The following is a 70,967-nucleotide window of genomic DNA, read 5'->3' on the forward strand; positions in this document are numbered from 1 at the left end:
CCAGGCTGGAGGCCAGCATCCAGGGACAGAAGGGCATCCATAAAGGCCCACCCTGCCGGTCCTGCTGGGTCCTGAACTCGACTCCTTTTAGCCAAGGAAACCAAAGCATTCTGCTCCTAATTCCAGTGGCATCTCAGTGAACTTCTCTGTATTCTCTTCCCTATAGGAGAGGTACACCAACTACACTCCAGTGGATCCCCTCTGTGAGTAGTTACACTGCAGCCCAAATATCTGCCTTCAATGCAGATAAGAGTGCTACCTCCTAAATAGCTGTTGCTCAAGGTGCCAATGTCCTGTATCCTCCCTGCCTCCCACCTGGATGCTGCTGCCAAACCCTCCCTCTCCTCAGCACTGTGTGGAAGACTTACACTTCCACCCCCACACCACAGCACCACAAACCCCAAATCATTAAGAACCTTTTATTGAGCAAGCACACAATTCAAGATGATGGCATGAGAGGTGAGACAAGAGAACTCCTCTCAAAACCACACACAACTAATCCTACAAGAGCAACAGGAAAGAAGGCTGCACCAGACTTCATACACCTGAAGAACAAAGCAGACCTCATCAAACAGGGTAATGTACCAAAGCCTTGATTCGGTGGGACCCCAGCTCACCAGCAGGAAGAAGGGAAATGGAGCAGGGAGGGGGTGGAAGCCTAGGACTGCTGAACACCCAGCCCTAGAGATCTGTTTTGGGAGCACAAACCTACATTGCATGGTGCTTTGGAGATTAGTGGGGTTGAAAAGCTAAGACAGGTGTAATATTTGGAGACAGTGAAATTCCAGCCATTTGTGGAGGACAAGAATCCACATCTGGCCGCTCTGGGACAATGGAAAGGCAGGCAGTCTAGAGGCTTCCTAGAAGTGAGAGGGCTGCTGAAGGGGTGGGGCTTGCACAGAGCTTGCTGCACGGGAGAAGGGATAGGTGGACAAAGAAGGATATTACACAATGATAAAGGGGTCAGCCCAACAAGAGGATATAACTATTATAAATATCTATGTACCCAATACAGGATCACCTACATGTGTGAAACAAATACAGAATTAAAGGGGAAAATTGAATGCAATGCATTCATTTTGAGAGACTTCAACATACCACTCACTCCAAAGGACAGATCAACCAGGCATAAAATAACTAAGGACACAGAGGCACTGAACAACACATGAGAACACATGGACTTAACAGACATCTACAGAACTGTACACCCAAAAGCAGCAGGATGCACATTCTTCACAAGTGTACATGGAACATTTCAAGATTAGACCATATACTAGGCCACAAAAAGAGTCTCAGTAAATTCAAAAAGATTGAAATTGTACCAACCAGATTCTCAGATGACAAAGGTATGAAACTAGAAATAAACTACACAAAAAAATGAAAAAGCCCACAAACACATGAAGGCTTAACAACATGTTCCTAAATAATCAATGGATCAATGACCAAATACATAAGGAGATCAAGCAACATATGGAGACCAATGACAACAATAATTCAACAGTGCAAAATCTGTTGGATGCAGCAAAGGCCATGCTAAGTGGGAAGTAGATTGCAATACAGGCCTACCTCAGGAAGGAACAAACCCATATGAACAGTCTAAACTCATGAGGCCCAAAGTGAACAAAAGGACATACATTATAAAGATTAGAGCAGAAATAAATAAAATTGAGAAGAATGAAACAGAAAAATTAAATGAAAACAGGAGCTGGTTCTTTGAGAAAATAAACAAAATGGGTAAACCCCTAGCCAGACTTATCAAGAAAAAAAGAGTCTACACACATAAACAGAATCAGAAATGAGAAATGAAAAATCACAGGATAACCTAGAAGAAATGGACAACTTTCTAGAAAAATACAACCTTCCAATGCTGGCCCAGGAAGAAACAGAAAATCTGAAAGGACCAATTATCAGCCACAAAATTGAATTGGTAATCAAAAAACTACCTAAGAACAAACATCCTGAACCAGATGGATTCACTGCTGAATTTTACCAAACATTTAGTGAAGACCTAATACTCATCCTCCTTAAAGTTTTCCAAAAAGTAGAAGAGGAGGGACTCCCGAACTCATTCTATGGGGCCAGCATCACTTTAATACCAAAACCAGGCAAAGACCCCACAAAAAAGAAAATTACAGACCAATATACCTGATGAATATGGATGCAAAAATACTCAACAAAATATTAGCAAACTCAATTCAAAAATACATCAAAAGATCATCCATCATGATCAAGCAGGATTCATCCCAGGGATGTAAGCATGAGACAACATTCAAGAATCCATCAACATCATTCACATTAACAAAATGAAGAACAAAAACCACATGATCATCTTCATAGATGCTGAAAAAGTTTTTGACAAAATTCAACATCCATTCATGATAAAATCTCTCAACAAAATGGGTATAGAGGGCAAGTACCTCTACATAATAAAGGCCATATAAGACAAACCCACAGCCAACATCATACTTAACAGTGAGAAGCTAAAAGCTTTTCCTTTAAAATCAGGCACAAGACAAGGATGCCCACTCTCCCCACTATTATTCAACATAGTTCTGGAGGTCCTAGCTATGGCAATCAGGCAAAACAAAGAAATAAAAGGCATCCAGACTGGTAAGGAAGAAGTTAAACTTGCAGATGACATGATATTGCAGATGACATGATATTGTACATAAAAAACCCTAAAGAATGCACTCCAGAACTACTAGATCTAATATGTGAATTCAGCAAAGTTGTAGGATACAAAATTAATACACAGAAATCTGTTGCATTCCTGTACACTAAAGATGAGCTAACAGAAAGAGAAATCAGTAAAACAATCCCATTCACAATTCAATCAAAAAGAATAAAATACCTAGGAATAAACCTAACCAAGAAAGTGAAAGACGTATACTCTGAAAACTACAAACACTCCAAAGAAATTAAAGATAACAATAAATGCAAGTACATCCTGTGCTCATGGATAGGAAGAATTAACATTGTCAAAATGAGACCATCCTGCCTAAAGCAATCCACAGATTCAATGCAATCCCCATCAAAATACCAATAGCATTCATCAACAAACTATAGCAAATAGTTCAAAAATTCATATGGAATGACAAAAGACCCCAAATAGCCAAAGCAATCATGAGAAGAAAGAATAAAGCTGGAGGGATTATGTTCCCTGACTTCAAGCTCTACAAAGCAACAGTAATCAAGACAATTTGGTACTGGCACAGGAACAGAACCATACACCAATGGAACAGAATAGAGAGCCCAGATATAAACCCAACCATATATAGTCAATTAATATATGATAATAAGGAGCCATGGACATACAATGGGGAAATGACAGCCTCTTCAACAACTGGTATTGGCAAAACTGGACAGCTACATGCCAGAGAATGAAACTGGATTATTGTCTAACCCCATACACAAAAGTAAACTTGAAGTGGATCAAAGACCTGAATGTACATCATGAAACCATAAAACTCTTGGAAGACAACATAGGCAAAAATCTCTTGAATATAAACATGAGCAACTTTTTCCTGAATGCATCTTCTTGAGCAAGGGAAACAAAAGCAAAAATGAACACATGGGAGAACATCAAACTAAAAAGCTTCTGTACAGCAAAGGACACCATCAATAGAACAAAACGGCATCCTACACTATGGGAGAATAGATTTCTAAATGACATATCTGACAAGGGGTTACCATCCAAAATATATAAAGAACTTACACACCTCAACAACCCAAAAGCAAATAACACGATTAAAAAATGGGCAGAGGATATGAAGAGACAATTCTCCAAAGGAGAAATTCATATGGCCAACAGCACTTGAAAAGATGCTCTACATCACTAATTATCAGGGAAATGTAAATAAAAACCACAATGAGATATCACCTCACACCAGTTAGGATAGCCAGCATCAAAAAGACTAAGAACAGCAAATGCTGGCAAGGATGTGGAGAAAGGGGCACCCTCCTACACTGCTGATGGGAATGTAAGCTAGTTCAACCATTGTGGAAAGCAATATGGAGGTTCCTCAAAAAAATAAAGAAGAAATACCAATTCACCCAAAGAATGTAATTTCTCAGATTCAAAAGACATATATACCCCTATGCTTATCACAACTCTATTTACAATAGACAAGAAATGGAAGCTATCTAAGTATCCATTAGTAGATGAATAGATAAAGATGTGGTACATATACACGATGGAACACTATTCAGCCATAAGAAAGAAGCAAATCCTACCATTTGCAACAACATGGATGGAGCTAGATGAGATTATGCTCAGTGAAATAGGCCAAGCAGAGAAAGATAAGTACCAAATGATTTCCCTCATTTGTGGAGTATAACAACAAAGCAAAACTGAAGGAACAAAACAGCAGCATACTCACAGACTCCAAGAAGGAACCAGCGGTCACCAAAGGAGAGGGGTGGAGAAAGGAATTCAGGGGTATTATGATTGGCACACATGGTGTGAGGGGTCACGGGGAAGACAGTGTAGCACAGAGAAGGCAGTAGTGAATCTGTGACATCTTACTACACTGATGGAAAGTGATGCAATGGAGTATGGGTGAGGACTTAATAATATGGGTGAATGTAGTAACCATATTGTTTTTCATGTGAAAACTTCATAATAGTGTATATCAATAATACCTTAATAAAATAAATAAAAAAATAAAAATACATAGAGAGGTTTCCTGTTGGGTAGGCCTGTCACTATTAGAACACCTGAGTGGACCAGGGACTGCCTTTATGGTTGTTAAGGTCCCCATATTCCACTGGGCCTTCATGGGAGACACCAGACTCTGGAGACAGGGGATGACTTGAAGGACTGCTGCCTGAGCCTCCCTGGGACCTTTGGCCAGTGGTTCCCCTGAAGGAGTCAGTTTCCTTTAATGTCAGATCTGGGTTGAACCAGATGGGAGATTTTCAGCATTTATTCTGCAGCAGTAGGTCTCTGCCCAAAGGAAACAGACACAGCCTGCAGGAGAGCTGCCCAGGAGAAATGGGAATAGAGGCCATTCAACATGCAGCCCCCCTGCACAGACCACAGAGACCCCAGGGCTCATGGACATGGTGGAAACCCAGGCTAATGGGTCTTTTGGGTTCTCAAATAAAAGGGATTGGCCCCAAACCCTCCAACTTAGTCCCACATTTTCCCCTCCTTCTCTCCCCTCCCCTCAAGAGGAGCTCAGGATAGGGTGTGCAGGGAGGGGATTCTGGGTGTGAGGTCTCTGACACGGTCTGGCTCAGCCTGGGGGCAGGGCCTTTTGGGGGCTGTGGTGGGCAGGGATGCTCCACCAGGCCCATGAGATGTCCCATTTCTCTCCATCCATGACTCCACCTGGCTGGTGGCCTGACACCCACTGAGAACCAAGAGAAGGGGCCCCTGGTCATAGCAGGGCTGATGTGGGAGGGCAGCAGTGACATCTGGGGGGGGGGCTCATTCTCTCCTCTGAGGCTCTACTTCACCTTGGATGCGAGTGGCCCTCCCACCCTGGCCCCAGGTGCCCCTCAGGGTGTGCCTGTCCCCAGGGACATGGCTGCATGAAGTGGACCAAGGGGACTCCTGTCTCTGAGAGAGGGGGAAGCAGGGACACAGCTGGTCAGACACAAGGAGATCTTGTGTGGCCTCCTTGTTCCTGGGGTGGAAAGAATGCCCCAGTCATGTTACCTGGGACATTTCCCTTTGGGAAGGAAGAAAGGCCACCCCTTGGTCTGGATGGCTCTCAGCCCATCCCTCCACATGAATCTGTGGCCTGCATACCCCTTAACTAGCCAGAGGGGCAGGGCATTACTGGGAGCAGCTTCTCAGCAGGTGTTAGAAGCTCACTGTGGGGTTGGGTTGGTCTGTTTGCTGTTTTCAGTTGACTTCTTTTCACCCAAATGACTTATTCAAATGTGCCCCAGCCAGATGGCCATGTCACTTCTGTTGGGGGTAATTATTATAAGAAAAAAGGTGACTACAAAACCCTAAATAATCCCTCTGGATCTCCTTCTTCTGTAAGGCTGAATAATAATGATTCCAGTGTATGTATACAGCACATTTTCCTTATCTGTTCCTCTGTCACTGGACATTTGAGTTGTTCTACAACTTAGCTATTGTAGAACAACTATTGCAAGAAACACGGGAGTACAGATGTCTCTTTCCAATCCTGATTTCAATTCTGTTCTTTTGGGTACATACCCAGCAGTGGATTGTTAGATTACATGTTAGTTGTATTTTTAATTTTTTGAGGATCAAGAAACTTTTCTCTAGTGGTGGCACCACTTCCATTGCCATCATGTAGAAGGATTCCAATCCCTCCACATCCCTACCAACACTTATTATTATTCCTTTTTTATAATGGCCATGCTAACTGATGTGTGATTATATCTTTTGGTTTTGATTTATATTTCTCTGATGATTTGTCATGTTAAACATGTCTTCATGTGTGTGTTGCCCATTTTTCTGTCTTTAAAGTAGTACCTATTCAAGTTTTTGGCTCATTTTTTAATTCTTTTTTCTACCGAGGTGTAGAAGTTACTTATTTTGGATATTAACTCCTCATCAGATATATGATTCTCAAATATTTATCCCATACTGTAGGTTGCCTTTTCATTTGATTATTATCTTTGTGGTACAGAAGCTTTTTAGTTTTATGCAGCCCCACTTGTTTATTTTTCCTTTTTGTTACTTATTCTTTTGGCATCTGACCCAAAGTGATCTACAGATTCAGTGCTATCCCTATAAATATTCCAGTGGTGTTTTTTTAAACAAAACTAGAAAAAAAATCCTAAGATTCATATGGAACCACAAAAGACCCAGAATAGCTAAACAATCAAGAGAGAACAAGGTAGGAGGCATCACACTTCCTGATTTCTAACTACAGTACAAAGCTACAGTAATTAAATCAGCATGGTACTGGCATGACAGACATACACCACAATAGAAGAGTGAGCACAGATATAAACATATATGATCATCTGATTAAGGAGCCAAGGATAACAAAAGGAAAAGGAGAGTCTCTTCAAAAAAACCATATTGTGAAAACTGGATAACCACATGCTAAAGAATGACATTGGAGCCCCATCTCACACCACACACAAAAATATACTCAAGTGGATTAAAGTCTAAATGTTAAGACATGAAACTATGAAACTCCAAGATGAAAATAATAGAAGGAAATATTCTTGACATTAGTCTTGGCAATGAATTCTTGATACCTTTTAAAGAGGGCTTGGAGAGGCAGACCATTAAAGAGCTCCCACGCTCTCTCTTTCTCTCTCTCTCTCTTTCTCACAACACACACACACACACACACACACACACACACACACACACACACACACACACACGGTCATTACATATCAAAGATCCTTTGCTATATATCTGGAAGCATAAAACCCTATATTTTCAGACACCCCTGTTTTAAGTGGAGCTGTTTCTGGCAGAAAGGTAGAGGACAAAAAAAAAAAAAAAAAAACAGGATCTGGAAACCTCAAGCTGGTCAGTGGAGCTGGAAGCTGAGGTAACCTCAGGGCTGTGCAGTCCTGACAGGTGAAGTTAAGAGAACTGTGCCTGGGTCCTGGCCAGGGTGGGGGACAGGCATCCCTGCCCCAGTAACCAGCAGCCCCAGCCCAGCCCAGCTGTGGCTGCAAGGGCAGTCACAAGAGGCCTTCCAGCAGCCGAGGAGAGGGTGAGCAGCCTAGATAAAGTTCATCTCTCCCTCCAAGCATCAGGGAGAGCCCTAAGACAAGCTGTAACTACACAGCAGTGGGGGTGGACCAAGTCATCACCCAATTCAGGGAGAGGGAGAAGTGAATTTGTTTTGTTAATAAGCTCTAGGGTTTACCCAGCGGTATTTTGTAAAACACCAAGAAAACTACAAGAGCATCTTCTTTATTCCTTTTAAAGCCTCTGAAAACATCTTGTCAGAGAAGTCACATGATGAAGCCCAGAGGTAACCTGGCCGCCGTGGGCACAGTCAAAGCTGCTCACTGCCTAAGTACCCTTTGTAGGAGTCACACTGGACTCCTCTGGGCTCTGGCCTTGCCCCTGCTGTTCCTCTTCAATGTGACCCACCTTCATGCCTCAGATGAGGGGCCACCCCACCCTGCACCAGGCCCCAGCTATTCAGGCCCAAGGCAACACCAGCTCCTTCTGCCTCCCCTCCTGCATCTTAGCTCAGGTGCAGGATGGAGCTAAACAGCTTCTGTGCTGTTGTATTGGTGAGGACAAGTCCAGGGAAGCAAGAATTCAGGGAAGAGGGCAGTAAAGGAGCAAGAAAGAAAAGTAATAGGGAGGGTATATTATTGCAGTCCACTCCCTGGTCTGCAAACATGGATTCCTTAACAGCAAAACGATCATGCCGTCACACCCATACATCTCATGTAACATTTATACAACAGAACAATAGTACCATGCAAATAGGCCGGGCATTTGGAGAGGCCAGTGTGTGCTGGGCACAGATTTACAGTGATAACTCCTGACCTATAAAGTCATTACAAACGCTTTTATATTGGTTCAGTTTGTCAACAGATCTTATCACCCATGTTTCTCCCAGTGATAAAACTCCAGTTTACAGGCTGCCATGCAACCTTGCCCGGTTGCAAAAGCAGAGATGGTCTTGTCTAACACAGTTTTGTTCTCTTGGGCAGCTGGTATGCTTTGGCTAAGAACTGTGCCTGGAGGTATGTTATTCTCTTGGTCTGAGCCTCTCTCAAGGTAATAATAAAATGTGGATTTCTCTCGGTGCATAAACCACTTATCTATCCCTTTTATCCTAGGCTATAGTTTATCCCTCTCTCCATTTGTCATATATCTTTATCCGACTTTTCCACCTGTGAAGGGGACATAAGCATGGCTACTGTGCTGGTCCAGATGGCTGGCACAATACCAGTCTCACAAGTGCCTCCCCTCAGTCCACTCACACTCACAGAAGGTAGGGTTAGCCAGGTGCAGATCCAGCTGGCTGTCCTGGCCACTAGGCAGCACGGCTCTGCTGTCAGCCCTGACCTGGACACATGGGGTGAGGGCACAGTCCACCCCATCAGGCCTTTAAGAATTGTGGCATAAATATTTAGGGTGTGGTTACACTTTCTTGCTTTTATAAATATTCCCTGCTTCTGCCCCCGGAGAGGAAGACCTGGTCCTGGAACCACTGAATCATGTAGGAAAAAAGGAAGTGGCAGTGACATGGGGAAGAACTGTATGGTGGCACTAACATCCTCCCCCCACCACAGCTTCCCCAGGACCCCCGGAAAAGCAGAGGAATCTACCCTGTCTTAGCACTCCTCATGTTCAGTGTGAGCAGCACACACTTCTGAAGGTGTGTAAGCCAACTCCCTCATGCCTTCATCTTTCCCCATTTTAGACAGCCAATGTTTAAACTGCCCATTCCAATTTCCTATTAAAGCACTGCTCTGCAGATGGCATGCTAAGTGGTACATCCATCTGATGGTATGTCTCTTCGCCCACCATGGAACACCATGGGTTGTAAAGTGTGTCCCTTGGTCTGAGATGTAACTTGGTGGTTCAAATTGGTGCAGAATCTTCTGTTCCAATCCTTTAATGGTATCTTGCGCATTTGCATCTACCACTGGGTGTCTCTTCTGCTCAGGACCCACATATAGCCTCCAGGAGCTACTAGCATTGCCCCAAAGAAATCCACTGGCCAGCTACAAGCAGGGCATGCCCCCTGGGGAATCTTCCCCACACACAACAGCCTCCTCAGTAGACAGTCGGAATAGTTCTTGGTGGCATTCTGTGCCTCACAGGGTGCAAGAGGAGTCTGTGCAGATTCATCCCGTGTCTGCACTGCTGCAGCTCCCCCATGTCCACTCATTTCATGGGCCCAGGCAGCCACCTCTAAGGACAGCACCTGACAGGTCCATCTGGTGGATCCAGTCACCTTCCACTCCTGGAAGGGGCATCTTCTGATGGGAATCTACATCTCCTACTTTAGTGAGCGCCTTAAATTCCCCGAGTGATTTCCATACGGCTGCAGCTCACAAGGGCATTCCTTTCATAGTCGTTTTCCATTGCTCAACTACCTGACCATACAGCCAGGCCACTGGCTACAGCCCATGAATCCGTAAAAATCCCAACATTATGGGCCTTTATCACTGTTCAATTCTTCCATCGCTGCAAGGAAAACAGTTTGCATTTCAGCCGACTGAGCTGATTTGCTCCTCCTTCCTCACAACCAGAGTCTTGCCACCTGTGGTCTTAAGGCAGCAGCTTTCCAAACAGGATATTGTCCGTTCCGCCTGGAACTACTATCCACAAACCAAACAGCTCTTTGTCGTTCAGCTGAGAGCTGTTCCTATGGCACGGCCCGTGCAGCAGTGGGTTCCAGCACCTCATCGGGGGCCTCCAGTGTCCATCTAAGAGGAAACGCGACCTGCTCACGGGTATTGTGTGGGCCTTCTAGCATTCCCTGGGCAGCCTGCTCCTGCACAAACCATTTCAGTTTGGTTACAGAACTCTTCTGGGTGCTGCCTTCCCTATCAGCATGTTTCTCTGACATCATCCATGACATTATGGGTATCTCAGGCTTCAAAAATATTTCATGTCCTCAGTCATGGAGAGAGCCTCAATTAAGGCCCAAGAGCATGCTAATAATTGTCTTTCAAATGGTGTATACCAGGCAGCAGCAACTGGGGATTTTCTGATCCAAAATCCAGTCACAGCTGGGAGGCACTCATGGGCTTTAGCCACAAGCTCCAGTGTGCAGGGCTGTGGGGGTCAGACACTTCCAAAGTCATGTCTGAGTGGGGGTCATAAAGGTCCAAAGGAGTCAAGAGTGAAACTGCCATTTCTTTTTTTTTTTTTTTGAGAGGGCCTCTCTCATATTTATTGATCAAATGGTTGTTAACAACAATAAAATTCTGTATAGGGGAGTCAATGCTCAATGCACAATTATTAATCCACCCCAAGCATAATTCTCGTCAGCCTCCAATCTTCTGAAGCATAATGAACAAGTTCTTACATGGTGAACAAATTCTTACATAGGGAATAAGTTCTTACATGGTGAACAGTACAAGGGCAGTCATCACAGAAACTTTCGGTTTTGATCATGCATTATGAACTATAAACAATCATGTCAAATATGAATATTTGTTTGATTTTCATACTTGATTTATATGTGGATCCCACATTTCTCCCTTTATTATTATTATTATTATTATTGTTATTTTTAATAAAATGCTGAAGTGGTAGGTAGATGCAAGATAAAGGTAGAAAACATAGTTTAGTGTTGTAAGAGAGCAAATATAGATGATCAGGTGTGTGCCTGTAGACTATGTGTTAATCCAAGCTAGAAAAGGGCAATAAAACATCCATGGATGCAGAAGATTTCTTTCAAAATGGGGGGGGGGGGGATGAGGTTCTAAGCCTCACCTCTGTTGATCCCCAATTTCTCACCTGATGGCCCCCCCTGTGACTGTGCCTGTCTTAGGTTGTTCCTCCCTTGAGGAATCTTACCTGTCTCTGGCTAACCAGTCATCTTCTGGGGCCATACAGGGAGATGTAAAGTTGGTAAGTGAGAGAGAAGCCATATTGTTTGAAAAACTTAGCTTTTTACTTCTTTGCAGATTTATGCCCTCTGGCTTCTATGCCCAGCATTTGTCTTGAGGTATCTTTACCACTTGGAAGAATTATGATACTCGGTAAATTCGATATGAGGCACGAATTCTATTTAAGGGTTGTAATTAGGAAGGAAGAAGAAAAGCTATAGAGGTAGAAGACGGAAAAAAACATGGGAGGATTGATTATTTCTTTGACCTATCTTCTTGTAGAGTAACTTAAGCATATATAGGTTTTAAACTACTAATTAAATTGCACACACACATTAACATAATAGGAATACAGTTACATAACCAAAGCAGATCTATAATTACCAGCCATCTCCAGTGAAGCCAAGAAAACCAGTTAGGCACCCTAGGTATTTGTGAAAATTTGTCTATGATATGATGGATATTGTCCAACTGTACTTGAACAGTCTGAGAGAAATCAGACAAATTAAAAAAACCCATTCCTGAGAACTATTCATATCCCATATGTTCTTCTAACAGTAGATAGTCTGTAGTTGTAAGATTTTGGAGTGCTCCAACTTGCACTTCTCCTAATTCTTGGTTGAGTTCCAACAGTATAGATCCAGTCAAATTTGTTGTTTTACTGAAAGCACAGGCCAGCTTAGATATCTCCTTCTTCATTCCAATGGCAAGTCCAGGAACCGGTGGGATGGATGCAGCTACAACTGCAGCATCACCTGGATCTTTGTTGAGGTTTTTTGACGATCATCTTCTGGTATAAGTCTTCCAGAGAGTGCTGATGTTGGAAGTTCTTCTTCATATCATATCTTAGTTCATTTTCTGGGTAGCCAAATTAGGCTTTGATCCTCTGTATAAACACAAACAGACCCTTTGCCCACACTTTGATATGCCCTTTATACCATTGTGTAGAACTCATTGGAGGTCACCACACAGGAAGTGCTTTTTTCTATAAGAGAAAGGAATATTATCAGAAAAGTGTACCTCCCTAGCCGATCATCCGACACCCTTTAACTGATCAAAATAAAGGATATTTAAAGCATGCATTAATCGTTTATTTATAATTAGTTTTATCCTATCAGGGAGTAGTCCCCTTTTGTTTCTTTCTGTTTTTTTTTCGTTATCTTCAATCTACACTTACGTGAAGAATATTATATTTACTAGGCACTTCCCTATACCAGATCCCTACTATAAACCCCTTTACATTCCCTGTCCATTAGCATAGCAAAATGTTGTAGAATCACTACTTGTCTTCTCTGTGTTGTACAGCCCCCCGTTCTCCCACCCCCCCATGCATGCTAATCTTAATACCCCCCTACTTCTCCCCCCCCTTATCCCTCCCTACCCACCCATCCTCCCCAGTCCCTTTCCCTTTGGTACCTGTTAGTCCATTCCTGGGTTCTGTGATTCCGCTGCTGTTTTGTTCCTTCAGTTTTTCCTTTGTTCCTATACTCCTCAGATGAGTGAAATCATTTGGTATTTCTCTTTCTCTGCTTGGCTTATTTCACTAAGCATAATACCCTCCAGCTCCATCCATGTTGCTGCAAATGGTAGGATTTGCCCTCTTCTTATGGCTGAGTAGTATTCCATTGTGTATATGTACCACATCTTCTTTATCCATTCATCTACCGATGGACATTTAGGTTGTTTAAAATTCTTGGCTATTGTAAATAGTGCTGCGATAAACATAGCGGTGCATCTGTCTTTCTCAAACTTGATTGCTGCATTCTTAGGGTAAATTCCTAGGAGTGGAATTCTTGGGTCAAATGGTAAGTCTATTTTGAGCATTTTGAAGAACCTCCATATGGCTTTCCACAATGGTTGAACTAATTTACATTCCCACCAGCAGTGTAGGAGGGTCCCCCTTTCTCCACAGCCTCGCCAATATTTGCTGTTGTTTGTCTTTTGGATGGCAGCCATCCTTACTGGTGTGAGGTGATACCTCACTGTAGTTTTAATTTGCATTTCTCTGATAATTAGTGATGTGGAGCATCTTTTCATGTATCTGTTGGACATCTGTATTTCTTTTTTAGAGAACTGTCTGTTCAGTTCCTCTGCCCATTTTTAATTGGATTATTTGATTTTTGTTTGTTGAGGTGTGTGAGCTCTTTATATATTTTGGACGTCAAGCCTTTCTCGGATCTGTCATTTACAAATATATTCTCCCATACTGTAGGGTTCCTTTTTGTTCTATTGATGGTGTCTTTTGCTGTACAGAAGCTTTTCAGTTTAATATAGTCCCACTTGTTCATTTTTGCTATTGTTTTCCTTGCCCGGGGAGATATGTTCAAGAAGAGGTCACTCATGTTTATGTCTAAGAGGTTTTTGCATATGTTTTTTTCCAAGAGTTTAATGGTTTCATGACTTACATTCAGGTCTTTGATCCATTTTGAGTTTACCTTTGTATATGGGGTTAGACAATGGTCCAGTTTCATTCTCCTACATGTAGCTGTCCAGTTTTGCCAGCACCATCTGTTGAAGAGACTGTCATTTTGCCATTGTATGTCCATGGCTCCTTTATCAAATATTAATTGACCATATATGTCTGGGTTAATTTCTGGTGTCTCTAGTCTGTTCCACTGGTCTGTGGCTCTGTTCTTGTGCCAGTACCAAATTGTCTTGATTACTATGGCTTTGTAGTAGAGCTTGAAGTTGGGGAGTGAGATGCCCCCCCACTTTATTCTTCTTTCTCAGGATTGGTTTGGCTATTCGAGGTCTTTGGTGTTTCCATGTGAATTTTTGAATTATTTGTTCCAGTTCACTGAAGAATGTTGCTGGTAATTTTATCAGGATTGCATCAAATCTGTATATTGCTTTGGGCAAGATGGCCATTTTGATGATATTAACTCTTCCTAGCCACGAGCATGGGATGAGTTTCCATTTGTTAGTGTCCCCTTTAATTTCTCTTAAGAGTGACTTGTAGTTTTCAGAATATAGGTCATTCACTTCTTTGGTTAGATTTATTCCTAGGTATTTTATTCTTTCTGATGCAATTGTGAATGGAATTGTTTTCCTGATACCTCTTTCTATTGGTTCATTGCTAGTGTATAGGAAAGCTACTGATTTCTTTGTGTTAATTTTGTATCCTGTAACTTTGCTGTATTCTGATATCAATTCTAGTAGTTTTGGGGTGGAGTCTTTAGGGTTTTTTATGTACAATATCATGTTGTCTGCAAATAGTGACAGTTTAACTTCTTCTTTACCAATCTGGATTCCTTGTATTTCTTTGTTTTGTCTGAATGCCGTGGCTAGGACCTCCAGTACTATGTTAAACAGCAGTGGGAAGAGTGGGCATCCCTGTCTTGTTCCCGATCTCAGAGGAAATACTTTCAGCTTCTCGCTGTTCAGTATAATGCTGGCTGTGGGTTTGTCATATATGGCCTTTATTATGTTGAGGTACTTGCCCTCTATTCCCATTTTGATGAGAGTTTTTATCATGAATGGATGTTGAATTTTGTCAAATGCTTTTTCAGCATCTATGGAGATGATCATGTGGTTTTTGTCTTTCTTTTTGTTGATGTGGTGGATGATGTTGATGGATTTTCGAATATTGTACCATCCTTGCATCCCTGGGATGAATCCCACTTGGTCATGGTGTATGATCCTTTTGATATACTGTTGAATTCTGTTTGCTAATATTTTATTGAGTATTTTTGCATCTACATTCATCAGGGATATTGGTCTGTAATTTTCTTTTTTGGTGGGGTCTTTGACTGGTTTTTGGTATTAGGGTGATATTGGCTTCATAGAATGAGTTTGGGAGTATTCCCTCCTCTTCTTTTTTTTGGAAAACTTTAAGGAGAATGGGTATTATGTCTTCTCTGTGTGTCTGATAATATTCCAAGGTAAATCCATCAGACCCGGGGGTTTTGTTGTTGGGTAGTTTTTTAATTACCATTTCAGTTTCTTTGCTCGTAATTGTTTTGTTTAACTTTTGTGTTTCTTCCTTGGTCAGTCCTGGAATGTTGTATTTTTCTAGGATGTCGTCCATTTCTTCTAGGTTTTCCAGCTTGTTGGCATATAGGTTTTCATAGTAGTCTTCAATAATTCTTTGTATTTCTGTGGAGTCTGTCATGATTTTTCCATTCTCATTTCTGATTCTGTTGATTTCTTTTGATTCTCATTTTCTCTTAATAAGTTTGGCTAGAGGCTTATCTATTTTGTTTATTTTCTCAAAGACCCAGCTCTTGGTTTCATTGATTTTTTTCTATTGTTTTATTCTTCTCAATTTTATTTCTTCTCTGATCTTTATTATGTCCCTCCTTCTGCTGACTTTAGGCCTCACTTGTTCTTCTTCTTCAATTTCAATACTTGTGATGTTAGACTATTCATTTGGGATTGTTCTTGCTTCTTCAAGTGTGCCTGGATCTCTATATACTTTCCTCTTAAGACTGCTTTCGCTGTGTCCCACAGAAGTTGAGGCTTTGTGTTATTGTTGTCATTTGTTTCTATATATTCCTTGATCTCTATTTTAATTTGTTCGTTGATCCACTGATTATTTAGGAGCATGTTGTTAATCCTACATGTGTTTGTGAGCCTTTTTGTTTTCTTTGTATAATTTATTTCTAGTTTTATACTTTTGTGTTCTGAAAAATTGGTTGGTAGAATTTCAATATTTTGGATTTTGCTGAGGCTCTTTTTGTGAGCTAGTATGTGGTCTATTCTGGAGAATGTTCCATGTGCACTTGAGAAGAATGTATATCCTGTTGCTTTTGGATGTAGAGTTGTATAGATGTCTATTAGGTCCATCTGCTCTACTGTGTTGTTCAGTGCTTCCGTGTCCTTACTTATTTTCTGCCCGGCGGATCTATCCTTTGGGGTTAGTGGCATGTTGAAGTCTCCTAAAATGAATGCACTGCAGTCTATTTCCCCCTTTAGTCCTGCTAGTATTTGTTTCACATATGCTTGTGCTCCGTATTGGGTGCATATATATTTAGAATGGTTATATCCTCTTGTTGAACTGAGCCCTTTATCATTATGTAGTATCCTTCTTTATCTCTTGTTACTTTCTTTGTTTTGAAGTCTATTTTGTCTGATATTAGTACTGCAACCCCTGCTTTCTTCTCACTGTTGTTTGCCTGAAATATGTTTTTCCATCCCTTGACTTTTAGTCTATGCTTATCTTTGGGTTTAAGGTGAGTTTCTTGTAAGCAGCATATAGATGGGTCTTGCTTTTTTATCCATTCTATTACTCTGTGTCTTTTGATTGGTGCATTAAGTCCATTTACATTTAGGGTGACTATTGAAAGATATGTACTTATTGCCATTGCAGGCTTTAAATTCGTGGTTACCAAATGTTCAAGGTTAGCTTCTTTAGTATCTTACTGCCTAACTTAGCTCACTTATTGAGCTGTTATATATACTGTCTGGAGATTCTTTTCTTCTCTCCCTTCTTATTCCTCCTCCTCTATTCTTCATATGTTGTGTGTTTTGTTCTGTGCTCTTTTTAGGAGTGCTCCCATCTAGAGCGGTCCCTGTAAGATGCCCTGTCGAGGTGGTTTGTGGGAAGCAAATTCCCTCAGTTTTTGCTTGTCTGAGAATTGTTTAATCCCACCATCATATTTAAATGATAATCATGCTGGATACAGTATCCTTGGTTCAAGGCCCTTCTGTTTCATTGCATTAAATATATCATGCCATTCTCTTCTGGCCTGTAGGGTTTCTGTCGAGAAGTCTGATGTTAGCCTGATGGGTTTTCCTTTATAGGTGACCTTTTTCTCTCCAGCTGCCTTTAAAACTCTGTCCTTGTCCTTGATCTTTGCCATTTTAATTATTATGTGTCTTGTTGTTGTCCTCCTTGGATCCTTTCTGTTGGGGGTTCTCTGTATTTCCGTGGTCTGTTTGATTATTTCCTCCCCCACTTTGGGGAAGTTTTCAGCAAGTATTTCTTCCAAGATACTTTCCATCCCTTTTCCTCTCTTTTCTTCTTCTGGTACCCCTATAATACGGATATTGTTCCTTTTGGATTGGTCACACAGTTCTCTTAATATTGTTTCATTCCTGGAGAGCCTTTTATCTCTCTCTATGTCAGCTTCTATGCATTCCTGTTCTCCGGTTTCAATTCCATCAATGGCCTCTTGCATCTTATCCATTCTGCTTATAAATCTTTCCAGAGTTTGTTTCATTTCTGTAATCTCCTTTCTGGCATCTGTGATCCCCCTCCTGCTTCATCCCATTTCTCTTGTGTATTTCTCTGCATCTCTGTAAGCATGTTTATGATTTTTATTTTGAATTCTTTGTCAGGAAGACTGGTTAGGTCTGTCTCCCTCTCTGGTGTCTCTGTGATCATGGTTTGCCTGTAATTTTGTCCTTTCATGGTGATAGGAATAGTTTGCAGAGCTGGGACAAGTGACGGCTGGAAGAACTTCCCTTCTTGTTTGTTTGTGGCCTTCCTCTCTTGGGAGAACAGCGACCTCTAGTGGTTTGTGCTGGGTAACTGCATGCAGACAGGGCTTCTGCTTCCTGCCCGGCTGCTATGGAGTTTATCTCAGCTGTTGCTGTGGGTCTGGCCTGGCTCCGGCTGCTGCTCCAAAGTGGTGGAGTCACTTTGGAGGGGGAGCGGCCAGGATGCTATTTATCTCTGTAAGGGGCCTCCATGTTCCCTGCAGCCCAGGGGATTAGAGTGCCCAGAGACCCCCAAATTTCCTACCTCTGTACTAGGTGTCCTGCCCTGCCCCTTTAAGACTTCCAAAAAGCACCCGCAAAAGCCTGCCTCAGGCACCCGCTCACCAGTCTTGCTGTCCTCTTTCCCTAGTATTGTGGTCCCTATCCCTTTAAGACTTCCAAAAAGCGCTCGCCACAACAAAACAACAACAATAACAAAAAAAAAATGTCCGCTCGCTTTTCTTTTGTTCTCCGGTGCCTGCCTCTGATACCCGCTCGCCAGTCTTCTGCCCTGTTTCCCTAGTATTGGGGTCCCTGTCCCTTTAAGACTTCCAAAAAGCACTCACCACAACAAAACAACAACAACAACAAAAAAATTGGCTGCTCACTTTTCTTTTGTCCTCTGGTGCTGGCCTCCGGTACCTGCTCACCGGTCCTGCCGCCCTGTTTCCCTAGTATCCAGGGCCCCGAGCATGCACTGTGTCTGCACTCTGGTTCAGATGGCTGGGGCTGAGTGTTCAGCAGTCCTGGGCTCCCTCTCCCTCCCTCTCTGACTCCTCTCCTCCTCCTGGGAGCTGGGGGGAGGGCGCTCGGGTCCTTCCGGGCCGGGGCTTGTATCTTACCCCCTTTGCGAGGCGCTGGGTTCTCGCAGATGTAGATGTGGTCTGGATGTTGTCCTGTGCCCTCTGGTCTTTATTCTAGGAAGAGTTGTCTTTGTTATATTTTCATAGATATATGTGGTTTGGGGAGGAGATTTCCACTGCTCTATTCACGCCGCCATCTTGGCTCTGCCATTTCTAATTCGAGTCTCCTGCCTCTCTCTTTTATCCCTCCCTATTTTCTTAACTATGGTAATGTTTTTGGTATTATAAGACCCAAAGGGAAGCTGAGAAAACAAATCTCATAAGGCTCCTCAGACTGTTGTTTAACATTATAGCAGTAACATTACATGGTGTGCCCACATAACAGGGGCCCCTTCACCACAGCATTCAACATAACATATGTAACAGGAATATTCAGTGGGGGAGTATCTCCGTCATCCTAAAGCCTATCCCACATGGCCTGCATATGAAGCCTATCTGCTGTTTCTCCTGGGGTGTTCCATCTGGCACTTACAGGGGCAGTTGGGCAGCCCCTTCTCAGGATAACCACACCTCACAAAGGCTCTTATCCAGTCCACCAGGTTGCCTGTCTCCTAAGGAAGAATCTTCTGTGTGTCTGCATCACGTAACAGCCCTCTGGGATTGTCCAAGAGTGAGTGGAGGGTCCTGCATCAGCCCAAACATGCCCTTCCACTCAGAAGCATTCAAAACCAGACACAGCCCCAAACTGGTGGCTCTCCCAACACACTTTACTAAAGATTCCTCAGGAAGCTGGGATGCTGATCTACACAATGACTGGTTCCTTTACACTGTATCCCCTCATTCCACACATTTCCTGGTTTTCTCCTCCCCCTATGTTAGCTATCTCCTTGGTGACTAGAGGTCTTAGAGGTACTTCCTGTTGCTCTGACATAATTTTCCCTTTCTGGGCAGCTTTGAGGCTAATGACTGAAGCTCAGATTGAACCAAATCTCAGCCTGGTTTAGCATCAAGCCCTGACCCACCATTTTCTTTTGTTTTCTTTTTGGCTGTTCCAGCTAAAAACAACCATAGAATGGAATATTTAGCCTGCTTCTTACCAGTCTGCATTTCCTTACCTACCCAAGAAGCCAACTCCATAGGAGCTGGGGCCACTGCCATTTCTAAATTCCACTGGTAACTTGTACCTTTAGTGGCCAATAGCAGTGCAGGTGCGCCTTCCTGTGAAGGGTGTGTGCACAGCCATCCAGGCATCAAGGGTACCTCATCCCCTGCCTTTCATTCTTTCTCTTCAAAACCCACATATTTCTGAGAGCCTGGGCCATTCTCACAAATCCCAGTACCTACCCTAAAACTAAAACCAAATCTCTTTTCTCATACACATTACAAACTCCATTTGAGTGTGCAGGCATTATTCCAACAAGGCGCGCATGTGCGCATGCGCACACGTATGTGTGTGTGTGTGTGTGAGAGAGACAGAGAGAGAGAGAGAGAGGGAGAGAGAGCAGGTCACCTCACACACACCAAGCAATTCTTAAACACCAGCAGCGTGTCTGAGAACTCAACAATTTTGATGCTATCTGCCCAGAGACAGCACTAGATTCCCCAGGTTAAGGACTCCATCCTGCAAGACTCCCCACCACCCCCAACTCCAGAAGCCTGTCCCAGGCCCCAGCCAGTTCCCTGTGCTGCTGAAGAACCAGCTACAGATTTGAGGGTCCAATGAACTCCCGCTTAGATTCAATTAGTTTGCTAGAGCAGCTCACAGAATTTCTTATACATTTGCCAGTTTAATAAAGGGTGCTATAAAGGATACAAGTTAACAGACAAATAAAGAGGTACATAGGGCAAGCTCCCAAACAAAGGAGCTTCTATCCTTGTGGAGCTTCGAACTTGGGGACTGGCTCTGTGGGCCATGGAATTCTTTGGTTCCAGTGTGGAAGCTCTCTGACAGAGAAGCTGGATCCAAGGGAGAGAAATGTGCCCTTCTCATGGGTTTTGCTGAGGGCTTCATTGTCTGTATCACTGGCCATTGGCTGATTCAACCTCCAGCCCCCACCACTGGGTCGGGTCCAAAAGTCTCTTATTAACATGACAAGACACCCATTTGACCTTTAAGGTTCTGCAGTGATTTCAGGAAGTGTGGATGAGGATCAAGTATACCTGGGAAATATATATTTGGGTGACTGAATGCCCAAGTATATATTTCATATAACTCATGGTATCACAATACTCAAAACAATGCTTGCACTACACTCACTGCTGTGCTAGGACTTGGGGATAGAATCACACAAGCAAGACCAGTCTTCAGCATGGAGAGACCACCAGTGATAAGCAAGCAAACAGCTAAGTAAACAAGACAGATGCTCATTGTAACCAGTTACAGTAAGTCACTAAATAGGGCACTGAGATAGCAATTCATGAGGGGAGGGATGACCAAGCTGAAGGAAGCCATGTCCAGGAGGTCGCACACAGGCCAAGACCAGATGGGGGACTTCAACAACACAATAAAGGGCCATGTGTCATGATCAAGTGGAATTTACTCTGGGGATGCAAGGTTAGTTCAATATCCACAAATTAATCCATTTGACATGTCACATTAACAAAATGAAGGATAAAAATCATGATAATCTCAACAAATGCAGAAAACTTATTTGACAAAATTCAACATACACTCATAAAAATTCTAAACTAAGTCTGTAGAGAGAGAACACACCTAAACATAAAAACAGCCTATATGACACACCCACACCTATCAGACTCCACAGTGTAAAGCTGAAAGCTTTTCCTCTAAAAATAGGAACAAGACGAGGATGCCCATCCTTGCCACTTTTCTTCAGCATTATACTCAAAGTCCCAGTGTTAGCAATTAGGAAAGAAAAATAAAATATATCCAAATTGGAAAAGAAGCACTAAAGCTATCACATCTGCAGACGATTTTGATACTATATACAGAAAACTCTAAAGCCTTCACTACAAACGTAATAGAATAAATGAATTCAGTTGAGGTGAAGGATAAGAAAGCAATATCCAACTCTGTTGCATTTTTATATACAAATAATGAATTACAAGAAAGAGAAATTATGAAATCACTCCTACTTACAACTGCACCAAAAAGAACAAAATACCTAGGAATCAACTGAACCACCGAAGCCAAAGGACTAAATGCTCAAAACCACAAAATATAGATGAAAGAAATTGAAAACTACACAAGTAAATGGAAAGAAACTACCCTTATGGACTGGAAGAATAGTTATAATGTCAACACTACAAAAAGCAATCTAGAGATTCAATGCAATCTCTATCAAAGTACTAACAGCATACAAAGCTACTACAAGGTTATAAGCTACATTACCTATGCTATAATTCCATCCCTTTGACTGAATTACTTTATAATTTGATGTTTATACCACATCATCCCCTTTACCAAAAAAGAATAAAGATTAGAACCTTGAAAAAAACCTACCAATCACATTTTTCACAGAACTAAAACAAATCATTCCCAAATTTGTGTGGAACTACAAAAGACCCCAAACAGCCAGAGCAATACTAAGAAACAAGTATTATGGAAATATTAGGTTCCCAGATTTCTAGGTATACTACAAAGTATAGTAATCAAAACAATATGGTATTCGCACAAAAACAGATCCTTACATCAATGGAACAAAATATAGAGAGCCCAGAATTAAACCCACACTTACATGGTCAATTAAAAATGGATGTAAAAATACATAATAAGAAAAGTCTCTTCAATAAACTGTGTTGGTTATACAGGACAGCTACATGCAAAACATGGGCCACTTCCCTAAAGAATATATACAAACTCAAAGTGAATTAAAGACTTAAATGCAGGAGTGGAAACATAAAATTTCCAGAAGAAAACACAGGCAGCAAGCTCTCTGACTCTGGCCTTAGTGATATTTTTTTTTATCTCTCTCCTCAGTCAAGGACAACAAAGGCCTAAAACAAACATATGGCACCTACATCAAACTAAAATGTTCTGTACAGAGAAGGAACATCAACCACACAGAAGAATAACCTACTGAATGGTAGATTTTGAAACACGACATACTCAATATGGGGTTAACATCCAAAACATGCAAAGTACTCATACAACTCTATCAAAAAGACAATCCAGTTAAAAAAATGGACAGAGGAACTGAATAGATATTTTTCCAGAAAGGACATATAGATGGCCAACAGACACATGCAAAGATTCTCAGTATCACTAACCATCAGGAAAATGCACATCAAAACCACAATGAGATCTCAATTCAAATGTTAGAATGGCACATTCAAATTGAAGACAAAAAATAACAATGGTTGGCAAGGATGTGGAGAGAAGGAAACCCACATATACTATTGCTGGGTATGTGAACTGGTGTATCCACTATGGAAAACAGTACGTGGGTTCCTTCAACAGTTAAAAATAATATAATACCATATAATCCAGCAATTCTGCTTTAGGAATTTACCCAAGGAAAATGAAAATACTAATCTGAAAAGATATATGTGATCTCTACGTTCATTGCATCATTACTTACAATAGCCAAGATACAACCTAAAGCAGCTTGAATGTCCATAGATACATGAATGGATAAAGATGTGTAACACACATACACACACCATGGCATATTACTCAGCTGTAAGAAAGAAAACAAATCCTGCCATTTGGGCCATCAACAATCTGAGCCTTTGGGGCACGTGCCATTGACAGGAGGTACTGTGAACAGTACTTGCCCTCTGTCGCCTTCTTCCCCCGGAAAACACAACTCCAGGTAATCACAAGAGAAACATCAGTTTAAATCCAACTGGAGAGAAATTCAAAATTGATGACAAAGAATCATGAAAATGGTAAAGATCATCCAAAACAAAGAATGTCTCAGAAACTCTAACAAAGCGTGTCTTAGGGAAGACGAGATCACTAAATGTAATGAGGTATCCTGAGTGGGATCTTAGGGAAGAAAGGGAACAACTAGGAAAATCTGAGAAAAAGAAAGGATGGTGGATGGTTACAAGTCAGCAACACTGTTTCATTAATTATGACAAGGAACTATAATGATGTGGGATGGTAGTAAGAGGGGAAGTGGTGGGAGTAAACGGTGAAATCCTGCACTACCTTTGCAAATTTTCTGTGAACCTGAAACTGTCTTAAAAGTAAATTGTATTAAAATCCATCAACATCATCCACCACATCAACAAAAAAGACAAAAACATGATCATATCCATAGACGCTGAAAAAGCATTCGACAAAATTCCACATCCACTCATGATAAAAACTCTAAACAAAATGGGTATAGAGGGCAAGTACCTCAACATAATAAAGGACATATATGACCAAACCACAGCCAACATTTACTTAAGAGCGAGAAGCTGAAAGCTTTTCCTTTAAGATTGGGAACAAGACAAAGATGCCCACTCTCCCCACTTCTATTCAACATAGTACTGGAGGTCCTGGCCATGGCAATCAGACAACACAAAGAAATAAAAGGCATCCAGATTGGCAAGGTAAAAGCCAAACTGTCCCTGTTTGCAGATGACATGATATTGTACATAAAAAACCCTAAAGAATCCATTCCAAACTACTAGATCTACTATCTGAATTCAGCAAAGTTGCAGGACACAAAATTAATAGACAGATATCCATGGCATTCCTATACATTAACAATGAACTAGCAGAGAGAGAAATCAGGAAAACAATTCCATTCACAGTTGCATCAAAAAGAATAAAATACCTAGGAATAAACCTAACTAAGGAAGTGAAAGACCTATACCCTGAAAACTACAAGATGCTCATGAGAGAAATTAAAGAAGATACCAATAAATGGAAACACATCCCATGCTCATGGATAGGAAGAATTAATATTGTCAAAATGGCCATCCTGCCTAAAGCAATCTACAGATTCAATGCAATCCCAATCAAAATGCCAACAGCATTCTTCAATGAACTAGAGCAAATCGTTCTAAAATTCATATGGAACCACAAAAGACCCTGAATAGCCAAAACAATACTGAGAAGGAAGAATAAAGCATGGGAATTACATTCCCCAACTTCAAGCTCTACTACAAAGCCACAGTAATCAAAACAATTTTGTACTGGCACAATAACAGACCCATAGACCAATGGAACAAACTAGAGAGCCCAGATATAAACCCAACCATATATGGTCAATTAATACACGATAAAGGAGCCATGGACATACAATGGGGAAATGACAGCCTCTTCAACAACTGGTGTTGGCCAAACTGGACAGCTACATGCAAGAGAATGAAACTGGATTATTGTTTAACCCCATACAGAAAAGTAAACTCCAAATGGATCAAAGACCTGAATGTAAGTCATGAAACCACAAAACTCTTAGAAGACAACATAGGCAAAAGTCTCCTGAATATAAGCATAAGCAACTTCTTCCTGAAAGCATCTCCTTGAGCAAGGGAAACAAAAGCAAAAATGAACACGTGGGGACTATATCAAACTAAAAAGTTTCTGTATGGCAAAGGACACCATCAACAGAACAAGAAGGCATCCTATAGTATGGGAGAATATATTTGTAAATGACATATCCAACAAGGGGTTAACATCCAAAATACATAAAGGATTCACATGCCTCAACACCCAAAAAGCAAATAACCCAATTTAAAAATGGGCAGAGGATATGAAGAGACACTTCTCCAAAGAAGAAATTCAGATGGCCAACAGACACATGAAAAGATGCTCCACATCACTAACCATCAGGGAAATCCCAATTAAAACCACAAGAGGTAGTATCACCTCACACCAGTAAGGATGGCCAACATCCAAAAGACAAATAACAACAAATGCTGGGAAGGATGCGGAGAAAGGGGAACCCTCCTACACTGTTGGGGGGATTTTGTAACCTAGTTCAACGATTGTGGAAAGCTGTATGGAGGTTCCTCAAAAAACTCAAAATAGGAATACCACTTGGCCCAGAAATTCCACTCCTAGGAATTTACCCTAAGAATGCAAGAGCCCAGTTTGGAAAAGACATATGCACCCATATGTTTATCTCAGCACTATTTACAATAGCTAAGAAATGGAAGCAACCTAAGTGTACATCAGTAGATGAATGGATAAAGAAGATGTGGTATATATATATATACAATGGAATACTACTCAGCCATAAGAAAAAACAAATTGTACCATTTGCAACGACATGGATGGAGCTGGAGGATATTATGCTCAGTGAAATAAGCTAGACAGAGAAAGACAAGTGCCAAATGATTTCCCTTATATGTGGAGTATAACAACAAAGCAAAACTAAAGGAACAAAATAGCAGCATACTTAGACTCCAAGAAGAGACTAGTGGTTACCAAAGGAGAGGGGAGTGGGAGGGTGGGCGGGGAAGGAGGGAGAAAGGGATTGAGGAGTATTATGTTTACTACACATGGTGTGGGGGGTCATGGGGAAAACAGTGTAGCACAGATAATGTAAACAGTGAATCTGTGGCATCTTACTACACTGATGGACAGTGACTGCATTGGGGTATGGGTGGGAGCTTTATAATATGGGCAAATGTAGTAACCACATTGTTTTTTCATGTGAAACCTTCATAAGAGTGTATATCAATAATACCTTAATAAAAATTAAAAAAACAAAAACAAAAACAAAAAATGTATTAAGCAACTTTTCATATTTTAACACATAGTATTTCTAAACTACTAGAAATTACTATTAATTTTGATTCTCACCTAGTTCTACTGTTTTCTTTCTCAAAGGTAGTATTTATCACACTGAGAAATAAATAACCCAGAAAGATACATAATTTCCAAACAACTATGTTACAGTTTTCATTCTGAGTGGATAATGCATGTGCATCATAAATGTATGTAGATTCAGATGCTATGGTGTCTATTTCACTTCATGGTTGAACACATGTAAGAGACTGCTGTAGAAACAAAATATAAAATGCCTCAGTGTGACTGGCTCACATGTATTCCAAGAATACTTGTATATTTCAGCAGTAATGGAACAAAATAAAAATCTCTAACTCAAATATACAGATTACAACTATGAGAACAGAAGGTAAGACCAAGAAGAGATTCAATGTTTTGTCATGATATTTTCTAAGCAGAAAATGTCTAAAAAGTATTCAAACATCATTTCCTAGGTGACAGCAATGACAAAATCAAAGAATTAAAAGTGGCCGACTATACTGCAAGTGATGGTAGATGTTGCTATGTTGTGTGCCAGACGTGATACTAAGAGATCATACAGAATTATTCAAAGCTAAAATGCTGGTAAGCTCCCTAATTTAGTGCAACTTACATGTTGATAGAATTCCTTATAGCTAATGATGTAGGTAAACATAAAAATTGATCTGTTCCCCTTTGCTTACAATTCAAAAGGAATATATAGTGCACCTAAGAAATGAGGTTAGACCCAAAATATAACTGAGAATATAATATAAAGAGCTAATACTTTTCATACTCTTCTGATTGCACAAGAGAAATAGCCCAGCATGAATATATCAGAGGACAAGGTATGTTCACATAAGAACACTGCCATCACCACAGAAGCTGTACTAACTGCACTGAAAGGAAAGAAACAGGGACAGGGTGTACCTGCAGTACATATTAGTAAATAGTAAAAGGTTAATGCTGAAAGAAAATACTCACGGTCACAGTTATTATACATGAGGAACTATGCCATTTGCACTAAAAGTCAGAAGCCATTATTCTTCTACTGTATATGTCATCATGCCCAATTTGTACCTTTTTCAGCTGATCATCTGGAGACACAAACTATGATAAGCTTAAAAATAATACACAATGGATAAACAGGTTTTGTGAATTGAATCACCAGAAGGGATATTTTCAGCTCTGTCCTGGAAAATACTTTAAGTATACTTACAAACACCCAATGGTCATCAAGATCAAATGCATCAGCCATCAGCCAATGCAAAATATACACTGACCAGATACTAAAAGTATACGTGTATGTAAGCATATGTGAATCGAGAGCACACGTTTTTAAATTCAAATATTGTAAGCTGAAAATAATATGGAATCAAAAACCAAACTGGAAAATACACAATACCAACATCAGAAGGACCTCAGTGCACAGGAACAGCACCGTTTTAGGCAGTTGTCATTAAGGGATGATACTGCGAACCAAGTGGAGAGTGTTAATGAGGTTCTCCAACAAAGCATCCCGACTTTACGTAAAGAGCCTACTTTTAGAAGGCATCCTATCTTGCTTACAACTCAAGTGTGGAAGTAATTTTTATATTGGAGGAACAGAAAACTTTTAACAGGACACGGGATTATACTTGGATTTAGAAATAAATGGAAAGTACAGAAGTGACAGATGAAAAACCTCGCACTAAACATATCAATTCCCAATAGAAAGAGGATCATAACCAATAGCAAGGAGACTACAGATATCATCATGTTATCACTTGAATGGAAACATACAAAATTCAACTAAATGCCACCAAGTTTTCATTTTTAATAGGAAAAAATTGCATGTGCAACGAATCTATCTCATTGATAAAAAGCAGTCACAGTCTTGGTTCTTCACTATTCTGAATGTTTACATTTTCAGTTATTCCATCCTTAGTGGTTTGCAGCAGTAGGCAATGGTTGGTATTTTAAGAATAACAATTGGGTTTTTTGATCATCTCAATCTAACAGTGGGTATTATCTTATTACACTCAAAAAAATTGGATAGCAGCCTGGGTTGATCAGTTTTTAACAATACTAATCACACTGGAATCCAGAAAGAAATGTTCAATGAGCCAGTACTTTTCACTATTTCATATTGTCACCACATTATTGGAAAGATACACATATTTTAAAGACATTACAGATCCTTATTTTCTTTGAAAGCCAGGAAAGTGAAATTATAATAAATTGTACATTTCAGAAACTTAGAATATTGGAGCTTAAAATAATGTATTTTACTACACTCCTCTTTGTCCATAGTTTTTCAAACACTTTCACATTATAGCAAATATCAACTATTAAAAATTAATCAGAGGAGGCAGAGCCAAGATGGCAGCATGAGTAGAGCAGCAGAAATCTCCTCCCAAAACCACATGTATTTTTGAAAATACAACAGAGACAACTCTTCCTAAAAGAGAGACCAGAAGGACAGCAGCCAGACTACATCCACACCTGCAAGAACCCAGTGCCTCGCGAAGGGGGTAAGATACAAGCCACGGCCCAGCAGGACCCTAGCACCCCTCACCCCAGCTCTGGGTGGGAGGAGTTCAAGTGGGGAGGGAGAGGGAGCCCAGGACTGCTAAATAGCCAGCCCTAGCCATCTGCACCAGAGCGCAGACACAGTGCATGCGTGGGGTCCTGGATACTAGGGAAACAGGACAGTAAGACTTGTGAGCAGGTCCCTGCAGCCAGTGACCTGGGGACAAAGAAAAGTGAGTGCATTTTGGAAGTCTTACAGGGACAGTGACCCCACAGTTGGACAGAAGCGTCCTGGGACACTTAGTTCAGCAGCAGGGAACTCCAGGCACCCTAAACCCCTGGATAGCAAGGCAGCTCAGAGGCCCCTTATGGAGATAAACAGCCTCCTGGCCATTCCCCCTCCAACGAGGCTCCACCACATCATAGTAGCAGCCCGAGGCAGGTCACACCCACAGCAACAGCAGAGATAAACTCCATAGTGGCTGGGCAAGAATCAGAAGCCCCGTCTGCGCAAAGCTGCCCAGCACAAGCCACTAGAGGTAACTGTTCTCCCAGGAGAGGAAGGCTACAAACCAACAAGAAGGCAAGTTCTTCCAGCCGTCACTTGTGCCAGCTCTGCAAACTATCTCTATCTCCATGAAAAGGCAAAATTTGAGGCAGACCAAGATCACAGAGACAACACCTGAGAAGGAGACAGACCTAACCAGTATTCCTGAAAAAGAATTCAAAATAAAAATCATAAACATGTTGATGGAGATGCAGAGAAACATACAAGAGCTAAGGGATGAAGTCTGCAGGGAGATCACAGATGTCCAGAAGGAGATTACAAAAGTGAAACAAACTCTGGAAGGATTTATAAGCAGAATGGATAAGATGCAAGAGGCCATTGATGGAATAGAAACCAGAGAACAGGAAAGCATAGAAGCTAACACAGAGAGAGATAAAAGGCTCTCCAGGAATGAAACAATATTAAGAGAACTGTGTGACCAATCCAAAAGGAACAATATCCATATTATAGGGGTACCAGAAGAAGAAGAGAGAGAAAAAGGGATAGAAAGTGTCTTTGAAGAAATACTTGCTGAAAACTTCCCTAAACTGGGGGAGGAAATAATTGAATAGACCATGGAAATACACAGAACTCCCCAAAAGAAAGGACCCAAGGAGGACAACACCAAGACACATAATAATTAAAATGGCAAAGATCAAGGACAAGGACAGAGTTTTAAAGGCAGTTAGAGAGAAAAAGGTCACCTATAAAGGAAAACCCATCAGGCTTTCATCAGACTTCTCGACAGAAACTTTACAGGCCAGAAGAGAATGGCACGATATATTTAATGCAATGAAACAGAAGGCCTTTAACCAAGGATACTGTATCCAGCATGATTATCATTTAAATATGAAGGAGGGATTAAACAATTCCCAGAAAAGCAAAAGTTGAGGGAATATGCCTCCCACAAACCACCTCTACAGGGTATTCTAGAGGGACTATTCTAGACGGGAGCACTCCTAAGACTAAAAAGATGTCACCAGTGAAAATAAAATCACAGCAAAGAAAGCAGACCAACCAAAAACTAACTAAAGGCCAAAAATAAAATCAATTACCCACTAAAAGCAGTTAAAAGAAACACAAAAGAGCACAGAATAAAACACCCAACATATGAAGAATGGAGGAGGAGGAATAAGAAGGGAGAGAAGAAAAGAATCTCCAGACAGTGTATATAACAGCTCAATAAGTGAGCTAAGTTAGGCAGTAAGATACTAAAGAAGCTAACCTTGAGCATTTGGTAACCACGAATTTAAAGCCTGCAATGGCAATAAGTACATATCTTTCAATAGTCACCCTAAATGTAAATGGACTGAATGAACCAATCGAAAGACACAGAGTAATAGAATGGATTAAGAAAAAGCAAGACCCATCTATATGCTGCTTACAAGAAACTCACCTCAAACCCAAAGACATAAACAGACTAAAAGTCAAGGGATGGAAAAACATATTTCAGGCAAACAACAGAGAGAAGAAAGCAGGGGTTGCAGTACTAATATCAGACAAAATAGACTTCAAAACAAAGAAAGTAACAAGAGATAAAGAAGGATACTACATAATGATAAAGGGCTCAGTCCAACAAGAGGATATAACCATTCTAAATATATATGCACCCAACACAGGAGCACCAGCATATGTGAAACAAATATTAACAGAACTAAAGGGTGAAATAGACTGCAATGCATTCATTTTAGGAGACTTCAACACACCACTCACCCCAAAGAATAGATCCGCCGGGCAGAAAATAAGTAAGGACACGGAAGCACTGAACAACACAGTAGAGCAGATGGACCTAATAGACATCTATACAACTCTACATCCAAAAGCAACAGGATATACATTCTTCTCAAGTGCACATGGAACATTCTCCAGAATAGACCACATACTAGCTCACAAAAAGAGCCTCAGTAAATTCCAAAATATTGAAATTCTACCAACCAACTTTTCAGACCACAAAGGAACAGAACTAGAAATAAATTCTACGAAGGAAACAAAAAGGCTCACAAACACATGTAGGATTAACAACATGCTCATAAATAATCAGTGGATCAATGAACAAATTAAAATAGAGATCAAGGAATATATGGAAACAAATGACAATGACAACACAAAGCCCCAACTTCTGTGGGATGCAGTGAAAGCAGTCTTCAGAGGAAAGTATATAGCAATCCAGGCACACTTAAAGAAGGAAGAACAATCCCAAATGATAGTCTAACATCGCAATTATCGAAACTGGAAAAAGAAGAACAAATGAGGCCTAAAGTCAGCAGAAGGAGGGACATAATAAAGATCAGAGAAGAAATAAACAAAATTGAGAAGAATAAACAATAGAAAAAAGCAATGAAACTAAGAGCTGGTTCTTCTAGAAAATACACAAAATAGATAAGCTTCTAGCCAAACTTATTAAGAGAAAAAGAGAATCAACACACATAACAGAATCAGAAATGAGAATGGGAAAATCATGACAGACTCCACAGAAATACAAAATATTATTAAGGACTACTATGAAAACCTATATGCTAACAAGCTGGAAAACCTAGAAGAAATGGACAACTTTCCAGAAAAATACAACCTTTCAAGACTGACCATGGAAGAAACACAAAATCTACACAAGCCAATTACCAGCAAAGAAATTGAAGTGGTAATCAAAAAACTACTCAAGAACAAAATCCCCTGGCCAGACATATTTACCTCAGAATTTTATCAGACATACAGAGAAGACATAATACCCATTCTCCTTAAAGTTTTACGAAAAACAGAAGAGGAGGGAGTACTCACAAACTCATTCTAAAAAGACAACATCACCCTAATACCAAAACCAGGCAAAGATCCCACCAAAAAGCAAAATTACAGACCAATATCCCTGATGAACTTAGAAGCAAAAATACTCAATTAAATATTAGCAAACCGAATTCAAAAATATATCAAAAAAATCATACACCATGACCAAGTGGGATTCATCCCAGGGATGCAAGAATGTTACAACATTCAAAAATCTACCAACATCATCCACCACATAAACAAAAAGGACAAAAACTACATGATCATCTCCATAGATGCTGAAAAAGCATTTGACAAACTTCAACATCCATTTATGATAAAAACTCTCAACAAAATGGGTATAGAAGGCAAGTACCTCAACATAATAAAGGCCATATATCATAAACCCACAGCTAACATCATACTGAACAGCAAGAAACTGAAAGCTTTTCCCCTGAGATTGGGAACAAGACAGGGATGCCCACTCTTCCCACTGTTATTTAACATAGTACTGGAGGTCCTAGCCACGCAATTAGACAAAACAAAGAAATACAAGGAATCCAGATTGGTAAAGAAGAAGTTAAACTGTCACTATTTGCAGATGACATGATATTGTACATAAAAAACCCTAAAGACTCTACTCCAAAACTACTAGATCTGATATCAGAATACAGTAAAGTTGCAGGATACAAAATTAACACACAGAAATCTGTGGCTTTCCTATACACTAACAATGAACCAAAAGAAAGAGAAATCAGGACAGCAATTCCATTCACTATTGCATCAAAAATAATAAAATACCTAGGAATAAACCTAACCAAAGAAGTGAAAGACCTATACCCTGAAAACTATAAGACACTCTTAAGAGAAATTGAAGAAGACACTAACAAATGGAAACTCATCCCATGCTCTTGGCTAGGAAGAATTAATATCATTAAAATTGCCATCCTTCCCAAAGCAATATACAGATTTGATGCAATCCCTATCAAATAACCAATAACATTCTTCAATGAACTGGAACAAATAGTTCAAAAATTCATATGGAAACACCAAAGAACCCAAATAGCCAAAGCAATCCCAAGAAGGAAGAATAAAGTGGGGGGGATCTCACTCCCCAACTTCAAGCTCTACTACAAAGGCATAGTAATCAAGACAATTTGGTACTGGCACAGGAACAGAGCCACAGACCAGTGGAACAGATTAGAGACTCCAGACATTAACCCAAACATATACGGTCAATTAATATATGATAAAGGAGCCATGGACATACAATGGGGAAATGACAGTCTTTTCAAAGATGGTGCTGACAAAACTGAACAGCTGCATGTAAGAGAATGAAACTGGATCACTGTCTAACCCCATACACAAAAGTAAATTCGAAATGGATCAAAGACCTGAACGTAAGTCATGAAACCATAAAACTCTTAGAAAAAACATAGGCAAAAATCTCTTAGACATAAACATTAGTGACTTCTTCATGAATATATCCCCCCACGCAGGGAAAATAAAAGCGTAAATGAACAAGTGGGACTACATCAAGCTGAAAAGCCTCTGTACAGCAACGGACACCATCAATAGAACAAAAAGGTACCCTACAGTATGGGAGAATATATTCATAAATGACAGATCCAATAAAGGGTTGACATCCAAAATATATAAAGAGCTCATGCACCTCAACAAGCAAAAAGCAAATAATCCAATTAAAAAATGGGCAGAGGAACTGAACAGACTGTTCTCCAAAGAAGAAATTCAGATGGCCAACATACACATGAAAAGATGCTCCACATAACTGGTTATCAGAGAAATGTAAATTAAAACCACAATGAGATATCACCTCACACCAGTAAGGATGGCTACCATCCAAGAGACAAACAACAACAAATGTTGGCAAGGCTGTGGAGAAAGGGGAACCCTCCTACACTGCTGGTGGAAATGTAAATTAGTTCAACCATTGTGGAAAGCAGTATGGAGGTTCCTCAAAATGCTCAAAATAGACTTACCATTTGACCCAGGAATTCCACTTCTAGGAATTTACCCTAAGAATGCAGCAGCCCAGTTTGAAAAAGACAGATGCTCCCCTATGTTTATCGCAGCACTATTTACAATAGCCAAGAAATGGAAGCAACCTAAGTGTCCATCAGTAGATGAATGGATAAAGAAGATGTGATACATATGCACAATGGAATATTATTCAGCCATAAGAAGAAAACAAATCCTACCATTTGCAACAACATGGATGGAGCTAGAGGGTGTTATGCTTAGTGAAATAAGCCAAGCGGAGAACGACAAATACCAAATGATTTCACTCATATGTGGAGTATAAGAATAAAGAAAAACTGAAGGAACAAAACAGCAGCAGAATCACAGAACCCAGGAACAGCAGAAGGGCCACTGGGCCATCTCCCCATAGCCCCACCCATTCCACACCCTTCCACAAAGCTCATTGGGTTCATTCCCTCTGCGCCTCATGTTCCACATCTGTAGGAGCCAATGAGCAGGTCCCTGTGAGGTTTAAGTGTCCATAGCAAGTCCTAGCAGAGGCCAGGCCCTTAAGGAATGGGGCAACTGTCTTGATTCTCATAGCAAGCAACAAGTGCACAGCCCCTGTGCACCCAGCTGCTGCAAGCCATGCCCCCTGAGACCAAGTGAAATGTTTCAGATGTGGGAGAGGGACACGAGGGGAGAGATTCAGTGCCCTGGAAACAGGGCAGTTGAAAGGAGAGGCCAGGACAGGGTTGAGGGAGAAAAAACTGTGCTGGCCCTGGAGCCACAGGCAGCTCCTGAGTTCTACTCTGAATGTGTCTGTAGAAGGGCAGCTCCCAGCAGTTGGGACACCTGGCAGGCAAATGGGTCAGTTCAGTTTCAGTCTGCTGATCCGTGAGTGGACATGCAGGGACAAGTATAAATAGACACGCACAGTAGCATCAGCACTGTTAATAGTCTCAGAAGCCAGTACTGGCCACAATGGTGGTGCTAGTAGACCCAGGTGTCCCTCCTTCCTGGCACACCTCTTCTGCATCCTGATGCTCTCAGTGGCGCACATCTTGCTGCCCTGGGCTAGACATCTGGATGATGTGGAGCTATGAAAAGCAGTCATCTGAAGAGCAGAGGTCCTGCAGGGCCTGGACAGCTGGCTGCACCCGAGATGATCTCATGGAGACACTCCCAGGGTATTTCCCAAGCCTGAGCAGGGGCACAGCCCCCTGGGGAAGGGCTAAGGGCCTGGAGCTGGCTCTAAGGTGCCTCTCAGCTGCCTGTCTGCCCACGCTACATTCTGGACCTGCCTGGGACATTGTTTTCATCTCTCGCCTCTGAGACCCTCTCTCCTTCCAGTACAGGGACTCTAATATGCATGGAGGCATCCCCACCCCGGTACTCACACAATTCATGCCTATGACTTTAAGGCTTCCATTGACGAAGGTGATGCCCTTGTCCAGGCTATACTGAATCTCGACCATCCTAAAGCACAGAAATGGCAGATGGTGACTGCTCGCCCAGAGAGACACAGTTCTTGCTCCTACTTCACTTGTACTGAATAGCTGTCCTCAATGTAATGACTGAACATCAGGCATGTGGTCCGCCGAGAGCAGATGGCATGGGACAGGAGAGCTCTCCCCAAGCAAGATGAGGTCAACCTCTGCAATGAAGGCTGACTAGGCCGTGAGGAGCCCTGCACGGGCAGATGCCGTGGTGGCTATGGGCTGTGTGACCAGGCTGGCTGCTTGGTGTCACCATCCAAACTCTTCCATATGATTATGATGGCTTAGCTCTGAGAAGACTGCCTGGACCATAGGTACCATCCCTGGGGCCCATCATCCCCTGCATCCTGCCCTCCTTGGTAGCGCCTGGGAGACAGGGCATCACTGAGCCCCTCGAGACCACAGGCACAGGTTGGTGCAGAGGATGTCCTGAGCCCTCCCAGAAGAGGCAAGTGCAGCTCCTGCAGAGGTGGCATCCCCCACGCTGGACACATCGTGGTGCATAAATCTAACCACGTGGCCACCCTCTTGGGGCACTTACTCTCCTTCCTTCTGAAATGTATGGGCAGGACAAATTACGAACTCCGAGTTCACCTAGATGGGTTCTTTTTCTAGGAGAAAACCAGGGAGAGTCATGTGAGTGGGCATGTCCCCACAGCCATGTCTCCCCTCCTGTCTGCCTTTGGCAAACAGAGCTGCGTCTCTGACAGACATCAGCCTCCGGGGATGGATTACTTCCTGGTATTTCTGTTATTTTGCGGGAACGTGGGAGGTGACACTCAGGACACTTGAGGCTCCTTAACTAGTAGCTGCGGCATCGTCTCACCGCTGAGCACCGTTTACATCCTAATCTGTGACCACTGGTCAGGGCTGTTCCCTACAGATGGTTCTTTTCCATGAGGACCAGCTTTGGCCCTGACTTGGTTGTCAGACTAGCTATGACCTTTCAAACTATGTTACTCTTTTCCTGCAGAGACTCAGGAGAACTGGGGCTGCCTCTGCTCCCCTCCAGCAGACACTTGGATTTGGGTCCTTGTCTCTCAAGGAAGTGAGAGCCCAGGAAAGGCAGGGGGATGGCAACTCTGAGGGCAGACCCCGCCCCACACCCAGCTGGGGCTCAAGAAAGGCTGCTTCCAGGTGCACGCTGGTTCTGGGGATGGATTACTTCCTGGTATGCATGGCAGGTGTCCAGGCTCCCAACCTTCCCTCCTTCTACTTGTCCATGTGGCCTGTACCCTACAGGGGCCACAGTGAACGGTCAGCAAGGGCTTTGAAGGTTTGGCTCCCTGAGGCCAGTAAGCCTGCTGTGCAGCTGCTATCACTGGATGCACAAAGGGGGCCACTTACCCATGACACCAGTGTCTCCTTTGAGTCAACAGATGTTGTCATCTTTCTTAGCATTTAAACTCGGGTCATAAAATTTATCATTGCCTGTGTCAGAATCATGAATATCTCAAAATATTCTCAAAACTCTGTCTGTACTTGGGAAGTCTGCAAATACCCTGAGTATCCTGTTAGCTCCTGATGATACTCATGGGCCTTAGAAACTACTTACAGGACTCCAACCTACATTAACATCCTCCCAAATTAGGCATGATCAATTAGATAACGCTCATCTGGAAAAACTAGGTTATGCAGCTTTAACAAAACCTAAAATCTTAGTGGCTTAGTATAATACAAGTTTACTTCTTAAGCAAAACCTACTGAAGTTGGGGTAACTGGAATAGTGGTCCATCAATTCAGGTTTCTTCCACCTTGTGGAAACTCTAAAGATGTGTTTCTGCAGCAGAACTGGGGAGACCACTGGGAATTTTTACCAGAAATCAAACGTTTCCAAGTGGAGATGATATTGGTCACTTGTAGGCACAATCCAGTGGCTCGAACTCATCATATGCTGCTGCACATGTCTCCATATAACTGTAGGGAGTTGGACTTTGGAGCAACATAACCTTCCCATGTGCTCATGAGGAGAGAGAGGGCTATGGTCTTCCAAAGCCCTACCATGTTGTCATTGCTTTTACCTACAGCCAGTTTTGGAATCCTTATACAGGATATAAGAAATAGACTTTCTCCTTCTATGTGATGTAAATTCCACAAAAATGGGGAATATCTGAGCTTATTGTATTCCTAAATCCCTGTGAAAGTTTGCAAATTTGTCTGCTTCCAATTTCAAACTTCAAAATCTTGATGTGTGGCTTTATAATCAGAAAAGAACAATATAATAACAAATATAATACACTTTATAAAATGACAGAGACAAAGATGTTTTATCCCAAATATGTAAAACACTTTATTTTCTGTAATAAAAATTGTCCCTTGTATATTAAGATGATAGCAGCGGCTGCTCATGTGTTTCTGAACTGCTTTTCCTTGGTGAAGGTTCATAACTCTTGCCTCTTTCTTGAGAGGAGGTGTTCATCACTGAGGCTGCTCTCCAGGATCAATATCAGTCTTATACTTTGGAAAAGAGCTTCTCTCTTTACAAAAATTGACCCATGTGAATCCATGAGTCATGGACTTCACCTTCCTTAGCTCTTATTTATGGAACTAATTTATAGCAGTACATAAAACACTACATTCTAAATGTTTAAAAATATGCAGAATGAGGTATAAATAAGATTATATACTTAGAAACTATATATTTTATGTACACATAAGGCTCTTATTTAGGCCCTTGAAATACATTTTTCTGTTCAACTTTGTTAACAGTTGATCAATTTTTACTGCATTTGAACCAGCTATTAGCTTTCTGGAGACTCAAAATTCTCTTGGTTTTAGGATCAAATTTATATTGTCTTGTTCCAAGAAAGAAATAGAAAAATCCTAGAAATAAAACAAAAGAGAATTACTACATTATACAAATTATTCTAGTTTTAACTTGAATTCTTGCAAAGCCCAAGTAATCTGTGAGAATAAGTATTTTTGGCATTTGCTAGTCCAAATAACAATACTAATGCTATTAGCAATACTAATAGCAACAAAATAGAGGAAACACATATACATATATTCACTTACCATCTTTCTGGAAAACAGCGTCAACTTTGTTACCAATTCCAGGAAAGTCATCTGCTATCATTTTGGGATAACCTGCATCCATGGATTGTTTATATTCATCATACCTGGTTGAAAAATAATTACAAGTATCATAATGTGTTAAGTGTGTAGGCTTCTCAAAATTATGGGGAATTCGCCAGCAGGAATGTAACAAGAACTTTTAATTCTATAATAGATCATGTGTAAAATGGGGGTTAGGATGAGGTGAGGTAGGATGTTGGGCAGACTAGAAGACTTGGAAGGTCACTCTGAACTCTTAATATCTAATTCTAGTTCTCTAGTAGGTACCACATAATGTCCTAGTAAAGTAAATCGCAATGAAACATAAACTCCTATTGGCTGAAGGAGTTTATCTATGAAGATAAATGCCCTCCTTTTTCAGCTCCCCATTCTCTCTGGATCCCCAGCACAGGTTTTTGCATTAAGATTATTGATGATAATCAATAGCCTTAGATGCTGGACTGGCTACAGCCGTTCACAGAAAAGGCAGCTACTTAAGGCGAGATGAGACTTATTTTGAAAAGGAACAATCGAGCACATTCTCTTTATGTGGAAAAAAGTGGTGCCCTAACATTTCCTGAAGTCTGTCTTTACCTCCAGTACTTTTTAGCAACGAAGAAGTATGTTTTCCCAGTATTTTCATCAGAAACAGCAGCGTCGATATTCTTCACAGTTATCGGGAAGCCAAAGGATCTGTGGATGTTCTTGGGGTATCCGTGTAGCATTTCCATCCCCTGAAAAGCCCAGTACTTATTACCTGCCAATCAAGAAACTGAGATGAAAATACTCGCCCAAGGGTACCCGTACACAGTCAAATGATCTCCAGCTCAGTTCTCGACCTCATGCACGAGAGCAGGGTCCTAGCTGTGCTTTAGAATCATGTAGGGAGAGTTTTGAAAATACTGATGCTAGGATCATCCCCAGATCAATTAAATTAGTACATTTTCAAAAGTTTTCTAGATAATTCTAATCCCTGACAAGCTTTGAGAATGACTGTTTTATGGAGTTAAGGCCTTCTTTCCAAATCCAGATATTCAAATGACTGGAGAGCTCATTATGCTGTGACAGTGATGTAAAACTTGCTTCTCCAGGTTGCCCATGGGAGAAAGTTTGTACCAATAGTACCCTAAACGCCAGAGTGCTGTAATCCATAATGATTTATAACCCCAGGTAAATGTCACTACATCTGACTAGAATACAGTTCCAAATACTCGAAGTTGTGCTGTGTCCATATTTGTATGTTTATACTTGGTAAATCCCACATCACACAAAACTGGTCTTACATCTTGAAGCCAGCATTGTTCTAATTGCACAAAACTTAAGTTTACATCATGAAAAAGAAATTTGAAATTTTGTATATCTAAAATCCTATTTAATTTCATGACATGAGGACTAGAATGCCTGTCTTAAAGGTAATTTGTCCATCTGAACTGCATTCAGTTCTTTGCCTTGAGTATATGGCTGGGTCAAGTATCTTAAGGTTTTTCTGTGCTATGCCAAACATAGAAATACTGGTGTTTGTATAATGTCTTCAAAGTCAGGATCTGAACATTGGATTATGTTTCATTCTGATAGAATCAAGAAGTTTTCTCCATTCAATCTGCAGTAATTCAGGACTTCTCATACTGAAGTATGGGCTTCAGGATTTGCAAATTGCCTTGGGTTCTTGTTAAAATCCAAAAAGGTCCATATTGGGACTTGATAACAGGAATGCAACTTGGGAGAATTACACTAAGTGAGATTCTGTATTACTTAACTACTTGAATGATGTCAACACTCTAGGTTTGAAAACCATACTAGGCAGTTGGCTGCCCATGGGGGCCTCTCCCTCTCTCAGGAGAGTCAGTGGTAGTAAAATATGCTCTGTAATTAAATCACACTACTCAAATGTTTCTGTTCCACTCTTTTTATAATACTGGCCCAAAGCTCTCAATTTTATTTCCGAGCACCCCCAGGATTTAAAATACATAAATGGTTTACACAGAAAACATTACCATAATTCCATGTTCATAATCAGGCAGAAAATTTATATCTCCAGTCATAGACTTTTTATTTAAAATGACTCAGATATTCAATATGCAATTCTTAATTAAGATGATAGACTTTCATTGATTTGGTGACACTGTTAGATTTTCAAAAGTTTAATAAATGGAAAGTAGCTAGAATTCTTATATCTTAGCCCAAAAGCAGAAGAAAACTTAATTCATAGAAACTGAAAAATAGTTGGAAGTATTACCTTTGAAAAACCTGATTTCATCTCTATCAACAACCTCATAAGCAGCCTGAAGTCCATTTGGCAGATGGGGCCAGAAAACAGAAATGAAATTGAGCTCAACTTCTGGGTAGAAGGAATTTGCACGCATGTAGAACCTGATTTGAAAAATAGTAACAAAGGTTTTGATCTAACTGATAGCAAGCTCTGACTGACACCCAGCTATTGCTGGCATTACTGATGTGCTGGTAAATGTTTCACATCTGGGTCTCCAAGATGGAGGCATGAGGAGGGTGAGGGTGGCCAGAGAGTTCTGGTTTGTAGAGTTTGCTAATTTCCTCTGTGAAAATGCTCCCACCAGGGCAGAGTCTCTACTACACCACTGTATAGTATTTCCACCATACAAATACATTATGCATAAACCTCAAAAACATAAATAAATAGTAAAATGTAGCAAAATAATTACAAAAGGATGAATTTCGCTTAATTACATTTGGTTTTAGTTTAATTCTAAGTTTATTTAATTTAACTTTTAATAATGACTGTGTTTAACAACCAGCTTGCAAAATTCTCAAAATTTGACATTTGGCTTTGGCAAGCCATTAGGAGCCACCTGCAACACACTGTTGGCTGGAACTCAGCCCTAATACCCTGCATTGGTGCACTTCCAACAGGCCTCTCACTTGCATCATGACTTACTTCACATAAACCCTTCAAGAGAATAATACTGTCATCTTACAGATGAGAAATTGAGGTCAGGGACATGAAAGGAGGTGTTTTAAGGCCACACAGCTGGTAAGAGGCAAAAGTTAATTTTAAACTCAGATCTGGCAGCCATTTCTTATGTCCTCCTTTGGTGGTTTGAAAGTTGATCCTACAGTATTGGGGTAATGGCTGAACATAAACCGTCATGTAGGCCAGCAGAAGAGTTTTCCAGATTTTAGGCTGCAGGGAAGAGTATGGTCTTGGTGGCCAGGGGCCTACCTTCCAGGGCCTGTCCTGGCTCTACCAGGCTCTGAGACCTTGGGCAAATCACTTTCTCTTGCCTTCACGTCTTCATGACTTGGTGATAGTTAAATGATCCCAGCTTTCTTTCAGTATCTACAAATCCTAACCTTGATCCTGTGTGTTCCTCAAAGTAATTCCCCAAAAACTTGCTTTGATAGGTGTGTGGCTTGCTACACTGAGAGCAGTCCTTTAAAATCACATATCTCCTTAGCACTTCCCAGCACTGGGCCCCACCCTATATGATTTACATCCAGCCTAGTTTTTACATTCAAAAATACTGAAGAGGATAAAAAGCATCAGAAGCCAATGCCCAGCCTCCTGGGTACGATAAGACCAGTAATAGTGGCCAAGCCCCCCAACTTTCTGTGTGCTGGAGCCCTGGCCCTTCCTTAGCACGAATATTTCTGTGGACTGCTTCACTCTGATAAAGACTATGTTATTATTTTTCCTGGTCCTTTAGGAATCAGTATGGTACAGAGAGCAGGCCTGTTCCTTGCATGTGAGGGGACTCTAGTATTTTTGAGGCCACATGTTACAGAGGGAGTTCTAGGACCTTCCTCTGAGGAGGGCACTACATTGTGACCTGCCCATATCTGCCCAAGGGAGACTCCTCATCTGCTCTTGGGGATGTTCCTTCCAATGGCTCCTACCCTTCTTTAGGCTCAAGGGGACAATAGAGACCTGTCATGGTCACAGGCTTTGTGGGGAGCTGTTTTTCCCAAGAAGGAAGGGATGACAACTTAAAGGATGGTGACACAACCCTTATCTGCATGATGATGCTCTGAAAAGGACTGATTTCTCCTAATAAAGTGCTCACATACTTACCACCATAAAGCATAGAACAGTCCTAGAATAGGGGTCAGAAGATCAATCATTGTTCTGTCACCAATGAATTCTGTGCCCTGAAAGAATCTCTTTCCTTCTCTCTGACCTACTTTACTGATCTATAAAATGGGTTTATATTTATTGATACTTTTACTTCAATGGTATTTTTTTCTAAAAATCAAATGAGAGAATACATGTGGGGAAAAATCTTGTAAGTTCAATATGATGGTCAAATCTAAGCAATTCTTGCATTTTATTATAATTGTGTATATAAACAGATGTAAGATAAATAATGTGTGCAACTTTGTAGTAGCCCATAGGTACCCATAGCAGTAAGTGTTGTTATTGTTACAAATACAAAACACAAAGAAGAACTGATGTCTTACCTGTCTTTAAAGAACATCACTTCTCCCCGAATTGTAGTCACAGCATCAAAGGTTAGCTTATTATCACATGTCTGCGGGGTTTGGGGGCCGGTTGGCTGGATGGGATTTTGGGAAGGTCCTAAAGAAAAAAGAGTTCTGGTCTTAGTTCTGCCTGGCATTGGAAAACTACATAAAAAGTGAAAGACAGCTTTTTCTGCACAGCAAAGGACACCGTCAGCAGAACAAAAAGGCATCCTACAGTATTTGTAAGTGACTTATCTGATAATTAAGAGCTCACATACCTCAACAACCAAGAAACAATCAGATTTAAAAATGGGTGGAGTATCTGAACAGACACTTCTCCAAAGAAGAAATTCAGATAGCCAACAGGCACATGAAAAGATGCTCCATATCGCTGCTAATCATCAGGGAAATGCAAATTAAAACCACAATGAGATATCACCTCACACCAGTTAGGATGGCCAGCATCAAAAAGAATAAGAACAACAAATGCTGGCGAGGATGCAGAGAAAGGGGACTGCTGGTAGGAAGGTAAATTAATTCAACCATTGTGGAAATAATATGGAGGTTCCTCAAAAAACTAAAAATAGAAATATCATTTGACCCAGGAATTTCACTCCTAGGAATTAACCCAAAGAAAACAAGATCCCTGATTCAAAAAGACATATGCACTCCAATGTTTATCACTGCACTATTTACATTAGCCAAGATATGGAAGCAACCTAAGTATCCATCAGTAGATGAATGGAAGGAAGTGGTACACATACACAATGGAATATTATTCAGCCATAGAAAGAAAACAAATCCTACCAGTTGCAACAACGTGGATGGAGCTGGAGGATATTATGCTCAGTGAAATAAGCCAGACAGAGAAAGACAAGTACCAAATTATTTCACTCATTTGTAGAGTATAACAACAAAACAAAAACTGAAGGAACAAAATAGCAGACTCACAAACTCCAAGAAGGGCCTAGTGGTTACTAAAGGGAAGGGTTTAGGGAGGGTAGGAGGGGAGGGAGGGAGAAGGGGATTAAGGGGCATTATAATTAGCACACACAATATAGGTAGGTCACGGGAAGGCAGTATAGCACAGAGAAGACAAGTAATGACTCTATAGCATTTTACTAGGCTGATGGACAATGATTGGAATGGGTGGGAGGGACTTGATCATATAGGTGAATGTTGAAACCACAATGTTGCTCATGTGAAACCTTCATAAGATTGTATATCAATGATATGTTAATTTTAAAAGAAGATTTAAAAAAGTGAAGAACAGCTTCTTAAAGAGTTCAGCTAATGGTTGCTTAATGGTCCCTTAGTGTTTCTCCTCAACTCACCATATATGGCCTGGATACCATTGATGTCATCCTGAGATAGCTGAACATCACCACTGAAGATATAGTTGGGGTACATCAGAGCCCCAATATCAGTAGAATGAGAGAGTCCAAGGGAATGGCCCAATTCATGAGCTGCAACTCGATATAAGTTGTATTCTAAAAGGAACAAAAAATCCATTTGCAATTATTTGAAATGTTTTCAGTTTTGAGATGTTTAATTAAGAAGTAGTCTACAATTCTACAAGGACTAATGCTCATACTTTCTCAATAGCTTTTTGAAATACACATAAAACTTCTTTCCAAAAGTGGGAGGAATGCGTTTATGAATATGGAAGAGATAGGCTAAAGCCTAAACCATGAATACACTGGTACAATTAAAAAGCAAACTCAGAGTTTATCAAAGATTGGTCAGTCTTGTCAATGGTTAGGTGGTGCATATTATTTCAGAGAGAAGCAGTAGGATTCTATCAACACAATGTTTTTTCCTATCTACAAACTAATACAAACCTAATATTGGAAATTTGGAAAACACATAGAGCCTATCCTCACTTAATTTCCACATAATCCTCCTAACACTTAAATTTTGGTGTGTCCTTCTAGGAAAAATATTCTCTGTAGATAGCCACAAAACATTAGAACTTTCAGCATTTCTTAGTAGAGACATTAGAGTAGCCAATAAGATGATGTTACTAACAGAAATATCCATCTTTTACACTTTTCTAAATATTTCTTTAAGGTTCTAAGTGGTAGCATAAAAATCCATACGTCTATTAATGCATTGCTTCAGTTAAATCAGCCAATATTACCATGAAACAAGGAGAGGTCGGGGAATTGAGAGAGGCAACATTAGTTGACTGACCTAGGTAATTGTTGGTCCACCTTTCATCTTCATCGAAATGAGCATCCCCTCCAATACCAGGGCCTGGCTGAAAAGCATGAGCAAGATTTCCTCCAGGTCCATCAAAGGGAGAATTATCATGGTGATCTGCAAGAAACAGAATCAACAGATGTACTCCTTGTATCTAATTAAGGCTAGTGCAAGAGGGAAAGTGCTGGCTTCACTAAGAGGCAGCATAATTCCATCAAATAGGATATAGTTTCCCTCTTTAAGCCCATAAGATTAAAACCTCTTAAACAAGGAAATCTAGCTGCAAAGCTGAAGAGATACAGAAGCAAGGTGAACTTAAAGTAAGAATACATTCAGGCCATAAGAACTTACCTCCCCTGACAAAGGATATCATTATGTCTGCTTGACCCTTAAAGACTTTGGTAAAGGTAAGGGGTGAGACATTACTCCACAGTTGAAAGGCGTTCTCAATGGCGTGGTCCACATCTGCTCTTGGCAGATCTGGTGTGTAATTTTCAATCCTTAAAATGAAATAAAACATGGACACATCGAACCTCATTTCTTACAGCACTGATGGGAAATAGCATTCTCATTAACTAGGATGTTCAGTCTAGTTACCTGTAGGTCAGGTTTGTGTCCTTCCATTGAGGGTTCCCTGGAGTGAGGACAAACAGAGCCACATCAGGCACCCCACATCTGGGCTCCTTCATCTTATTTAGAGTTTCAGCATCTGGCTTCCCAGTCACCTCCAATCCAAAGAATTCCTGCATTTGCTTCAGCTTTTCAACCAGTGGGCCACTGTTTCTCCGCCTTTCAATTTGCTTCCCATCGCTCTTCAGGTTGTAGTAGTTTTCTAGGTATTTCTGGTGATAGATAAAGTTATTGAGACACTGGATGGAATTCTCCTTTTCGTGAAGATTGTCCATGTGAAGCTTTAGCTGAAACTGAGAACTACTTTTAAGGATTGTGCTTAGATTTTACAGTCCTTATTATTCTTACTATTGGTGGAAACTGTAATTTTGGAGTAGAAACCTCCCTACCATTAGTTACCGTCAAGTCACAACAGCAATTTGTAAAACCAGATTTGCATATTGTCTTCTTGGTTCCCTGTCAAAGGAGTCTATGCATGGCCTGATACATTTTTTTGAGAAAGGATCCTTTCTGACAAAAATTTCTCTTTCTAGAAAATTTCCCTTAAATAAACTCCGTTATTCTACTACTACTCCATTATACTGCGGGGAAGTGAAAATACAGACTTCACAATTCTGGCAGGTGAAATTCAGTATTTACCTGGACCATCTCCTCATCTTGCTCTTGGGTTTCTGAAATTGCTGCTGGGAAGCTGTGAGACCCCACAGCCCAGAGAAGCAGCATCATAGGAAGGCTGAGCATCCTGGCTTCTGTTTTCCTTCTCAGCTAAAGGAATTGGATGACTTCTCACCCTCCTCTGCTCCAGTATCTTGACTAGGAAGCACCCTCCTTATATATACAGTCCTGTGCTTCCTGAAAACCAAAGGCTGTCTGACTCACATTTCATAACATCCTCTTGATTAGCAATGAATAGCCTGAGCAATTATTAGAAATGGTGACTCCAAGCAGATTATTCATTTCTGCTTGGTGGTGTAATCTTATGATTAATATCAAACAGGATGTGTGTGGAGACACACTCCATGGTATAAACAGTTGTTTTCTCCAGTTTATGGCATCCTATTTGAGAAAAGCCTTGTGCACATGGATCACAGAGTGCTTCATGACTGCTTTGAAATAGGCTTTGCTCCTTGATTACCCTGGTAGTGAAGAGCTCTGGGTTGTACATGCACCTTGCTCCCAGGGCAAAGGGTAGAACTGCTGACACCACATACAACACCTGTACTGCTAGAGTTTGGTGGGGTTCCCTTCTGCCCTTGCTAAGCTGCCTGGTGCATTTTCCCATAGCACCACCATTTATCTTAATCTTCATTCAGGCCTAAAACTTGAGAACCTTGGCTGAGAAGTCCAAAGGTTGGGTATGAGATAACTCCCTATGGCTCATCAGCATCCTGAGACACATAGGATTCTTCTCTGAAACCTGTCAAAATGTGCCAGGTGAGACAGGGGCTGGAAAAAGAACATGTGTGAGTCTGGGGTTTTATTTTTCATTGTCCTTGCTCCCCTCAGTGTCAGCACATCTTTGTTCATTGGGTCTAGGCAGTAATTATTTTGTCTTTCTTGTATACATTCATTTATGTATTTATGCATTTCCCCCTTTCAAAAGGTCTTATTTAGTATCTGCTATGCACTAATTACTATGGGAGGGGGCTAATTAGTAGACAGACATCTTATGGGACACCTTCAGATTGCTTTAACAGAATTCGGTACAAAGTTGCTCAGATTAGTTTTACCAGAAAGTTCTGGGGCATGAGAGTCTAGAGCTGGTCTATCCCTATTTCCTGACCATTAATCCTCCTCCCTCCATCATGATTTTTTGCAAAATCTCAGGGCTAATATTACTATTATATATGTATTTTTCTTTGAATTTACTTTAAAAGTTTTGCCTCATTTAGCTTATCTGTAAAAATCAGTTTAATGGATTTTTTGTATGCACATAAAAACAAATACATGGTTACATAATGAGAAATATACATTCATGTATTCATGTTCCATATTAAAGTGTCTGGGGACCTCCAATAGCATCCATTCCACTCTTGGTGAGAAAAGCTACTCTAAATCTGCAGCTTCCTCTGTTCATGCCCCACTATCCTTTGAAAATGTTTAAATGTGGCACAAAGTTGAGAAACACTTGCCTGCATTCTCCAGCACTGCAGCACCTGATGGTATCTTCCACCTTTCCCACTGTGCCACGTTTGCTTTCTGAGGACTCTTCTCACCTTACCGATTTCTGTTCTCCTTTCTATGCTAAGGACAACATCTTCTGCATAAATATTGCTTCAATATAAGTTGGGTTGATGTGAAAGAGCTTATTTCCCCTCTAATCATTTAACCACAAATTCTTCATCTAAGTGTTGAATTCAAGACAGGAAGAAGAATTGGAAGAAGATCTCATGAGGATAAAATCCTTTCCTTCTCTTGGGCACCAGATGGAGGGAGGGTGGAGACTGAACACCAGTGATTGAAGTGACTGTAGCACAGAAAAGGAAAATACTGAAAGGGGCTCTTTATATTAGAGGTTGAACACAGACTGTTTACAAAGCCAACAGCTGGCAGATGTACCCTATTAGAGAATCTGGTCAGCAACCAAGAGGTTGACCCAGCTCCACTGGGGCCTGTGAAACAAGGATCAAGGGGTTCCACTCAAGAGAACGGCATTGTGACGATCTGGGATTGGACAAGAGATTACAGGAGATGTCACCCCGTAAGAGTCTCTTAAAATGTTCATGTGGGGAAGAGTCTACATATCCTACAGTCTAAAAGTTTTCAAACTTTTGTAAACAACTATATCCTTTAAACAAAATTCCTCTTGGAAAACCAGATGAAAGCAGACGTGCTCTGATGGAAGTGGGAAACAATGCCTGAGTCTCACCGACAGAATTCCCCTTTACCCCCTTCTCTTCTCTAGTGAAGTCTCCAATTTCTGTGGAACAATGAGGGTTCAGTGGAGTTGCTCACGGTTGAGTTTGTTCTTCTCGATTCTTCTCTCCACCACAACAAAGAACAAAAGGACAGAGAAACAGTAGTGAAGCAGAGTGAAAGTTTTATTTGAATTCACTCCAAGGGAGGAGCAGGCCAGAGTCAAGGTAGATAAAGGCAGGTTTACTTGAATAAAGCAGAGAGGAAGGGGAAGCTCATTGAACTCCTGCTCCGCATCAGGTAAATCCCTTGCCAACTCCCAAAGCCAGGGTCACCTGGTGTCCACTGTCCACTTGGATCTGCACAGTGTGGGAACTAAATCCCTACCACTCTGGGTTTTGGGGGAGCTGCAGAGCACTGGATGGAGTGAGGTTATGTTCTGAGAACTTTCCAGAGGCAAAGAAAGGAGATTTTCAGGCAGGCTACTAGAGAGCACAATCATACGGCTGCTGTCCTGTCTGAGTCATCCAGGCGATGGGAACTTAAAAGCCCAAATCAGAGCTCTCACCAGCCCCTCCCTACTTACCTGGAATAGAACAGAGAGAGTGACACACTCAAAGAAAGGGGAGTGCAGGCAACCTCAGACAGGAGGCTCGCTTAAGGGTTTAGGGTCTGGGGTCTTACAGGGCCTTTTGCGATAAGGGTCGGCATAAGGCCTGATGTATACAGGTGATTTATAATTCCTTTGGAGTTTTCTCTTAAGAACAGAGTTATTAGGGGACTGTGTTTGTTTGGACTTCAGCATTCTTTGCCCATATGGGTGTATTTACACGTCCAAGGTCTGTTTCCTGCCCTGGTTACAAAGTTACTTGATTAAGGGCTGGAGGAAGAGGAAAAAACAGCATATAGGTTAACTTCCAGAACAAGCTGGGCCTTTTTTGCAGGCTAAGTAGATTTTACAATGACATGACCCTTGTCCTATTTCCCTGCCATACTTCATCAGGTAGGGCCGAGAAGTCCCTTGATTGTTCTCCTCTTTTCTGGGGAATATCCAGACATTTCAAGTTGCTCTTGGTTTTTGAAACCTTAACTCATTAACTCCGTGAGTCCTTACTGGCTCTCTGGTTTTATCTGAGTAACTCTTGGAGTCCCTTTTAGTGGGCTTTACCAGCTTTATCCTCCACCCCTCTCATGCCTGTGTTTCTGCCTAACAGAGTGAAGCTTGAAACTCATGTATTTAATCCACCACCCTGATTGTCCAGATAAAGAAACTAAAGGACAGAGAAACGGCCTTGAGGCCTCAGGTCATATTTCTGTGGTGACCTGAGGACAGGCATTGGATGGTGGGTGAGTGGGGGTGGGCAGAGCATTTGGAGCTTGGATTAGTACCTGCTTTTCCAGGTCTGAGTCCAGAGATCTTGACCCAAAAGCTCTAGGTGTTTGGTTATAACTTCAGGGATGCTGATGTGGATTGGAAACTGATTACTTAAAATGGCTTTTGTTAAATTCCTTCCTAAAATAAATAATTTTAAATTAAGTTTGGTTAAGCAGAAAACCTCAAAGATGCATATCGTCCTGAATCTTAAAATTTCTAGTTAGTTATTTATAGCAGAGTACATGCAACTTCTGGATTAGTGCTAAAGTGTCATCTATTTGTGAGTAAAAGAAAAACATAAAAATCTAGAACAAAGAGCTGGGGATTAAATTCCAACTAAACACTAGCGATGCCTGGACTTTGCATAGTTTCTAAGAAGCTAAAGAAATGTAAAATTATATTGCTCTTCATGTCCAATTTTTTCCCTCTAGTAGCTTCTTCTATCCCCATTTGGATGTAATTTTGTGGATATTATTCTTTTTCCCTTTATACCCTGGGAGAATGACAGACTTGAGAGGGCTCTTGTGAGTGGTTGCCAGCTGACTCTGACTATTCCAAACAGGCAAATTATTTTCATGGTTTCTCAGTCACTTCATGCTGGCTGCTCTGTGAAAAGAGTCAAGTATGTTTGTGTTTTTCCTTATTAAATCCAGTCTTGGAATTTCAATCCTGCTTCATATTTTTTATGCTTGGAAATTTAGTCTCTTTACTTTTATAATTCACTTTGAGTGTCAGATCTAAGTTTTTCTTTTTTTGGTCCTACAAGTCTTGTAATGGCCTTTAACCAGAAACCTTATATATTAATGCTGTTTTGTTTTGGGGGTAACATGAGGGAAAGATATGTTCCATCATGTATTCTGCCTACATATGGCTACATGGTAGCTTTACAGATAACCACTGTGTACCAGAGACCTACCAAGCACTTTGTGCCTATGAGTCACTCCAATCCTCATCATTATGGTCCAGGTGGAAATGACTGATGTGTCAGCTTCAAGTCACTCATTAACATGGGTCTGTGTGATTCCAGTCCCCTACTAAGCAGTCTTTATGGTGCTCCTGTCACCAAACATGACACACACACTGAGTATAAAACTTTTGCCCTAACGGAAAGAAAATGTGAGGCACTAGGCTGGTTACATTAGTTCTGTCATGTCCACAATAATGTATACATGCCACCACCCTGTCCCTCAAGCCTGAAAGAGACGTCCCCTTCAAGCTACCACTCAATCATCCTTATTTCCTTTACCCAAATTCATGGTATCTGTTTATAGTTACAACCTTAACTTAGTAGGTGTTACAAGTGATTGTTGAGTGAAATAATGAGTGAATAAATCAGTGAATAGGTAGATACTAAATGACACAAATAAAAGGCAATTTCTCATAAATCTCAGTTGTCTGCAAAAAGTCTCATGCCCATGGTTAGATTTTTATTTCTCTTATACTTCTTAGATTAAAATTATTTAAACTCCCTTAGAACAAATTTGGGTGTACTTGCTGAGAGAAGGTCTTGAAGGTAGCACTGCACATTGACTTTGGGCTGTTTGTACACCATGCTATCACCATTTAGTCTGATTATTTTGAACATTTTTATTAATTTGCTTGCCAATAATATTTCCCCATTGGATAATTTATTGACACTCTGCTTACAGAGAGCACATCTTTGAGAGCAGCCTATTGCAGCTGTAGCTCTTTAAGGAAATTCAAACCATGGGCCCCAATGGGGACAAGCACTGTTTGTGCCATGGCTCAGCTCGGACATGGAACCATTGACTACCAGCTCTCTTGTCTGTGCCTGTAAACTTGAGATCTGTGAGGAAGCTCAGGACATCCTGTGAGATTTTGATAATGCAGTAATGCCCAGGCTATAACTAGCTTGTTTCAGAGTCTCTGATGTATGTACCTGCACTGCCTTCAGAACTTTCCTTTGATTCAGGCCTTAAATTGTGTTCTATTGCAACAGAATTTTTCTGTGTTTTTGACAAAGTGGAATGTTCACTAAGCACACTAACCTTTTATCCAGTTCTTTTAAGTTTCTCTCAACTACTCACATCCCAGCTATATATAATTCACTGTAATGACAGATGGGCTGATCATCTGGTTTTCTAATACAGTCAGTACCTATGGGTGCTGGGTAAAAGAGCACTTCCCATCTATTCGGCCCTTGATGACTTAAACATACATGTGTTTTATTATCCTAAACAATAATCCTGTAGAATAGTTAGGGCAGAGTCCATTATTTCTATTTCATAGATGTGGCACATTTTCACGATTAATTCTTCTGCTCACGTTGTCCCACTAACAACTGGTAGAGACAGAAACTTGAAATTAGGTCTTTGGTTAAAAATCAGGTGATTCAGCTCTTAATATAAAACATTAAACCATGCAAATATCTTCATGTACCTGACATTAGGATGCATTTTTAGTTCAATCAGAAAATTATTGTTAAAATAGCCAATGAGACATCACAGTCCTTTTTGCTTACGCTCACATCCCCCGTCATTTCTCTCTTCCAAACAAGTGTTTCCTTTGTTACAGATCTTTTCCCTCATCCTGTGAATGTGTTTGCCCTGTGAAATAGATTGATGATCACAATTATACCTATTATTTCAACCCAAACTCCCTGAGCATCTTTCCTCTCTGTACCATTGATCTTAGTCCTCAAGCTTAACCTTGCACTGGGTCTAAGTGATTACCAGTAACTTCTACCACCACGTCAAATGGGTTTTTCTCACTAAACATTCTCACTGATATTTTTTGGCATTTGATGCCCAGTCTTAGAAATCCTTTCCATGGCTTGCTTTTTCTTCCTCTATCTTTCTGATTACTTCCTCTCCTTTGCTGGCATCTCTTCCTTCCCCTGACTCCTGAGCCTATCTCTTCATCAAAGCCCTGTAGTAAGCCATCATCTTTGATACCTGGATACCTCTTTTCCAGGACAGTATCGTCTACTCCTGTAACTTTACCAAACACCCTCACAGAAATGCTACCCTAAATTCTGGCCTCAGTTTTTTCCTTAATTCCTATTTCTGTTTCAACTGCCGTCAGGACATCACCACCTGGATGTACTTATTATCATTTGTTTTTGAATCAGGACTTTTTTTGGGTATCATTAATCTACAATTACATGAGGAACATTATGTTTACTAGACTTCCTCCATCACCAGGTCCTCCCCACAAACCCCATTACAGTCACTGTCCATCAGCGTAGTAACATGTAGAACAACTACTTGTCTTCTCTGTGTTGCACAGCCCTCCCTGTGCACCCCACACACAGTGTACATGCTAATCATAATGCCCTCTTTCTTTTTTCCCACCCCTTATCCCTCTCTTCCTACCCATCCTCCCCAGTCACTTTCCCTTTTGTAACTATTAGTCCATTCTTGGGTTCTGTGATTCTGCTGCTGTTTTGTTCCTTCAGTTTTTGCTTTGTTCTTATACTCCACATATGAGTGAAATCATTTGGTACTTGTTTTTCTCTGCCTGGCTTATTTCACTGAGCATAATACCCTGTAGCTATATCCATGTTGTTGCAAATGGTAGGATTTGTTTTCTTCTTATGGCTGAATAACACTCCATTGTGTATATATACCACATCTTTATCCATTCATCTATTGATGGACACTTAGGTTGCTTCCATTTCTTGGCTATTGTAAATAGTGTTGCGATAAACATAGGGGTGCATATGTCTTTTTCAAACTGGGCTCCTCTGCCCATTTTTTAATTGGATTATTTGCATCTCACATTCCTCAGAAGGGGGGGCTATGACATTCCTTGGCAAGCCTGCATTCCATGCCCCCTGGCCCAGAGACATGCTCTTACTTCCAACCCCTGGGAGCCCAGGTTTCCATAGAGTGGCCTGCCCACTCTCCATCTCTCCTTTATCTCCCTCCAGGGCTCCATGTCACCTCACCCTGGGGCCCCTGGAGGGGTCTCAATGCCTGTGGAGCTCCCCACCCCACCCACATACAGCACTAATATACCCTTGCATTTGATCAGCCCCAACCACAGACATGGCAGGGGGAGCCCCAGCTGCAACCTGCTGGCTCTCGGAAGCATGTATTTCAGAATTTCTAGACCCTGCTCAGTTCCAGGAATCTGACCACTTTCTTCTTTCTATTGTGGTTAAGTTCCTCAAACCCACACTTATGGAGCTGCCCCTCCAGCTTCTATGGAAGTTGTCTCAGTCTGTTCAGGCTGCTGTAACAGTATATCTCATGACTCGGTGGCTTGCAAATAACAGGAATCTTTTTCCTCACAGTGTGGAGTTTGAGGGTCCAAGATCAAGGTGCTTGCAGATCTGCTGTCTGGTGAGAGGCTGCTTCCTGCTTCCCACACAGCACCTCCTGGCTTTATCCCTGCTTGGTGGGAGGGGCAAGGGGACTCTGGGGGGTTTCTTAAGGGCACTAATCCCATTCATGAGGGCTGCACCATCCTGAGCCACTTCTCAGAGATCCCACCTCTAAATATTATCACCGTGGGCATTAGGATTCCAATGTGTATTTGAGGGACACAAGTGCTCATCAGCAGTGTCCTTCCCAGCCGCCTCGTAACAGGCTCTCCTCCTTCCATGCATGCTTGCCTGCGGGTTCCCAGATGAACTCAACATCTGCTTCCTGCAGGCAGGACTCCAAAAGCCTCTCTTCAGCAGCCTCCTTGCTGGAGGTGAAGCTGCCATGGCTGGCATGGGTTTCAAGGTACAAGGTACAAGTGGGCCCAGTGTTATGCCCAAAGTCACAAATCCCAGAAGACCACCAAGGAACCAACACCGATGCAAAAGCAAAGAGCCGTTATTCATGCTAGCTCGAGCTCAATCTATCTGCACCAATGCAGTGGCGAGATGCCAGAGAGAGAATAAGTTTCAAACGCACAAAAAGATTTTATAGTGCTCTACGGGTGGTTGGTGGGGTGATGGTCGTGGCTCTGACTGATTGGCTGGGGAGTTGGTGGGCTTTTTGCTGACTGGTGAGGGGAGAATCCTGGTCCTGATTGGCTGGGGAGGTTAGATGGGCGTGGTTCTTTCATTTCCCCTTTGTCATGTTGCTTACAGGCCCAATCATGTGACTGGCTGCATTTCTATTGGGCATTCTTGTAGGGGCTTGTATTGAGCACAGAGGACCATCATTTGGATGGCCCCCATGGGGTCTCTGACAAACAACTCGCCTGTTGATACAGGGCCCGAGGGTTAGTAACAGGAGCAGGATGGCGAGGGGTCCTTGAATATTAAAGATTAATTTCCTGCCTTGATTTTTCTCTGGGACACTGGTGCCTTGGTCCCGGAGCACATCAAAAGGCTGCCTGCCCAGCTCCCAAGGTGGGCTGAAGTACTGTCTATTTGCTAAAGAATCCTGCCTCTTGAACTTCCTGGGTGTTAAAATGCAATCTTATCTTTAAGATGGAATTCTTCCTGCCTTTTACCATGCCATCTACAGCTGGGTCTGCATGCTAAGTTAGTTGCTCAGTTTGCAAAATTACTTGTCAGATCTGAAGGAAGCCTCGTGACGGGAGACAGCACATAGGCTTGGGCCTTTTAGAATGCTAAAGTGAATCTTCTGCACGATTACAAATGATTAGCATAATAAAACATGTGCTACTCTTCTTTATCTGGGGAACGTTAACTGATCTCACTGAAGAATGATTCTAGAGCTTAATGTTCAACATAGTTTTAGTAGGGGGGGTTCTTAGCATGTAGTTACATTGCTCTGACTGCAAATATCCTGCCTTGCTTTTTTTTTTTTTTTCCCCAGAGGCTTTCACCTTATTCTAAGCCTATGGTCCCTGTCTCATTCTCCCCTCTACAGATAGAGACCTTAGCTGCTGCTAGGGAAAGGGGGCGATGACCACTCTGGCTGCTTCATGCTGATAGTGGGGGCAGTACACAGTGCAGTTAGGTCTCCATCACTGGTCAGTTGAGAGGGCCTCAGAAGGTTGGTGCTTCTATTCTGGGTTTCTTTTCTATCACTATTTGCAGTTTTGTGACTTCTAGGCGAGATAGAACAAATCATGTTATTAGGTTAAGTAGCAACATCTGGAGTTGGATTTTCTATTCTGGAAGGACAAATTTGATGAGATTAAGAATGCATGGTTGAAGCTGAGAACTAGAGATAGAAAAACTTTAATTGAAATGATAGGAGAAAACTAAAACTTCTGGGAAATCATAGCCAGATATTTTGAAGAAGCTAGAATTCTGGATCTAGTTTATGTCTCAATGACTAGTATTAGGATTTAGTATGGATAAGACTGCATTATTGAAACAATACTTTTCTCTAAAATCACCCTCACTTTTATTAGAAGTAACCAGATTAAGAAAATAATTAACACTTGGCTTAATTATTTGCAGAAGTGCAGCAAGAAGAGCAATTGATTACATAGGCTCTTTTAAATGTGCTTTGCTGGAACTTTTTGTAAGGAATTTCAGATTGAACTTTTAAAGGTCTCTCTCGAGGCCAGACAGCCAAGCTAGACTTGCCATCAGGTTGTGCCTGCAGTACCTGTAGATATGGGTGAATTCCTCTCTTCTTGAGGTTCCTAAGACATTCCTGAGGTTCCTGCACTTGCCAGGAAGTGACCTTCCTTACTCACCTGGTAAGGCTGCTGGGAACTCCATAAGCAAGGTACTAGGCTAGTTCTTCTAAGGGGATTTGTTGGCTTTATAAAGTCAATCTTAGTTCCTTAAAGCTGTCTGTTCATATCTGAGTTTACACACGTGTCTCTCAGGTATGACTTCCAGTCAAAGCCTTGGTAATATAACCAGTGTTTTTAATTGGTCCTCTTAAAAGGAAAGCAGATTCTTATTGAACTTGTGCAAATAAACATACTGCCATGAAATATAAAAATAGTCACTGAGAGTTTTTAAATTCTGGAGGGATCAGGTGGAGAGAAAGATAAAGTTTCAATTCTGCTTATAAAGGCAGTCATTTGCTAAACTGTTGTCAGCTTAAGAGAAAAAGCTTAAAACACTATCAACAATATATAAAACAAAAAGCCACAAAATCATCTTTAGCTTACTTATTCTTATGTGACTAATACTTGTTCTGCTGAAATCTAGTTCTTTACTAGCTTAGGAGTAATAAAATAGTGACTATAAATGACAAAAGACTTACAAATGACAATGGCTAAAGATCTGATGAGAGCTTACTGTAAGGCAGTTGACATAAGGAAATTCTGATATTTCTGTAACACAAAACATTCAGTAACAAAGTTTAGCATCATTCCTTTTGACAGTGCTTTCTAGGTAAATATATATCAGATAAATAAGCCAAATTAGCCAAATACTTTCTCCAATGAGAAAAAAATTCCTCTGATATGTTCCAGGGGCCCTCTGGAAAACATCATAGTTAACTAGAGGTAAAAGCACCTTTCTGCATTTTTTTTTGCACTTGCTTAAATAGGATTATAGGTTGCCATGAAGCAATACTTATCTATTTAACCAGAATGACAACAAAATAGCTCAAAGGCAAATAAAAAAGGTTACACAGTTGTTAGCATAGTTTAGCTTTTAGTCCTTTTAATATTAAGATCTCATTTTCTTAAATACTCGGACAACTCATTGAGACTTTAAGCATGAGAAACTGCTTTGATAAAACAATTAGAGAACCCTTTGCAATCTTTCAACAGAAAGAGCAGATTAACAGTTAAGAAAACCTAGTTTTTTTAACTGAAAACAAAATTCTAAGTTTGCTGTGTACTTGATACTGAGACTCATTTGCTTTAATTTTATATAGCATGACCATATTAAATCTTTCCACAAGCTTTCTACAACTTTCCTTTTACATTCAGTGTTCTCTTTAAATAAATAGCTGTACTTAAGAACCTTCTTTTACTTTAAACAAAACAAATTTCCGTTCTTTATACTTTTTCTTTTTAAAACACATATCTTTTTAGCAAGTAGAGATGTTTTCTTCTTTCAGTAGCTTTAATTAGACCTTAAAACCATTAGGAACTTTAATTTTCAGTGAACATTGAGAAGTGGGCTATGTAAACCATTGCACTAGCATTCTTTAGATTAACAAATTTATAAACACATTTTATAATTTCTGTAACCATGAGCTTTACAGCATAATCTCTAAGCACAAAGTGTATCTTCTTAACTTAGCAAAACTTTAAGGTTTTAGGTTACCACAAAGATTCTCAGGCTGTAGGTACGTATACACACTGTAACACACAATTATTATTAAGAAGTTCACTTGCTATGTTTAGTTTACTCATTCTTAACAACTATGCTAGACTACTTATAAAACCTTTACTGAATATTAGACAAAGTCAAGCCTCTCTCTAAGCATTTTATTCTTGAAGGATTTGGCAGATAACATCAAATTACATGACTTTAGGTAAACTTAGGCAGCTGATAACCATAAGGACATGTCTGTTTCAGTTCAACTTAAATTAGCATTAATGCTTAATATTTTTTATTAGATTTTCTGGAAGTTTTAGAATGTCCAATTTTCACAAGTGCTTGTTTTTAAATCAGTTTTTATTAATACCATCCGGAGGTAGGAAAGTATTTTTCATTTACACACGTAGACACACAAACATACAAATTGAAATGTAACAACTACAGTTGGCAGCACTTTTCATATAGAAACATATACACAGACAGACAAACTGATATAAAGATTTGAGTTACTGATATTTAATTGCTTTCTTTCTTTTTAGCTTCTTGTCCATGGCTTCTGGAACTGGAGGGCTGGAGGAGCGTGTTCTGGTGGGGGAAGAGTGTGGGGAAGGCGGAAGGAGAGGGGGAGGGGTGGTACAGCCACCCGAAGAGGAGAGGAGCAGGAAGGCTGCGTGGCTGGGAACAAAGGACCTGAAGACGGCAGCAACTCGAGGGAGGACAAAGAACTTAAAGACGGTGGCGGAGAGGGGTGGGGGTAGCAAGCTGAGAGAGGTGGGAGACTAAGGTCCTCCGACAGATTTGAAAAGGAAGAAGGACTGGGCAGAGTAAGAGGCTGACAATCCTTAACTGGAGATCGGGCCAGGAGAACCTGAGTCGTTGAACACTTAACATAAAGGTCTGGGCGGGAGCGCAAAGTCCAAAAAGGCTGCACATATGGGATTTCACCCCACTCTCTGCTCCGGTGGCAATAATTAGTCAAGTCGGTGAGGAGGCCAAAATCGAAAGTTCCCTCAGCGGGCCAGCGAGATTGATTGTCTAAGGGATACTGAGGCCCGGCCTCAGAGCAAAGAAAGACTAGCTTTCATTTGCGAACTTACCAGGACAAATATAGAGTAGCCAAATTAGAAATGAGACACCGCAGTGGGGTTGAGCCTCTGCTTTCATCCTCATGTCTGTGTCACCCCCCAACTAATCCCACTGAGAGGAGCGCCCAGCATCCCAAGCACACCAAGTCAGGGGAGACAGCCTGGGAGCCTGGGTGAGGGACGTCTCCCCCACAGCAGGGCCAGGGGCGGGTATCCCAGATGCCCGCAGTGGATGGGCTGAATGCCCAAACCTGGACATAGCTATGATTTCAGACGGACCAAGTGAAACGGAGTTAGGGAGGGAAATAGACTGGGATAAACTGAGGGACTCACCGGAAAATAGTCTATGCAGTGGAGAGCAGGCTGAGGTCCCGGGTCGGGGAAGGAGGGGGCAAGGCCACCAATGGCCGGTCTGGGCCCCATGCTCACGCTCCTTCCCAAGTTTGTCGACACCAAATGTAAGATAAATTCTAGCCAAAATAAGGAGGCAATGAGAGGCAACAAAGGGCCAGGCAGTTTATTTTAGCGCAATTCCAGGGCAATGTTCCCAGACTGGCTAGTCACAGGCCAGGGAAGTCATGCTCAGCAGGGCAAGCAGCGAGTTTTTAAAGAAGGTAGGGGAAGGCAGAGCTTAGATTTACAGCAGTGCAAGGATTGGCTAGCCCAAGGCGCATTTTTCAGGTTGGGAGGGGGCAGCAGCCAGGGACTTTGGCACGTCATCAGTGTCCGATGTGCTCACCCCTCCCTCCGGTGCCTCCAACCTTACAGTATATATAATTTAGTTTTATTTTACAATTAAAGATGTATTCTAATGATACTATATATTTTTAAAATCAACAAATTCATGACTTTTTCTGGCCTTTGCATAGACATTTTAAAAAAGACAGAAAGTCTTGGTGCAGGAAAATCATACATCTTTATTTTAATAAATTATTTATTTTAATAAATAAGTAAATAGAATAAAATAAATTTCATATAAGGAATTACTTAATCACGTATTACTAGTAATAGTTAAGATTATATTGCCATCTGCTGGTGGTTATTTTAAGATTATCATAGAAAGATACAATGCTTATCCTGTTTTAAATTAAACTTAACTCTTTGCTATTGTTTTCAATGAATGTATAGTTCACATTAAAACTTAAAACCTCGTAATAGAAAAACATTGAACTGTAATGAAGAATGCTTACTTATAGGTTAAAATGAGGCATTTTATTCCCTAACAATTTTCCCACACTCAAAGTAACTGATAAAACCAAATTAGTCAAAAGACAGAGAGACTGATGGCTTGGAAGAATAAAATATTCTAGGCACTTGATATCATGATGAGGTTATTTTGATCAGTGCATATTTGCCCTTTTCTTTTTAGCTAATTAGCAGCTGGGAGGTTTTAGGTGACACACCTTCAGAGCTGCTTCAAGGCGATCCTTAAAGGGAGTCAGGTCCTGTAGCCCTGGTACAGTCCTCCCCCCTGGATGTGGGTGGGACCTGTGGCTCACTCCTACGCCAGTCTTTGAAGTTGCCTGCCACAAATGGCAGGTACTCAGTACTGGTGATTGTTTCTGACAGGCTAGACATTCAGAGGCAAACTGGGCGGATCAGCCTTACTAAGTGAAAGCTCACACTGCTGGTTCGTGCACAGCTCCACCTATGACCCTAGAGCCATTCAATTCATGTGCCCATCATGCCTACACAGGTGTGGAGAGTGCAGAGGCTGGTTGATGTCAACTGGCTGAGTCCATCTCAACTTCACTCAGACCCATTGTGTTTCTCCTGCTTCTAGACTCATCGAACAGTAAGTTTGCCTCCTTTCCTGTGTCCATGCCAATCTTAAATCTCTTATCTTAGAAAAGCACTACCAAGTCAATAAACTCATTCACATTTAATTATGTATATCAGTCCCATGGATAAGTAGCCTTGCAGGTCAGGTTCAGACTTACTCCTCCACACCCTGCTGTATACTTCTGCAACTATTTTGAGGTGTACTCCCATTCCTTCCTTATCAAATCCAGTACCTCTCATGCTGTATTTGTCTATAACTTCACTATGATAGACCCACATGCCAGGACAGGAAATGGGAAACAGGTTCTGAGAGGTCGATGTTCTTTGCAAGAGAAATGCCTATATGTTGTCTTTGAACAAAAGAAACCACTAGCTATTCTGAGGAAGGCCTGGGCCTTTGCTGCAGATTCAGAGAATCCTGGGAGCCAATATTTAGGGGCCATCTCCCCAAATTTCTCCATCTCAGGTGCTAAGGGTTCAGATTCTCCTAAGCAGAGCCCTAAATTTGACATAACAGATGTGCCTTAACTGGGCATGTTAACCATCTTTGACATTCTATCATTGAGACAATTGGATCCGGGACTTGGTCATCTTTCTCTGCCTTCCTCATGCAGGAAATAAATGTTTCTTTATATACAGTTAAATAGGCCTTCAGGCTTTTATGTCTAATTTCAATTGCCTGTTCATTATCTTTCTGAAGCATGAAGGTCTTTAGCAACAGCTATTCAGTTCATTCATTGACGTAGCCTCTATTTCCTCCCTGTCTCACCTCACATTGTGCCCACTATAGCTTTCCTTTTCCCTAGCAGACGACCACAATATACCGACAGTGAAAGTTTGGGTGGGCTTCCTACCAACAGTGATGGGTTGTGAGTGACCCAGCTGCAAACCCCATCTTATCACCTACGTTTTAGTCCATACCACTTCTGGTACCAATTGTTACAGGTAGGGTTTTCTGGAAGCTAAGTCTGAGACTAAATTTGGAGTACAAGATACTTTTTAAGAATTAATACTTATGAAAGAAAAGAGGGGAGCAGATTTGGGCAGAAAGAGAGGTCGGACTGCAGTGCAAGCCCAACAAATCTAATTGCCCACTGGAGGCGTCCTACTTCAAGCTGCAGTGCCAGGCCTTTTAACCCTGCCCTTTCAGTCACTGAGTATGGGTTTCCCCAACAAGGGAGTGACCTTTGGTGGGGGAAGTGACCCTTGGGGCAGACCCTGACGCAGCTGGCAGCTAGAAGCTGTCTGTGCACTGCCCTCCTCACCGGAGGGCTGTAAATCCTCGAGACCTGGGTGGCACATCTCCACACCTACCACATGGTGGCAGTAGAGGAAGAACTGAGCCGCACGCCGAAAGGAAAGCTCATCGGACAAAATTGCAGGCAGGACATGGCCGCCTCAAATTGCCAAAAATGGGAAGCAAGTATAGGATAGGGCAGGACACTGTGAAACTGCTAAGCCAAGCAAATCTAAAGGCTTTAGTTAGTGAGATTGATATAATCACCAGATTTTGGATTCAACTATAAAAGCTGGAGCAGCTAAGAGTTGCTTTCTTACTTTTCAACTAATTGATGGAAATTTGAACTCAAAGGTGGCCCCAGCTAGGTTATGGCTTCCATATTGCAAACAAAGAACTTCTGTCAATTAAGGATTTCACAATATAGAAATCCTGAGTGAATTTATAACCTGAAATTAGGTGGGCGATACCTACCCTCAACTATACCCTATTAAAATATGAGAATGCATACTCTCTCCAACAAGCCATGAGAGAGGAGCATGCCAACATATTAAAAGTACTAGAATGATGGTTCTCTGTAGATCAGATGTATTGGTGGGAGAGGCTGAAATTAAATGGCCTCTCTAATTTGAATGGTAAGAAGGTAATTCTGAAGTGGCAAAATCAAGTAACAACACTTTAACAGAGAGCCTTACAGCTCAACCCATTCTAGATCAGAGAACACTGCTACCTTTCCTATGAATTATGCTCTTTTTGACTCTGCTAATTGTTATTTGAACATGAGATCGTGAGGCTCAAAATATATGAGCAGCCCAGTAGTGTTCAGTTTTCTTTGTACATGAAAATTCTGTCTTGAGAACAAGGGTGTCATTTAAGCCTCCAATGCAGAGAGCCTTGGGCCTTCACCTAATGCCTAGAACTGTGTAAGTTCTCAGAGCAAGAACGCTTTGAATGTACGGGAGGCCAGCAGAACCACCACATACAGATAGTCAAAGTATTCATTGCTCAACTTCAGAGGGCACAATTCACTATTATGATTTTGCAGCATAAGGCAGTAAGGTATCTTGAAGACCAAGCGCTGTTTTTCAGTCTATCTAAAGTCAGTACTGAAAGACAGATGGTCTATCCTACCTTGACATTACCAGTAGATATGGTGATTCATCCTCCTAGCTTTCTCCAACTGAAACTGCTGAATTTTTCAAGGCTAATCGTGTATTGGAGAAAGGGAAATATCCAAACCTTTCAGGGATTATTGGACACTGGCCCTGAAGGTTAATTCCTGGGAAAACAAAGGGCTACTGTGGTCTTCTTATCACAATAGAGATTTACAGGGATCAAAATATAAGTGGTGTTTGACCCAGTTCTGCTCTAGCATAAGCCCACTGGGACCTGAAGACACCACATGGTTATTTCCCCAGTTCCTCAACGTTCTGTTGAATGTACCCTCAACAACCAGTAGAATCTGCATAACAATTTAGAAAAAGCCAAACAGAAGCCCCTTTAACTCTCCAACTCTATCAAGAAAAAATCAGAAGCAACGGCTCATCCATATTGGAGTCTTTAAAGCCTTGAGGAAATTCAGGGTAAGGATTCATGTTACACCCAAACTTAGTTTCCTAGTTTGGCCACTGCTGAATGCAGATATTTCCTAGAAAATGAGAAGTTTATTTTAAGTTTAATCAGGTGGCAATTCCCTTTGCCATTAATGTACATAAAAACCTGATGGCATCTAACTGCAAGCATCTGAGATTCTTTGTCTAGGGGCTTTCTTGACTGAGCACAGAACAGACCAGAAATGCCAAGGAGCAGCCATCAGCCAATGACTTATGAGAGCCTTTGGTCGGGGAGACTCTGAAATGGTTTCCTCACTGCCTGTCAGAGTTTCCCAGAGGGGCTGAAACCCAAGCCAACCACTGAAGCACCCTGCTTGGAAACACCCCATACTGGCTTCCTTTCCTTCATTGTTCATTCACATCCTTACTCCTTTACTGATGCTTCCTGAGATTAGATCCCGAATAACCACTTAGATTCAAAGCCTTGACTCAGCGTTTCTCCTGAGGGAACCCAGTATGGGAAAAATATATGTAGAAACAATGGATTTTAAGTCAGTCTCCTTTATAATTAAAAGAAACTTTGTTTAGAGGGACAAAACTCAGGAATATCCCCAGATTTCATTTATCAAATCATTCCATTACAGAAATTCAGTAATAGAGACATTAAGAAAAAAAAGCATAGAAAGATAGCCTTGACTTGTAAGCCTTCATTCCTGATTTGAAGTCTCAGACTTTTATCAGCTCCCAATCCTACCAGAGCTTATTGCCACTGCCATGGTTCCTGGAGAATATCTGAACCTTGTTTCCAGATGATCTCAGGTCCTTACAGGACTATCCTTTCTGTCAGTTTCTCTCTCCAGAAGGAAACTTACATAACCCAGTGTTGGCTGGCTTCTACCAAAGTGCTACGTCTTCCCTTTAATCACGTCTGATTCTCCTCTGTGCAAACTCAGACATCTCATTACACTGGACACTCCATAATGGGGCCAGATTCCATTAGCCACCACAACCAGCTTTTGGAAAGCTAGATGCCTTAACTTTGAAGGCAATCTAGGAAGACCCACCCATCCCCTTCCATGTGGGGCAGGAAGATAGACATAAGGAAATAGCCCTGAGCAATTCAGAGCTGGTACTGTGGTTTTCTGACTGTGCTCATGGGTATCACTCAGCCTGGTTCATCAGAGGCTTACCCCACAGCTTCTCTGACTTCCAAAAGGAAGATGTCATTTGGATGCCCAAGGCTTTTTTAAATCTGTTTTTTTTAAAGCTACTAGAACTAAGAAGTGAGTTTATCAAATTTGTAGGATATAAAATCAACATGAAAAAATAATTTTAGAATGGTAAAAGAAATGGTGGTAGGTCCAACCATGGAATATTAATAACAGCAAGAAACAGTAAAAAACTATTGACACACACAATAATTTGGATGAAATGCAAGGAAATTATGCTGAGTCAAAAAGGCAAGCTCAAAAGAATATAGTACATGATTTCATTTATATAACATTTATTAAATAACATAATTATACACTTGGGAAGCAGAACAGTGGGTGAGAGAGAAGAGAGAGAGAGAGTTTGAGCCTGCTGCAAGTAGAGTCAATAAACCAGTAACTTCAGCTGTCAATCCTTCAGAATCCCTCTGTGACTGATTTAAGGCATAGTCTTCCTCTGGCCATTGACCAATTATGGTAGGGTCAGAAAGGTCTGGCCATTTCAGCCCAACATTTATCACCTCTAATGGGAAATCTTTGCTCTAGAACTCTCTGAGGGATTAACCAAGTCTTTCTCAAATTGACAAGGCTCATCTTATCCAATATTCCTCCTTTTCTTTTCATGGGTGTCAGATCTGTATCACATTCCTGTTCAATTTCTGTTCTTACTGCACTCCCACTCCCTTTACTTTTCTACAAATATTGCCCCCAATTAATCTATTACAGAGGATTCCTTTCATAGGTGACAAGTCGGAACTATTGCCCCTCAAATGTCAAAAAAAAGAGACGTTTAACAACAGAGCTATAGATCACTGTGAACTATTAACTTATGTGATGACTTATAGAGAAAAGTGTCTGAATATGATGGATCTGCTGCATGTTCAGTCTGTTATTGTATCATGTGCCCTAAATAATCAAGCTAAAGAATAGCAAGCAAACAAACCAATGTCAGTTGAGGTGACTCAGTGGGCTTATATACCTACTATTGACAGCCCATTGTCTTCTGCATTTATGGGACTCTCTTGGCATACTTGAACTATATTTTGGGGCACTGCTACCTATATGGCATTATTCTGTGGAACTCAACATTTTGGGGTCCAAATACATACTCAAAACTATCCAAGTACTCTGTGGTAACAACATACTGGCTGAATAACCAGCACTGTTCAAACCACCTGTAACTCCAGAGGAAAATATGTTCCCAGCCCAGGGCAAATGATTTTCAAAACCGAAATCAGAGGGAGAAATAAAGTGGGAGAAACCCGTTTATTGCTTACAAGCAGTCATCCACTTCTGCTCACCTGTGGCTCTCATGACTGGACTGCGCAAAGGGACCCCACCCAACCTCTCAGGTCCAGATATGCCCTCGCTCCCCCTTGTAATCACCTACTGAGATGGAGATGGACTAGTTCTCTCCACCCCTTGGAAACACCTACTGAAATGGAGATGCACTGTGGCCAGGAGAGAGATTCTGGAAATATTGCAGTTTTACTCAGAGCACCTTATAAGAGCCCTGGAAGAAAATGGCACAGGTCTAGGAATCCTAGAACAAACCAAATTTGTCTCTAAAGAAAATAGACATACAAAACTAAAAAAATAACAGCCCAAATTGAACACTTAGCAGAGATGTTAATTCAGGAGAGAGTGACAAACAACCTGGACAGATAGTACAGCCTTGGGGAAATGAATAAAGAGACTCAATAGAAAGTTAGATAAAATGCTGGGGATCACGTTGACCTGAGATCAACCAGGAAACATGTTCCTCCAGATAAATGACCTGAGATCTTGGCAGGGGAAGTACTTGGAATGAATTTGTAGATCTGTGGTTCCTCCTAACATATGGGAATTCATGGAGAGCATAATTTGCATATATCTTCTCTAACTACCAAGATGCTATATGCATAAACAATAACTAGATGCACCCAACTTTGCAGTCAGTCAGAATAGGAAGCCTATTAAACTTGAGTAGGATTTTAACATGTAGGCAAAGATGACCAGTACTTAAAGATAGAGCCCACAGAGATCTCATATCAGTATAACCTTTAGTGTAAAGCATAGCATATGCCTATGCCCACAAGAGTTGTAGTCTAGAATTAAACGAGACTCTTCAACAAAATAATATATGGGCAAGGGCCACATTTAGTAAAAAAATACAAGTGTAATTATGACGAATTAATTCTGTAATGATTTTATTCTAGTTTATAATGTAACCACTATCAGGTGTAGTTTGAAGATTAATTTGATTTTTAACAAAGCCTATGATACTACTGATTTCAACAATAAAATGTACTAGAAGCTTTAATTACAGAAATCTACAAAATGTTCTTCCATTTGAACTACAAATCAGGTTACTCTCTATAAGCCTCCAAAAATCTATAAAAGCAATGAGAACACTGGCAAAAAAAAAGTTGTCAGGATCAAGTGTTGCAGAATTCTAGAAGATAATCAAAGGCTTACAAAAATCTGGGGATAATTTTTTCAATAAACACAGATGAATCTTGTTAAGGACAATGAGGTTTGTGGCTTTATAACTTGAATTATTCCCACCTCCTCTCCCCAGATCAGTCATAGCCTTGCAAACCAATAACCTACAATCAGTGAAAATCAGCAGCCTGGAAAACACTGGAGAGGTAGAATTGAATTGGAGCTTCTTTAAAGCACATTTACAGAAAACTGTCATTATTGTACCTGCCTAGTTGTTCCTTAGAAGACATTGCTCACACGGCTGTCTTTATTTTACTTGGAGCTCTTCCATTTCTAAGAAATATTCCCTCAGGGACATTTGTTGAAAACAATTAAAGGCAATTGTGTAACAATGCAGCTGCCTAAAGCAATGGATAAGAGTTAGGACAAACAATAGACTAACTAAAAAACTGAAAAGGAAAAGCTAACAAATAAGATGTCCATAGGGGCTTTAAGAAGCTGTGTAACTTTCAGTATGAAGCATGGGAATCTTCCTGAGATTTTTCTAGATTCCTGGGAAACTAGGCCATTTGCATGTGTAAAGCTGTATGACACCAAGATCTTAAATCAGCCATTTAAATATAGCCAAAGAACTAAAAGAAACCATATCTGAAGACTTACAGGAAGGTATAAAGACTATGTCTGTCATCAAATGGAGAATACCAACAAACAGAAATTACTGAAAAGAACCAAATATAAATTCTGGAGTTGAAAAGTACAATGGAAGTGAACAATTCACTTGAGAACCCAATAGAAGATTTAAGCAGACAGAAGAAAGAAACAGCAAACCTGAATAAAGGTTGACTGAGATTACCCAGTCTGATAGGATTTTTTTTAAAAGCATAAAGAAAAATGAACAGAGCCTCAGAGTCCTGCAGGACACCATTAACCGTATGAACTTGAGCATGACAGGAGTCCAAGAAGGAGGGAAAAGGAGCATACAAAATATCTGAAAAAATAATGACCAAACCTCCCAAACTTAATGAAAATCATATATATCCAAGAAACTCAAAATAGGATACAAAGAAAGATGGGGTAAAAAATATTCTAAAATTGATTGTGGTGGTGGTTGCACAACTCTGAATATACTGAATGCTATTTAATTGTACTCCTTAAATGTGTGTATTATGTAGTATCTGAATTATATGTCAATAAAGCTGTTCCAAAAAATAATGGGATTAGGTCCTGATATATGTTACAACATGGATGACACTCGAAAACATTATGCTAAGCGAAAAGAGCCAGTCACGAAAAATCACATTGTATGAGCCTGTACATACAAAGTATTCATAATAGGCAGTTGCATAGAGACAGAAAGTAAATTTGTGATTTCAGGAGCTCGGGGGAAGGCAAGTAGGGAGTGACTGCTAATGAGTGTGAGATTTCCTTTGAGATGATGAAACAATACTCACAGAGAGAGAATTATTACTTTGGAAAATGCCCTTTTTCTTTTTTGTTCTATAAATATCCAAGGTTTCAGGGAAAAAATTATACACAATTTATAATTTAAAAGGCATGACCAATTGTGACAGGGTAGACTGTATGGAACAGTTATCTTCCAGCTGGACCAGGACAACTCTGTGCTTATCTGGGAATGCCTGGCCCTCTGGTACTGACTCTAAGCCAAGATAAGGGCAGTGAGCTATGATTTATGATGTGGTGTTTAAAGTTCAAACTCTCTGGTATCAGCCAGGACCAGTTTGTTTATTGATGGCTTATACCCCATGTAACTAGTTGGACAGCCTGGCTTAGCCATGTGACCCAGACACATAAAAGACCCCAATGAAAACTTTTGTGTATCTCCCCAGAACACAGATCTATCATCACATAAGTCTTGGCAATTCAACCTGGAGACAAAGTACATCCTTGCACAAATGAGGACACTGGGGAGCTACATTAGGAAGTTTCTTGGGATTCAGGTGCTTGTTTGTACTTCGTTCTCCTGATCTACTATATCCTTTGCCTTTATTGATCGTGTGGGGCCTCTAAGTCTTTAAATTATCTGACCTAATACACTCTGTATTAGTAATACATTCTATTCTGTAAACCATTTTTTTTATGAAAAGGTAAAGAGGAACAGCCTTAGAAATTTTATTCTAGTGAAGTTCTCAAAACCCTATGAATGAATAGAAGCAGATGGGAGTCCCACCCCTGGGTCAAGGCCAACATATCCAGCAGTTGTTCATGAAAAACGATGCCAAAGAGAATGTTGCCTTGCCCAAACCTGAAAACTCAAACATGGTTGCCCGTTCAAATCACCAAACTGGTACAGTCCACAGATAAGGGGGCAAGAGTTATATACACGGAAAAGAAGCATATGCTGCTCAAGAACTTTCTCAGTAAGTCCAGGAAATAGGGGCTTCAGGCAACTGATTCCTGAATCTAAGGATCTACTTTTAAGTATCAACCCATCCCACATTATGTAATCTAGACCATCAGTCTAAGTCAGAGATTCTCATAACCTTCTAAGGTCCTGCAGCAAATTTATCACAAACATTCTCTTGCCATGTCTGGGTAGAGGAAGGTTTGGGGTTGAAATTTACTGGATCAATCCTGGAGCCCAAACATCCAGGTCAGAAGGACCAGATTCCCCAAAATTCCCCACTCTGCAACTCACAATCAGACCCACTAGACCCACCAGGGCCTTCCCCATATTTAATGTTATCTCTCTAGCACAGGTGTTCAAAATCTCCAAATTCCACCACTGATAAAGTATCAGGGGCACATGGGTCCATGTCCTTACAGCTCTGGAGTAGGCCTTAGATGCTTCTCTCTGCTTTATTTGAGCTCACACTATCAAGAAGGTACCTAGGAAAGGCACCACTCCCTGAATCTAATTACCAGACCCATCCCTTCTGGTTGCTATTTAATTTCATTCTATCATGACCACTAACTATCATCCTTTCCACCCAAAATATAACCAGTGGACAGCCTGGCTTGCCACCTCCCTAGAGTATTTCAACAATATCCTGGTCTTCAGGATATTGGCTTATATTTGTCACTCACTCTCATGGCCACATCCTAGACCCCCTGGAATCATATGGCTCTAATATCCATGCATTCAGAAGGCACCCTGGCCACAGCAGCCGGTTCCTCCCACTTGCTAAGGTGAGTGAAAGAACTATAATTCCTCGCAAGAGCTCTGGTTCAGGGATTCCTTCCAGGGAATGCTCAGAGCCAGGGCAAACCCCTTCTGAACCATGGATTCTCTTTTCCTCTTTATTTCTTTGAAAGCTGATGGTGTAGGAGAGAAAATAGATTCTCTTTACTTTTGTTTGTGTTTGTTAATTTTTGGGCAGGAGGAACCCAGCTGACTTTTT

The 70,967-nt window shown here is 41.0% G+C and overlaps 1 protein-coding gene across 2 annotated transcripts; it reads right to left on the reverse strand.

Annotated features, from left to right (window-relative positions):
* Positions 1-38,274: 38,274 nt before the first annotated feature.
* LOC108385449 (interstitial collagenase) lies at positions 38,275-59,937 on the reverse strand. Of its 2 annotated transcripts, none has more exons than XM_073239374.1 (10): positions 59,738-59,937; positions 45,943-46,187; positions 45,697-45,845; positions 45,337-45,462; positions 44,478-44,633; positions 43,141-43,258; positions 40,946-41,079; positions 39,304-39,466; positions 38,671-38,774; positions 38,275-38,478 (listed from the first exon to the last, which is right to left on the reverse strand). In XM_073239374.1, exons 1-10 carry the CDS (start codon positions 59,825-59,827, stop codon positions 38,369-38,371), a joined length of 1,395 nt encoding a protein of 464 aa, XP_073095475.1. In that variant the 5' UTR covers positions 59,828-59,937; the 3' UTR covers positions 38,275-38,368. The 2 variants fall into 2 exon arrangements, with proteins under 2 accessions (XP_073095475.1, XP_017498383.1); XM_017642894.3 differs by lacking the exon at positions 59,738-59,937 and adding an exon at positions 46,615-46,778.
* Positions 59,938-70,967: the final 11,030 nt, after the last annotated feature.

This window comes from Manis javanica, chromosome 6, assembly GCF_040802235.1.
Source record: "Manis javanica isolate MJ-LG chromosome 6, MJ_LKY, whole genome shotgun sequence".
In the NCBI taxonomy this organism is placed as follows: domain Eukaryota; kingdom Metazoa; phylum Chordata; class Mammalia; order Pholidota; family Manidae; genus Manis; species Manis javanica.

Bases quoted from the DNA above. Each gene is read 5' to 3' on its own strand.
- LOC108385449 (XM_017642894.3), bottom strand. From the start codon at position 46,716: ATGCTCAGCCTTCCTATGATGCTGCTTCTCTGGGCTGTGGGGTCTCAC. The intron at 44,634-45,336 runs GTCAGTCAACTA...TGTTCCTTTTAG, and splicing joins GTGGACCAACAATTACCTAG to AATACAACTTATATCGAGTT. The intron at 38,479-38,670 runs GTAAGTGAATAT...TTTTATTTCTAG, and splicing joins CGCTGTTTTCCAGAAAGATG to GATTTTTCTATTTCTTTCTT.